Source organism: Eucalyptus grandis, chromosome 1 (assembly GCF_016545825.1).
Source record: "Eucalyptus grandis isolate ANBG69807.140 chromosome 1, ASM1654582v1, whole genome shotgun sequence".
In the NCBI taxonomy this organism is placed as follows: Eukaryota; Viridiplantae; Streptophyta; class Magnoliopsida; order Myrtales; family Myrtaceae; genus Eucalyptus; species Eucalyptus grandis.
The window spans coordinates 575376-636323 of record NC_052612.1 but is presented as its reverse complement, the minus strand read 5'-3'; the positions used below and the strand labels follow the sequence as shown (position 1 = coordinate 636323).

Below are 60948 nucleotides of genomic sequence, written 5' to 3'. Positions count from 1 at the left end.
TTGTTGAACAGATATCAGAAGTACCCTCCATGACAACGAGCAGTCCCCTGGCGCCACCACAATCTCCAAGGAGAAGCTCGACATCGCCCGCTAGCTCGCCAAGCTCGGCATTGACATCATCGAGGCCAGGTTCCCCACCGCCTCCTAGGACCACTTTGACGCCATCGAGGCCATTGCCCTTGAGGTTGGTAACGCCGTCAACCCCCACGATTACGTCCCCGTCTTCTGTGGCCTCTCCCAGTGCAACGAGAAGGACATTCAGGCTGCCTGGGATGCCGTCCGGTTCGCCAAGGGCCCCAGGATCCACACGTTCATCACCACAAGCGGGATCCACATGGAGTATAAGCTGAAGAAGCGCAAGCAGGAGGTGATCGACATTGCGAGGAGGATGGTGGCCTTTGCCCAAGGCTTGGGCTGTGACGATGTCAAGTTCAGCCCCGAGGATGCTAGCAGGTTTTTTACGAAGCTCCTGTCTTTGCACGGTCTGTATGATCTGATTTGGTTCCTGGTGGCAGTCGAGTCTGTAAATCATCTGATTTGTCCCAGTCTAGTTGGTAGTTCGCGATCAATTTGTAGGCCACGGGCAGTGGCGTTGTTGGGGCAGGTAATTTCCTTCTTCTAGGTGTTATGTATGGTTTCTCGCATTCGTAAATGGGTATAGTTGACTTTTGTACTCCAGCTAGAACACAATGGCATGCTTTTGTTCTTTCCATTTTCGTCTCCTCCGCCTCCGCCGGCGGAGGAGACGAAAATGGAGAGTGAGACTTGGGGGTCAGTGAGTGAAGGGGAGAAAGGGTTTTAGTTTTACTGCGAGGGGGGGGGCGGGTCACCCGCCACCCCCTACCGTGCAAGGCCGACGTGGCCCTTCGTAAGTTTGACTTTTTGCTCATCATCATCAACAACCCTGCTCAAAACATCATATTTTAATTTCACACGGCTTTTCGAAGGAACATTTTCTCCCTCGTACTATGAGCGAGCATGATTACGAAATAGAATCTGCAATCTTAGAACTAAACATTCAACCAAAAAAAAAAAATATCTTAGAACTAAATCGATGGGAACTTATCAGCTTCCCGATTTCAACATATACAAGCTAAGATTCTATGTTCCGAAAATTGGAAAGCTTGTTTTAATGGTAGGTTTTACTCGAAACCTGTAATCTAGAATTTTGAATAAGTTTTTGTGTTTATCTTGATTTATATCTTTGCGCAATCTTGCAGTATTTCATAATATTGATGATGAGTGTATAATATGAAAGTTTCCATTTTATGACTAATACTTTTAATTATTAATGTTTCAAATTTTTCACGTGTTTAAATATAAATTATGGTAAGTGAATTGTAACAGCAAGTAGTGGTTATTAAAATTATAATTCATTATCATTGTATTAATAGCGGAACGTAAGTAGTGATATTGCTAGTATGAGTACCTGCTTCGGCTCGATCTAATGGAGTAAATGCAGACGATGGTAGATCAGCATAATCTCGCAGGTTTGGCGATGAAACTTCATGACCTTCCTCTGGAAATTGAGATGCATAAACATCCTCTGGGTCTGCAGGTGAGCGACTGACTCCTTCACTTGCATCAGGATATGAAGACTTCACTCCTTTCTCCTGATCTCCCCCTGTTTCCATGCCTACAGGTGGAGAAGAGTGTTCCTCAGGTTCTCCTTCTTCTCTTCTTTCTTCTTCAGGTCTTTCCTCCTTTGCTTCTTTTTCAGCTTCTCTTTCTTCTTCTTCCTTCTCCTCTGCTTCTTTTGTCATTTGTTCCGATTCTTTTGGTGGAACAGGATAACTTAAATTCTTCAAAGCCAATGCAGAGATGGTGATGTCTTCCTCATCATCTTCATCCTCAACGAGGAGAGCTCTTCTTCTCTTGGATGGAGCAACCATGGGCTCCCTCCCTTTTCTTTTAGCTGCAGAAGAGATTTGATGAGATTTGGCAGGAGTCTTCTCCTTGAATTTCTCCAACTCCTTACTCAGTTCCTTTAGACGCATTTTGGTCACCATTTTCAATCCTACCACCATATGATCGCATGGTCAAATACAAAAGATTTGCGGAGGCTGAATATTCAGATGTCTGAATAACTTTATAACAAGGCTTGGATAAGGGAGTTGACCTCTGTCCTTCATCATTGCTCTATACATGTGAAACATGACAGTGTGAGGGAGAGAAAACCTTTTTCCAAAGAGAATGGCATACATCGGCTTGGCCTCGAACTTGAAACATCGAGTCTTGGAAGTTGATTTTGGTCGGAGGCAATTAATCACAATCTTGTGAAGCAAGATGTTGAATGCACCCATCCTTAAGTAGGTGATCTTTTCATCTGTTCTCCTGTCCTTCACCAGTTCAAGTGTGGCCCGAGCAATGGAAACTTTGATTGGTTGATATCTTTCTCTTTCAACTTCTAACACATCTGCCAGCATATTCATATCCACAACATAGTCTTGGTCTTTAACGCTGAAAGAGAATCTATTCGCATCCAAAAAGCTAAGATTTGAATAGAAATATGCAGTTAATTCAGCATAGGCTTCTGTAGTGTTAGAGCAGAACTTTTCAAGTTGAAGATAACTGAACTTTTCCCTCAAGTTCACGTTCACAGCATCCAGAAAGTCAAAATCCACACTCCTAAGGTTTATTACCCCACGCTTCAGCAATTTCGAGTACAGATCCTTTTGCTCCTTCGATCTGAACAAATCTCCCATTTTTCCTTGATTTTCAACCGCAACACCCATTTTCGGTTGAAATTGACTGTACAATTTGTCATCATTATTCCCATCTACGATTCGGCACCCATCACGAGGATCACTTGGGATATTTGCAAGGGTTTCCTCAGCCACCCCTTTACGAGCAATTCCCAAACTTTCCATTTTTCGCGAGAAAGATATATTCGTTCCCATGTCCTTTGTCTTTAAGAAAATCATCAATATAGTTCAAAGGAGTACGAATTCCTTTTAAAGCACGATATAGCTGGTAAATATAAGCGGGCTTTTGAACTCTTACAGGGTCTGCATCTTCAATGATTTCTTCCTGTTGTTGATGATCAACGCCTTGAGGACTAGACGGAGGAAAATGACGCTGCTGAGAATGTTGTGGGCTCGCTTGCTGTTCTGGAGTCACTTCTTCTTCAGTAAGATCGAAGTGCGTAGGCCCCTCACTCATTCGCCGTGGTCCCCTGCTTGCGATTCTCGAAGACTTTCTTGAAGATGACATCTTTCTTAGTTTTTGGAAGATTCCTTGTTTGACTTTCCCAAGAAAGATGACAACTTTTTGAAGATTAAACAAAGAAGACAAACGGGAATGGAGGATCGATGCTTTCTAGGGTTTTCGAGAGTAAAGTGAAGAGGAATCGACAGTGCATGATCGGTTAAAAAGAGGCATAAATGACCGTCACAAAGGAAATAAAAAAAAAAGCCTTTTCAAAATAACTGTCTTTTTCCGCAAAAATAGCCATTTAAAAAATAACTTCCTTTTTGAAAATGAAACGATGCAATATTTACGTCAATTAAATATAGCAACAATTTAAACACAGTCTGACGATCGTACCTTTTCAAGATGAGATTAAGGAGAGAAAGACTTACAGTCTGACGGTCATACCAAGACTATTTTTCAGATAAAGTCTTGTAAGTTTGAGTCTGAAAGTCTTTAGACTTTGATATCCTCATACCTCAAAATGTTGAGTCTGGAACGTATAGATTCAAATTGATTTTTCTCCAAAGGCTTTGTGAATATATCCGCCGATTGATTCTTTGAGTCAACAAATTGAATTGAAACATCTCCATTTTGAACATGGTCTCTAATAAAGTGATGTCGAATCTCTATATGCTTTGCTCTTGAATGGAGAATTGGATTTTTGGTGAGGTTGATAGCGCTGGTGTTGTCGCAATTAATCTCCGTGCATGAGTCTTCAATTTCAAAGTCTCTTAGTTGTTGTTTTATCCATAGAATTTGCGAACAGCAGCTTCCAAGGGCTACATACTCGCTTCATTGTTGAAAAACACGGTGCTTTGTTTCCTTGAAAACCAAGACACATCACCTGCTTCCAAGCAACGGCAAGTTCCCGAAGTGCTCTTTCTATCAACTCGCAACCGGCTAGATCTGCGTCTCGAATATCCCCGGAAGATTAAAGTCTCCCTTCTTAGGATACCAAAGACCGATGCTTGATGATGAAGCAACGTATTTAATGATGCGTTTCACAGACTGAGATGGGATTCTCTAGGATCGATTGAAACCTAGCACGAGATGCAAACACTCAACAAAATGTCGAGGTCTAGAAGCGGTAAGATAAAGAAGTGAACCAATGATGCTCTGTACAGCTTTTGATCAACTTTCTTCCCTTCTTCATCTTTGTCTATTTTCAAAGAACTTGACATTGGTATGTCGGTCTTTTTGCACTTTTCCAGTCAAACCTTTTGACAAGATCATTAACATATTTTTCTTGATAAATAAAAGTTCCTTCCTTCAATTGTTTTACTTGAAGACCAAGAAAGAATGTTAACTCTCCCATCATACTCATTTCAAACTCATCCTACATAGACTTAGAAAATTTCTTGCACAGATTTTCATTAGAGGATCCGAAAATAATGTCATCAACATATATTTGAACAAGTAAGAAACTTTTGTTTTCCTTTTTGATAAATAAAGTCGTATCTACTTTACCTTTGACAAAACTATTTTGTATTAAGAACTTACTTAATCTGTCGTACCAAGCTCGATGTGCTTGCTTTAAACCATACAAAGCCTTTTTCACGAAGACCGAGTCCGGCTTTTTGGGTCTTCAAACCCCGGTGGTTGTTCCACATAAACTTCCTCATGGATAAATCCATTTAGGAAGGCACTTTTGACGTCCATTTGGAATAACCTGAAATTCTTATAACAAGCAAACGCAAGTAATAGTCGAATAGCTTCTAACCTTGCTACTGGTGCGTAAGTCTCATCATAGTCTATTCCTTCTTCTTGCGTATATCCCTTGGCCACGAGTCTTGCTTTGTTTCGTACGACTTTTCCTTTCTCATTCATCTTGTTTCTGAACACCCATTTAGCTCCAATAACAGTTTTACCTTTTGGTTTGGATGTCAGTTCCCAAACATCATTAACGTTGAACTGTCTCAGCTCTTCTTGCATAGCTTCAATCCAGCTTTCATCAGATAAAGCTTCTTCTATGCTCTTTGGTTCAATTTCAGAAACGAGAGCTACAGCACTAGACTCTTCTCCCTTTTTTGATCTGGTGCGAATTCCTTCATTAATTTCGCCGATAATAAGATCTTTGGGATGACTGGACTTATGCTTCCAGTTACTTGTTGATTTGTCTGGTTGATGATCTCTCTCTTTGTTTGGATCTTCACGAACAACCTGATGCTGGTTTTCCGTAGTCGAGATGCTTCTTGAGTTGTAAGCTTTGGAAGGTCCGGAGCGGTTCGAGACTCTTCTTGATGAGTTTGACTTGATTCATCTTGCGTTGAGTCTTGAAATTTGACATTCATTGACTCCTCCACAGACTGGCTTTTCTTGTTATAGACTCTGAAGGCTTTGCTTGATGTAGAATATCCAAGGAAGATACCTTCATATGATCTTTCTTCAAACTTACTAACTCGATCTTTTGCATTTTTTAATATAAAACATTTGCAACCGAATACATGAAAGTATGAAACAATAGGCTTCTTATCTTTGAATAACTCATAAGGGGTTTTCTCTAGAATAGGTCTTAAGAAGACTCTATTGATGATATAGCAAGCTGTTGAAACAGCTTCAGCCCAAAATCGTGAAGAAATCTTACTTTCAATTAAAAGAGTTCTAGCCATTTCTTGAAGAGATCTGTTCTTTCTTTCCACAACTCCATTTTGCTGAGGAGTATATGGAGAGGAGAACACATGCTTAAAGCTAGATTCATCACAAAATTTTGTAAAATCTTGATTTTCAAATTCACCTCCATGATCTGTTCTTATACTAGAGATAACACATCCTTTTCCATTTTGAACCTTTTTAGCAAATTTTTCAAAATACGAGAAGGTTTCGAACTTACTTGCAAGGAAATATACCCAAGTAAAACGGGAGTAATCATCCACAATTACTAGGCAATATTTCTTACCTCCAATACTCGTGTTCTTTGGTCCGAAGAGATCCATATGCAGCAAACGTAGTACATGATTAGTAGAGACATGATTTATTGGCTTAAATGAATTTCTTACCTGCTTTCCCGAGAATACATGGAGTGCATGGATCAGTCTTTTGATAAGGTAATTTAGGTAGACCTCGAACAAGCTGCTTTGATGAGATTTTGGCTAATTGCTTCATGTTGACATGACCAAGCTTTTTGTGCCATAAGCTTGCTTCGTCTTGAATTGAGATAAAACATTGCGATTCATTTGGTTTCACATCCAGAAGATAGATGTTTCCATGTCTTCGACCCATGAAAGACGAGTAGAGTCTTTGCCGATTCCCGAACATATTCCTTTTTGAAAGAAGATCTTGAAACCAGTATCACACAATTGACTAATGCTGAGAAGATTGTAATTGAGTCATTCCACTAAGGAAACATTACTTATTGTGAGATTTCCAATTTTCACAGTTCCAAATCCCACAATACTTCCTTTGCTGTTTCCTCCAAATGAAAATTTTCCACCATTTACTTGAGCAAGCTTTATAAAACAATTTGAGTCTCTTGTCATGTGTCTTGAGCATCCGCTGTCAAGATACCACTTTACCTTTTTCTTGACGGTGACCTACATTCAAAATAAAGTCTCAAGCTTTCTTTGGTACCCAAACTTTCTTGGGTCCTTTGGTGTTAGTAACATAAGCGATTAGCCCATATTTTCTTAACGTTTCCAAACCTTAGGACACTCTTTTTCAAAGTGATCCGGACTGTTGCATTTTGAACATCTGAGAGCATTTCTACCTACAGATTTTACAAAAACTTTCTTGAAATGATTTTTGTAAGCCTCTCTTGAGAGTCTTTTCTTAATTCTTTCTTTTACTTTAGGAAAATCAATCAAGGGAATTGTTTCTACTGCCATACCTAGACCGGACTTATTGAAGTAAGGTCTTTGAGCTGAAAGAATTTTTTCAAGTTTTTCAGACCCTATTGAGAATTTCTTTGAAATATTTGATAAGTCAGTTTTTAAAAAAGCATTTTCTTTTAAAAGATTATCTTCATTTTCTTTAAGAGTGGAAACAATCAAGTCTTGACTTTTAACTCTTTCTACTAAAATATTTTCCTTTTGTTTTAGAGCTGAGTTTTCCTTTTTCAGTTCGGAAATTCTTTTGAGAGAAGTCTTAAGACTAAAACACAGTTCATCAATGTATTTAGAAACTTTGACAGGAATTTTAAAATTACTTGCCTCAAATTCACTGTCTGAGTCGATCCAGTCCGAGTCCGATTGTGCCATCGACATAGATTGGCATATTCATTGTCACTTTCTTCACATTCGTATCACTCTAGGTTTCGGCTTTGAGAGCTTTTCGAAATTTTTCAGCTTTTCCTTTCTTCTTCTTCAGAAGAGGACAGTTGGGTCTGATGTGTCCCTTTTTCTTACATTCAAAGCAGACTACATCTTTGTTTGGTTCCTCATCATCAACAAACTTGGTCTGCTGTCTTTGAAAGCTTTGTTTCTTTGAGTTGAACCTTCTTCCTTTTCTATTCAGTTTTCTGAATCTTCTTATCATGAGAGCAAGCTCCTCATCGTCCATATCATCTTCGAATCTGTATCATCGAATCATCATTTGATTTCAATGCAATGGATTTATTACCTTTTGGATCTTCATCTTCATTGATCCGTTCCACTTCATAAGATCAAGAGTTCTAATCAATTCGTCGACGATAGTGGCATAATTCTTTGCGTCTCTCTTATCGAAGTCTTTATGTGATTCCAATCCTTGGAGAGTCCACGCAAAGAGTAGCTTGTTTACCTTCATGGGATCAGAAATTGGTTGACCTTGATTTTCAAGACCATTCACAATATCTCGTAAACGACTAAACATGTCGGTTATAGATTCTCCTGGTTTCATTACAAGGCTTCGTATTGACCGAGAAGAATGTTGATTCTTGTTTCCTTCACTCGATCTGTTCCTTCATAGGTGATATGCAATATGTCCCAAACTTCTTTTGCTGTAACACAAGAAGATATTCTATTATATTCAGTTGGTGACAAAGCACAATATAAGGAGTAAATTGCTTTTGCATCGAGTGCTTGTCTCTTGATTATCTCTTCCTGAGTCATTCCGCTGGTCTCATCGGTTTCTTTCCCTCTTTCGAGACTCGATGCGGTGGTAGGAGTAATTCCTTTTCTACAACGTCCCATTCCGAGAGGATCCTTTGATCGTAGGAAAGCTTTCATCTTGTTCTTCCAGATGTTGTAATCCTTTCCATCAAAGTAGGGTGGTCTGGTATTGCTTTGCCCTTCCATCAGCCCTGGTGCTAGCATACTAGCCATGGATCTTTTATTACGAAGTAAAACACTTCAAATAAAGTAAGTACACAAGCTCTGATACCAATTGATATTGCTAGTATGAGTACCTAGAGGGGGGTGAATAGGTATATAAAAGATTTTTCTTCAACAATCGCACAATACTAGACAGTTGATGGATTTTAGACAAACGACAATCAAAGTAAGACGAGAGAAGAGAAAATTGAACACGCGGTTTATAGTGGTTCGGCTTATATCAAGCCTACGTCCACTCTTCTTCACTGACAGCCTATTGGCTGGATTCCACTATGAACAAAAGAGAAGTTACAGCACAGCTTTGCCTTGATTCCACAGTGTAGATGTTCTACCACACCTCCTCAAGATTTCTCACAAATATAGACTCTCTTTTGTATACAAGTATTCGCTCAAAGGAATTGTCTAAACAAAAGGAGCTTCGAGACTTTGGAATTCTTCTATCGCACACACCTTGAACAACTAAGACCGTCTTCCTTATATACTCCTTTATGCCATCATACCCGTTGGCACTTACCAAAAGAATTCCTCAAATCTACCCGTTGGACGGAATCAATTAGGAAGATTGTTCAAGCTATTAAAGGAACGTGTTGATAGCCCATCAATCATGTTCGCCCATACAATCAGGATCTCGGTTTCCATAAGTAGAACCTTCCAATAATATTTAGACAATCACCGGATCTTCAATTATCGAGTCAATCTTCGATCAATCAAAGGACTCCGTTATGTCTTTTCCAGCCACGAGATCTTCTCCAGTTGATAAGGTTAAATCCTTAACGAAACATCCAGGTTCGGATAACCTTTCTTCAACGGATTAGAGACTGTCAATGAGGATAGACTTTGAGTCTTGAGTCTGGCTGTCCGGAGGTCTTCAGACTTTAAACAGCAGAGTCTGCAAGTACTCAGACTGATAATGGAGCAGATTTTCACAGAATCATGGATATTCTCTTGGAGATGCGAGGTCAAATTTATGCCTTGGGATGCGAGGTTTAAAGCTTGAAGAATGAAGGTCAAGCTTCTTCCTGTTCATTGAATGATAAGATGCAAGCCCTCTCTGTTCAGAATCAGGCCAATGCCAAGAGTGAGGAGATTGCACAACTAAAGGAAGACTTTAAAAGGCTGGAAGGCATCGTTCAGTCTATGGAAGATTTCCAGCTTGTCCGCGTTCCCAAGCAATCTTGACTTCATCTCATCCTTTTTAATGATGACAAAAAGGGGGAGAGATGCAAGATTTGAACAAACTTTCAATCATTAAACTTTTAACTGTTTGTTGGATTGTTTTGTTGTTTGAACTCTGTTTGACTTTGTTTTGTGTCTGGATGAGAACTGAACTAGACTTGGACTTGACCGCTTCTATTAACTAATATTGATATCTTATGGATGGCTTTATCATATACTAGACTAACCTATTTTCTGTGGTTGCAGATTCTAGTGTTATTCCTTTAGCCATTTATCTCTATAAGATATGCATATGTGTTTGAGAAATGTTTTGTAGGTCAAAGTTATCCAAATCTGCAGGAAAGTTTTGTCACCATCAAAAAGGGGGAGATTGTTGGAGAAATCTTCTTGAAGTGTTTTGAAGTTGACAAAACGTTTCTATCGATCTAGTCGAAGGCTTGCGGACTCTGCCGCTTAAAGTCCGAAGACCTCCGGACAGCCAAACTCAAGACTCAAAGTCTATCCTCATTGACAGTCTCTAATCCGTTGAAGAAAGGTTATCCGTAAACTGGATGTTTCATTAAGGATTTAACCTTATCAACTGGAGAAGATCTCGTGGCTGGAAAAGACATAACGGAGTCCTTTGATTGATCGAAGATTGACTCAATAATTGAAGATCCGGTGATTGTCTAAATATTATTGGAAGGTTCTACTTATGGAAACCGAGATCCTGATTGTATGGGCGAACATGATTGATGGGCTATCAACACGTTCCTTTAATAGCTTGAACAATCTTCCTAATTGATTCCGTCCAACGGGTAGATTTGAGGAATTCCTTTGGTAAGTGCCAACGGGTATGATGGCATAAAGGAGTATATAAGGAAGACGGTCTTAGTTGTTCAAGGTGTGCGCGATAGAAGAATTCCAAAGTCTGAAGCTCCTTTTTGTTTAGACAATTCCTTTGAGCGAATATTTGTATACAAAAGAGAGTCTATATTTGTGAGAAATCTTGAGGAGGTGTGGTAGAACATCTACACTGTGGAATCAAGGCAAAGCTGTGCTGTAACTTCTCTTTTGTTCATAGTGGAATCCAGCCAATAGGCTGTCAATGAAGAAGAGTGGACGTAGGCTTGATATAAGCCGAACCACTATAAACCGCGTGTTCAATTTTCTCTTCTCTCGCCTTACTTTGATTATCGTTTGTCTAAAATCCATCAACTGTCTAGTATTGTGCGATTGTTGAAGAAAAATCTTTTATATACCTATTCACCCCCCTCTAGGTACTCATACTAGCAATATCAAGTAGATCTTGAAATCGACCATAAAACTTATGATATGATAGATTCGAGGTTATAGGATATGAATGTTAGGTTTCAAGTTCCGAAAAAAAGGAAACCTATTTCAATTGGTAGGTTCCAGATATTAGGTGAAGTCTATATGGAATTTGAAATCGTTCTTCCTTACCTCATATGTACAATTTCACTTGAAAAAAATCAAATTACCTTACCCGTTTCCGTTGCAAGAAAATTTTAGGAGACGAAAAAAGGGATGTTTTTGGTGAAGGAGGACAGAAGACTTTACGTGATGTGGAATGAACATTGGCAAATAACTAAAAGCAAAACATGCACGTGGCATTGACGTAAAAAAAACATGCACGTGGCACAAATATATCTGAGATAATCTCCCCTACTTACAGGCGCTCCAATTGGCCCCAACCAAACTGATATGAAAAATAGAAATGTACGGATATGAGCGCGTGCCAATAAATGAGGCTAAAAAGAGTTTAAAGGGCTGCGTTTGCTTTGATTTCTGATAGGAGTGACATGGAGTTTGGTGAAAAGGAGGGGCAGGTCTTAGGCTTTCGGCCTGCTTCCAAAGAGACATTTTCTTGCCCTCACCGACGTTTCCTTATTTCTATTCTATAAATTTAAACTGATACGAATTCCCATGTGGATTTGTCGTATCAATTGAGTTAACGCCATATATCATCTAACTTTAAAATTTAAGGTGGGTTAACAAAAGAAAAATAATCATAGGTATATCAAGGTTTTTTATGACTCGAAAATTAATTTGGGATAAATTTATTATTATTGTGACAATTTAGATTTTTTTTTTAGGTGATATTAACCATTGCAAATAAGGACTCTGATTGCTTGGTCACCTCCGGACACCTGTCGCTGCTCACCTGTCGACCCTCGGCAATGGTTGCCATTGTCGCTTCAGATTTGTTCATTACTAGGCTTTCCCAGTTCACGTGACCTTCGTGTGGTTGCGCCTGGGGTTTGGCGAACTTAGAGCCCTCTTCTAGGCTTGACGGCCAATTACCTTCTAGCATTCTAGACTAACTGGCCCCCAGGGGTTGTTGAGCCGTCATCGTGGACGAGGAGAACCAACCCCCCGAGTGGGCAATTCAAGGGGATGAGCATACCATAACAAGTAGAAATAGAGGAACAGAATTGGAACTCATTTCAGTTCGTGCTCTTTACGTTGCGGGGATTGCAAAAGATCCTATACAAATCACCAAGAAGAAGATTATTCAGAAGTCTAGCTCAAAAGCATATGTTACTAAGATTATTCAGAAAAAAGAAAGAAGAAAGAAAATCCCCTGAATTCATCGTAAATACGTCGAATGACAAATACAGGACGATGCGGACCATGTGGGAACCAACGCAAGAATAGAGAGAGACTCATGACTAAACCTCGGCAATGGGGTTCGCGTTAGCGTTCCATGGAAGAAGACACACACGATCAGACGTGACGCGACGGGATGTGGATTGATTGGAGAAGAGAAATGTAGACCTGTCAAATGGGTGGGTCGAGTCGGGTTTGAGTCGGGTCAAAAATGGGTCAACTTATATTTGACCCATTTAACTCGTTTTGACCCATATTTATGTAGTGTAAATTTAGTGATCTATACTTGACCCGACCCATATTAATAAAACCTATTAATATTATAGGAAAACCCACACCTACTATATGCTAATTGGATTAAAACTTCAAATTAAATTAAAAATAGTAAATAAAATAAAAAAAAGTTAAAAAAACCTATATATCGAAATATTTATAAAGAATTAGACCATGCACATTGAAGTGAACATACTATTGAGTAACAGAAAATTGTAATATAAAAAATCTTTAACTAAACTTAAGAAAGTTCATTTTTATGATCTTTTTTATAAAAAAAAAAAAAAAAAATATTGGTAAAACACCTTTATGCAATACAAATTTAATGGAAATTTTTTATAACTTTTAAAATATTTTTTAATCTAATTTTAATCATTTTTATTTTTTAAAAATATAATTTTTTATTATTTAAAATATAATTTATTATTATTATTTTCTTTTTTTCTTTTCTTTTTTCTTCTTCTTCGATTGGCTGCTGGCCATAACGACGATCGCCGATTGGCCACGGGTGAGCTTGAGCTCGAGGCTCGAGCCTTGCCTCGACGCTGGTGGGGCCTTGGCCTCGCCCGACACCGGCGTGCTCGAGTCTCGCTAGTGAGGCTCGATTTCACTAATTTGGCATGGCCGAGACGTCACCCGACATCGACGAGCTCGAGTCTCGCCAGATTCGGTGAGGCTTGAGGCTCACTTGGCCTGTCGTCGGCCGTTGCCGTGCTGGCCACCGGCTAAGGAATGAGGAAAAAGAAAGAAAAAATAAAATAAAATAAAATTGAAATATGAAAATAATTATAATTTCGATTTTTTTATAAAAAAAAAAAAAGGGTAAACAAGGAAAGATTGTGTGGGGCTTGGGTTAGAACTTTATTTTAGAAATTTAGAAATGAGTTCTAAAGTTCTAACCCACTTCATATTTTAAATCGGTTGAAAATGGATTACAAGTTCTGATCCATTTTCAACCCATTTAAATCAAACTCACTTTTTTGACCCATTTTTAGTTGGGTTTTTAAAAGCCTTTTACCCATATACGATCATGTAAATAAAATATGAGTTCAAAAATAGGTCAATGACCCATTTTGACACCTCTAGATAAATGGAAGGAGGGGTGGGGAAGAAAAAGAGATCGAAGAATGGGGTGGGAGGATGAGAACCGAATCGGGGGCAAAATGCATGCGAATCGGAGAGATTTCAAAAGTCGAAGAGAGAGAGTCTGCAATGAGAAAGTGACAGGTAAGGGAGGAGGAAGAAGAGGAGGAGGAAGACGAGATGAGCACTTATGCTTCTGCTTCTTATTCTCTCTATATATATAGCATGTTGGAAATTTCTAATTTTGGGCAAAAAACTATCTACAAAATATAAATTATGTATGGATATGTGCAGCAACTTACATTGGCCAATTTAGGATCGTTTATTGCAAGGAAACATTCAATTATTGTAAATCGCTACCTCAGTAATTAATGTGGCGAGTATTATTTACTCACATCCACTCATGATCGACGTGTGTTTGCTGATGCGATATTAAATAAAAATTTATTCTTCCCTTGCCATGCGCAAGCAAGACTTACGAGTGAGCCTCACTTGTCCACGGCTATCGTCAATATTGCTCGGCCAAATTTGGTTGGCCATTGAGCTCTTTATAAGCTTTAAGATCACCAGCCCTTCAACTTGGACAGCACCATCTCGTCGAACCACCTCCACACTTTCCATCATCGCTCCTGAGTTGCTCATCCAGATTGGTCCTCCAGATCTGTCCTCCCCCATGGCTGCAAGCCTTGCTCATCCATGGCTTTGAGCCAGCTCATCCATGGATCTAGCTGCCAACCCAACCAAGAACCTTGATGGCGAGCTCAAGATTACGACGATCATGGACTTCCAGTTCAAACTGCAAAAGAAAAAACAAAGAAAGAGGCCGAAAAACTACATCGGGGGCTTGAACATGGCCTGACCTAACCAACCGGCCAGTGACGCCAACCAGCCGATGCTGTCGTCTTGAACGAAATTTTTATTTTTCTTATTCTGCATCAACGCGTCAATCTGTAATTGTAAATGAGTACATATGCATTGATGGAGCGCTCTACAAGACTACAACCACCACTCTCGTCGCTCACGCATCTTCTCTTTTTCTATTGAGCTTTGACTTTAAAAGAGGAGAGGCAACCGATAACATCACCATGCTTTCAATTTCAAAAGGATGGTTAGGTTCAAAGTCGCAAAAGTCATTAAGGAACCGCAATGTCCAGGTTGAAAGCAACACCCAAAGGCTTCATCAACTCTGATCCCACTGAATATCATGACCATCAACATGTACTAATGTCCATGCCATTCATTACGGAGGCTTCTTTTCTTGCACGAAAGCATTATGAATCCGGTCCCAAACCACAACTTTTTTTATTATCAGTCAGAAATCAAAAGCCAAGAATTGCCACGGATTCAAGCCGGAGTCACTTGCATCTCAGTAAATTTTATGAAATCTAGACGCGAGGGGATGGGGTTAAGAAATCTCCACTAAAATTTTCATAAATATACAATGAAGAATTCATGAAATTTGTGCTCAACGGCACCCGCCATTGCCCATTAGTTCCATCTCCAGCTCCACTAGTCATAAAAAGCGGAGTATCTTCAAATATGTTTCTTAACAGCACACGTTACGAGAATCGTAATGCTGAAGAAATGATGGTAGAAATCATAGGCGAATACTTTATCTTCATGGCCAAAACTTAGCCAACCTGATCTGTGTCCCACCTCCTGCTATATGATGGTTGGACAAAGCTTTGGAGTTTCGAAATGGTGGAGGAGAAGGAAACGAAGCCGGCAGACCTTAGAGAGTAGCTTTAGAGTTGCGCATCTAATAATGATCAATAGGTTCTCTTATATGCAACAAATGCAACACTAATCGTCAAAAATTGCAACAAATTTAGGAGAGCTTCAAAAACAAGTTAAAAATCCAATCCTTCAGAGAAGGGAAACCAGGAAACTAAGATGTATTGGCACATCTAAACAGCTCACTAATTGGAGACACCATCTGTCTGGTCTATAATACACAACTAAGACACTCCTCAGACACAAGCTCAAGAATTTCAGGTTACCTCACCAATACCGGAATGATTCTTCTTCATTGCTTTTAGGGGGAGCGAAGTGGTTGAAAATGTTAATCCTTGATAAATAGATTTCTGAAGACATTTCCCCAGGAATGTGTGGAAAACACTCGAGGACTCTTCATGTTGTCATCACATTGAGGGAGTCAGCTCCATGAAACCAACATCTTGTTCAATGCTCCAATATAGGCCCTCACACTTGAAACTGCAATATCCATGCTCGACCCAGTACCACTGGCATTCAAACAATAAGTGCAATAACTCGAAGTTTACGTGAAGTAAAACAACATGGTTTGTAAACATATTAAACACTCCTGTACCTGAAGGTTTGGTGTATAGTCTCCCCAGTTAAAGCAAGTGTAGACATGTGATTGTTTTTGTCACGGATCAAAACTTGGGTTGTGGCTATTGCGTCAATGTCCTCTGTGAAAGCGGTCATGGAGTACTCGAGAAGCGTTGCAGGTACCTGTTCAGCATAATGCAGGAGCACATCTGTCAGTTCTGAAACTGAAAGTCAACCCTCAACAAAATTAATTCCAATACCGTCAACTTTATTTGGTACTTATAATCTTTTGCAATGTTAATTTGATAATAAACTAATGATTGTACTATACCCCAAATTTGAAAGTATCTAGATGAAAAATATCTTTTCAGTAGTTACCGGAAGCAGCTTTCCATACCTGGTTACGATGGCAAAATTCAAATGTGTTCTCCCTATTCATTCCTTATTAAATTAACACTACAAATATCCTACTTCTAAGACAATGATACTACAAAAGTAAAATAACATTCGGTAGAGGTATTCTTTAAACTGACTTCTTAATACAATATGAGTGTAATAGGACAAAATCGAAAATTCAAACCTTAACAATTAGGTCAACAGCCTTGTATGCTGAATCCACAGGTCCAGTACCAACAGCACAAGCAATAAGCTCTTTCCCATCAGCACTGATAAGTTTCACAGTTGCCGTCGACAGACCAAGAGTTCCACACGAAACCTGCATGGCATTTGCTATGATTTTCAAACCAGACGGATTGGCATCGGAATCACCACGGTATAAGCTGGAAAAACTAGGCAGATATACCTGTAAATCATGAAGCTTCCATACAACCGTTGGTTAGAAAACTTCATCAGATACGAGGGCTCTTATGTCAGCATTAGTAACTCTCTGGCACATAGCGTAACAAAGAAAGCAGTCACATAACACGCCTTCCTAAGAGCCAAAAGAAGCAAGCATACAATGCCACAACTCGCAAAGGGGATGAACTTATTATTGTCTTTCCATATGAAAACTTTGCATCACTTTTGCAGCTTACAAGTCTTACTACTCAACATATGTTCAGCCACAATTATAAAATGCTTGCAACTAGGTGTTAACTACTCAAATGGAATGCCAGATGAGCATTTGATTCTCTTGTTGATGTTGCCCGTTCAAGTCTAACTCTGTGCGCTAGTACTTTCTTGTCAATGTCCACTGTTCAATTGCTGCTTAAACGTCTCCACAGATTCAAGAGTTCTGCCATTTGTATAAGGTGGGGGATGGTCTCTAAGTTCATTTTGACTTGGTATTCATGCTACCAATGATGTGCGTATTATATCTATGCACATGTACCCACAAAATTACCCACACTTTACAAAGGAACTGACACAATCACCACAAGAAGACCTCACCTCAATTTTCCAAGGACAATACCTACTTCATTAGTTCGCTCATGTCCAATATCGTCAGGAGATATAATTTCATATGTACCTGTATGTTTCAGCATTCCGTCCTATAGAGAGAAAAAAAACTGTTGGACTTAATATCATAATTGTCATCAATTTTTTCTCAAATATATTCAGTTGTCAATTGGAATGAGAAATCAAAACACGAACTAAAATCCCAAGAAATTAATGGGATTACTTGAGATATTTAAGTTTTGTACTTATATTTTCAGCAGCGACCCAGAAATTGGACACATTTGGCAATTTTCCTTGCTTTAAAGCCTTCTGAAAGTTAAAAAGAGCGTTCTTCAAACTAGGAGACAAACAAAATGATATTCTCAATGTTTTCAAATAGGAATAGGAAGAAAACTGAAGACCTGTTTGGCTCTTGAAAGATCTAAAGAGGTTACAGTCTCTTAAGATTCTTACCATGGCTCAATTAATCTCTTAAAAAGTGGTGTTCATTATGCAAATATTTGGGTCAATCTACAAAACATCTAATTCTGATTGGACCATTTACAGCCTCATGGCCCTGGTATTCCTGTTCTATTCCTTCCAAGATTGACGAATCCTCCGCTATCTATTATATATGTTTAGATTGTGCGCTGCGCCTCCAAGCATATCCACCATTCACAATCACATCAACAACCACCAAACGTCAGTCTTAGATCCCCTAAAAATGTTACCAAAGCTTAAATCAGCTCCTTCAAGTTTAGCGGCTAAAGAAAACATCATCTGGAACAGAGAACAAAAGTCAAAAGAATAGTATCTACTACTTGTAGAATCAATGTCTTGAGGTAAAAATGTCATGGTTAAACTCCGCATCCAATGGTAAACTAGGCAATAGAATAAAAGAAAATTTGACTGGGCAACGTTAGAAGACCATAAGATATTAGTTTAGGCTCCATAGTTTCGGCAGGGACTGCAATTAAAATGATGGCAAAAGTTTTTGCACCATATAATAAGTAACCACTAAGGAGATTTATCCCACCACGAGCATTAATAGCCAGGCATCTAAAATGAATTGCTAGAGAAATTACTAAAGAAATTATTCAAGAAAAGTAAGCAAATAGGTGAAAAAGAAGCCACAAACTCAAAGTTCATAGCCACTGACCTGATGGATGCCACTTTCATGAGCAAAGGCATTAGCTCCAACAATAGCTTTATGAGGTTGTACATACAAGCCCGAGTACCCTTCTACCTATAAAATTGTTGAACAGATATCAGAAGTACAGTTGATTAAGGTAAGAAATGTATTAAGTCAAAATTATATACCATTTTGCTAGTCATGATAATATGACGAGTATTGATTCCAGTGTAAAGACCTCCCAAGATGCTCCCCCTTTGCATTTTAAGGCCATTACCACCTATAAGTTATTTATTTATTTATTATTATTATTATTATAAGAAAAGACAAAAGGTAAGGAAGATTAGCAAAACAAGAACAGAAAAGGACTCCAAACAATCTTCAACCAAACAGCAAAAGGAAACAAACAGGAAGACATTGACACTAAATAATCATAAGTACAAGCACCAATGACATGCATAGAACTTATTATGCTGGTTCTCTCTAGCTAGTGTAGGTCCTCACTATGATACAAATGCTCAAATCTTATCTTTACAGATCTAACCACGCCTTTGTAGGTTAAGGTCGTCCATATGGCTTACCCTAAATCCAATCATTGAGCTCAGTCTCTTGGTAGAGCTTCTGAACATTGCTTCTATGTGTCCAGATCACATCAAACAAGCTTTTCTTATCTTACAGTCTAAGAATTGATCATCATTTGCTGCGATGCAGCGGAATGAGTTAAAACTTTACATATTCCAGCATGATTCAGTTCCCATTCAATAGTGAAAGATGCATGCTAAGAGAAAAGTATAGTCGAAATGACATGAACCATTCAGAATCGCAAAAACTTAAGAAAGAGAAAGGAACAAGAAAGATAGAATTAACAGCACACAAGCTTGTACATCTTCCATTGTTTTCCCCTTTTGTTTTCTAGGTATCCTTGCCAGCATACTTCAAATGTACTGATACAATACCCAGCTCCTTTTCTCTATAAATATTGCTTATCAAAAAGCAGAACTTGTGATAATTTCATTGATGCTGAAAATTAAAAAGCGCCTGTTAGTTCTTCTATTAATGAAACATCATAAAATAACTGGAAACATTATTACAGTCCTCGTTTATAAACTGATTATATCAAATAATTTCGGGTTGATAACAAAAATAGATTCGTCGTTCATGGTGTCATTTCCATTAGAATCACCAATCCAAAGAAAATCCGCCTGATTACGACCATCCTACCTTCCTACAGATCCATTCACCTCATATACACAACTACTCACTGAAAATCAAATATCCATGCCTTATATACATGCCAGAGCGGACAGTCACCTCTTCCAAAGAAGCATTTCCAGCTCTTTCACCAATGCCATTAATTGTCACTTCCACTTGTCTTGCCCCAGCACATGCACCCTGAATTCAGAGGTCTTAATATATAAGTTAATGCTCACTAAAAATTTTTCATTAAACTAGGGAGGGAAAATTTCCACATACCGCTATGGTGTTGGCTGTCGAAAGACCAAGATCATTGTGGCAGTGTGTGGAAATGATAACATTTTCTATTTGTTGGGAATTACTGATCCCCGAAAACCGGATTCGACACCGAATCGAACCCCTAAATCAATGCGGAAGACGAAGCCCGGGAAAACGAACACGCATCACCGATCCTAAAGCACACCACGGATTCGAGCGTGCCTTTTAGCCACAGATTAAACACCGACGTTGATGGAGGAAGAGAAACTGAGCAATTCGATCCGATGAAGCCTTGAAGGGAGGAAGAACAAGCCGTATGCTTACTGTCTTTTCTTTTGTCTTTTGAGAGAGAATACGCGGGGAGAGAGACGACGTGAATTCTGATTTTCAACCAACGTCTTCTCTCTCTCTCTCTCCCCTTTTATACCCCCTTCTTTCCACGGGCCCTATTCCGTGGGCCGGGCTTTCTGGGCCCAACTTTGGCGGATGGGCCTTAAGCCCAAATCAAATAAAGCCTTCATCTCCCACTCGCACATGGTGGTCCAAAACCAACATGGGCGGACAGGCCCTACTCAGGCCCATCAGAGAATAATCCATCATAGACTCTCTCTTAACATGGTGGGCCAAACAGGATTCTCTTTACCTCTCTTCAACATTCATACTGGTGAATAATCCGTGCGACCAGCATACTTTGAGAGCTCGTTTACTATACATCTGTTAGGAATATATAGCAGCTCATAATGGGCGTCACACTCCGAGTAGATTTAGTATGCAGTACCCTAGATCGATCAATCACATTTATATCTCTCTTAATCTCTTTTAAACAATGATATATATTGTATTCACAATTATAATTATCACAAAGACAGTTATAATTGGTCGACCAAAGGTGAATACAAAACTATAATGTGATTCTCCAAAATCGATCTTCCTCTTTCCTTCAAACTCTCAATTTCAGTCCAGCTTGCTTTTCTAGAAATGCCCCATTAGATCGAATCAAACTCATGACCATTGGCAACATCCTAAGATAGCAAACACTAAATAGAAACCTTGAGAATAAGTAAGAGTCCTGAGGGGACCTAGAATTGAGGAACTCATTTCCTCAAGAGTCTCACACGTCATAAAAGTTGAGATCAAACTTTTTGCCACTCTTATTGGTCGTCTTATGCATACGTAGTATGAAATACGTATTACGGTATTAACTCCTTTCCCATGGAGCGTATGTCTATATTTTCAATACCGTACATATGATAGTTCAGACATACCCAATGTCTAACTCGAGTTCACGTATCTACTCATTCACAAAATTCATCAGAACTCACATCTGGCATCTTAGACAGATAAAGTAAAATATGTGGGGTATTTTACTTTTGGACATCACAAGTATTATGTCCTCATCTTAACACTTAGTTAAGGCGACATACGTATCTTAAGCTTGAGCTCTCGATTATCACCTAGATAATAAGCTTAAAATCAGTCTCATCTCTATTTTTCACATAGTAAACAGAGGCGATTACCCGTGTGAGTGGGCTAATCTTCTATCCGTCGACATACTTCTCAACTTAAAATAATGCACCGAGCATTAAGATGCATAAAGATCATACAAAGATTCATAGGCATTAATCAATGAAAAACAAAATTTCATAAATGTGAACAACTCAGGGAAATTACAATTCAGTACATCAGACTCTACGCAATCCTAGAGATTTTACATGACCACAAAACACATCTCTAGGTATTGGCTTTGTCATAGGATCTGCTACCATTCTATGCGTAGATATGTACTGTAAGTTCACATCCTTTCGCGCAACCATATCCCAGACTTGGTTTGATTTCATTGACTCCATTTCCTCTTCCATTGCATTGATCCATTTTTCCTTACTAGGGCAATTCAGAGCCTCATTAATATTTCTTGGCTCATCCTCATATTGTGGAGCAACCATAAAAATTTCCCCTTCAATGCCAAAACGTCGACGGGGAATACTTTGGCGACTTGTTCGCCTAATGGGAGATTGTACACTTTGCACATCATTTCCCATTATGCTCCCACTTGGATTGGGTAATGATGTCGTCTCATCAAGTGGTTGCAATTGAGAATGAGTTGAATTCAATTCATCACTTCTCATATTACTCCCACTTGGACGAAGTCCACTAAGGTCATTATCCTGATCCAAGGTTTCAAATAGGGAACAATCTTCCCCTATTTCGCCCTTCTTAGGAAATTCATCCTCTAAGAATGTGACATCTCGTGATTCAAACTCAGTTATACTTCCACTTTCTTGCTCACCTATGAACACATATCCTTTCGAGTGTTCAGAGTATCTTATGAAAATACTCTTCTTTCCTCTGGGACCCAATTTCCCAAATTTGTGAGAGGATTCATGTGTATAGGCGGCACAACCCCATGGCTTAAGAAAACTTAAGTCCGGTTTTCTACCTGTCCATAACTCATATGGAGTGGAAGTAACTGATTTGGAAGGCACTCGGTTAAGTATATAGGCAGCAGTTAACAACGCATCACTCCAAAAAGTGATAGGTAAGTTAGCATGCACCATCATAGACCTAACCATTTCCAGTAGGGTTCTGTTTCTTCTCTCTGCAACACCATTTTGTTGAGGAGTGTATGGAATAGATAATTGTCTTTCTATTCCTTTTTCATCACATAATTTTCTGAACTCATCAGATAAATATTCTCGACCTCGATCGGATCTCAATGCTTTTATTTTCCTGTCTAATTGATTTTCCACCAGGTTCATGAACCTTTTGAAACAACTTATCGCTTCAGATTTATGAGAAATCAAATAGACATATCCAAATCGAGTATAATCATCAATAAAGGTGATGAAATAAACAGCCCCGTGCCTTCCTCTCACATTCATTGGACCACAGATATCAGTATGGATTAAATGCAGAGGAAATTCAGCTCTTTTTCCCTTTCCAAATGGTTTCCTTGTCGTTTTCCCTTCTAGGCAATGCTTACATATGGGTAAATCGACTTTTTCAATGTTACCCAACAAGCCCTCTTTGGCTAGTCTATTCATACGTTGTTGGCCAATGTGACCAAGTCTAGCATGCCACACATTCACATCATTATCATAGGTATTAGAAGATGTGATAAGGGAATAACAAACATTAGCATTAACATAATCAATATCTAATACAATAAAACCATCCAGAAAATAGCCACAACCATAGTAATTTGTCTCCAAAAACAAATTCACACCTCTACTACAGAAGTTCATATTAAAACCTAATTTAACCAACATTAATACAGACACTAAATTCCGACGAATCTCCGAAGCATACAATACATCATGAAGAAACAAGGTGCGTCCACCACGCATATTCAGTTGGCATGTGCCAATTCCTTTCACTTCAGCTCGAGTTGTTTCCCACATAGATCCACTTAGTTCCGGTTGGTACTCGCCGGAATTCCACGAAGGATCCTCTATCCTTCGCTACATGGTCTGTCGCTCCTGAATCCACAGTCCACAAAGGATTAGACTCAGTTAGGAACACAGAACTCGACACATAAGTAAAGTTCTGAAAAGTACAAGGGGTGCATACCTTCTTTGGCTCACGACAGTCGCGAGCATAGTGACCCTTCTTGTCACAAGGTTGTAGCATTTCACCCTTGCAAGCTTTTTCATGCGGGGGCGCTTCCCTCTTTCATGTTGGTTAAACTTGGGTTTCTTCCCCGAAGGACCCGCTTCTTCCTTGCCTTTCCTTTTATCAAACCCGTTAGGGCGCTTGCGTTTGGAGCTCGAAGCTCCATTTGAGCTAGAACCAGCATAATAAAGTTCAGCATCCGGCTTAGCCGCCAACAAGCGGTCCTCTTCCAGCTCAAGATGACGCATTGCATCCTCAAGGGTTTTGATATTTTCATTATGAGTCAGGTGCACCTTCATATGCTCCCAACTCTGAGGCAAGGAACGAATCACTGCTTGCACTTGCTGCTCATCTCGTGAGGACATGGCCAGCATCTCTCGCTCGCTTATCATGTTTGACATCTTTCTAAGATGTTGCTTCATGGTCTGACCATGAGGCTTCTTATAAGAGTCAAACCCGATAGTAAGCCGCCTCAATCTAGTCACCGAAGTATGACCAAATCTAGCCGCAATGCTTCCCACATTTCCTTAGCATTGTCAAAACGCCGAAACTCTCGCATGACGTCATTTTCCATGCTGCTCAGCAACGTGATGCGAGCTAGAGAGTTCATTCTTTTCCATGCAGAAAAAGCTTCTTTGTTTCTTTTGTCTTTGTGCGGTAGTTCCCTCTTCGGGTTCTACCATGGTCATGACAAGAGCCTCAAGTGCTTCTTGCTCTTCCAAAGACATACTTTAGGATTTTCATTTGCCAAATTTCATAGTTGTCTCCATTGAGCTTTTCACCTTTGTTCAGCTCGGCAACTATGCTCTTTGTGGTGAAGCCATTGATCCGAACAAATCGCAGACAAATATGCACGAATTATTAATGCCTATCATTTATGCATCCCTATTTGCATAGACCCATCATATTAATAAATAATTTTAAGTAAGGCTTCAGAATCAAAAGGTCACTACGTTTCCAATCATCCTCCAAAATCCTAACTTAAAACTATCATCAATATAATTGTCTTATGCAAAATCAATTCTAAGAAGCTACACAAACTTCTAAAAAACTACCCACAACTACTTACCCACAAAGAACCAAATTTACGAAAGCAATAGATAATAGATATCAAATAACACAACAATGCTTTCATCTTATAATACAATCAATACATTGGTTGCTACATCAACAACTATCGGTAGTCAAACAGTACATAATATGTCCACAAACACATTTAACAAAAAACAAAACAAAAAACAAAAAAAAAGTAAATACAACTAACACCGAGTCAGCACACGAACTGGGAAAGATCCTCTTTTGTTTAATTTCTTGATCTTTTCCCTTGTCATAATACAATAATATTCATTTACAAAATCCATCACAATTTTCTTATAGGAAGCAGCTCCGTTGACATCCCATATGCGATTCAACACATCTTGCCATTCGGTGGAAGAGTGGTTATGAAAAATCGCACCATCTCTCGGGCCGAGACATAGGACGACCATTCCATATGACCTGTTGAATTTTCCTATTGACTTCAAGGACATGATCAATTAAGTCACCCCTCTCCCATCGATGATCGATCCGCTCGGCCTATCAACTTAGACAAACCTTTCCTTTTGTTCATCGGTCCACTGCGCGAATAGGTGTGCGCAACCTCGGGAGGCATTGTTCCTGCAACAAATGCAGAACAAATAAGGGATTACATATAATCCACATAGACTTAATTGAAAAAGAAACACATTCTTTTCCTCTCTCTCTTTTTTTTTTTTTTTTTTTTTTTTTTTTTCGGGTCAACGGTCAAAGTCAACGGTCAACGGTCGTCACCGGTCAACGCTCGTCGGTCGTCGGACCGGTCGGACCCGACGGACCGGTCGGACCGGACAGACGGGTCGGACCGCACGGGCGGACCGCTTCGCACGTGCCACGCGCGTGCGCTGATGACGCCACGCGACGTCGGGGCACGTGCCACGCGCGTGCCATCGCCCGGCTGGTCGGGTCGCCGCCCGGCCAACCGACGTCATCGCTGACGTCATCGATGACGTCACCCCGGCCGTTACCGACCGTTGGGTGACGTCATGATGACGCGCACGCGCGGCGTCCGCGGACCGGCGCGCCGGTTCGGTTCGCCGGCGGCGGCAGCACGCGCGAGCGCCGACCGGGCGTGTGCCGCACGCGCCCGCGATCGAGCGCTTCCGGCGCGTCGCTCCCACGCGCAGCGCCTTCCGGCCGCGCGTGTAGGCGCGTGCGGCGGCGCCCGGCGGCGGTCGACACATCGCCGGACTCGTCTCGGCGTCGCGCTTCTTCCTATGCAATCGAAAACAGTTTCGACATACGAAAACTCAAAAAAGGCCGAAGAACGCTCGGGTGTCGGGATTTTTGTCCCAATCCGTACGGCCGAGAGTTTCTTCGCGAAATTTCAAACAAAAACATCAAATTGATCGGGAAAAACGTGAACTAGGGCTCTGATACCAATGTTGGGAATTACTGATCCCCGAAAACCGGATTCGACACCGAATCGAACCCCTAAATCAATGCGGAAGACGAAGCCCGGGAAAACGAACACGCATCACCGATCCTAAAGCACACCACGGATTCGAGCGTGCCTTTTAGCCACGATTAAACACCGACGTTGATGGAGGAAGAGAAACTGAGCAATTCGATCCGATGAAGCCTTGAAGGGAGGAAGAACAAGCCGTATGCTTACTGTCTTTTCTTTTGTCTTTTGAGAGAGAATACGCGCGGGAGAGAGACGACGTGAATTCTGATTTTCAACCAACGTCTTCTCTCTCTCTCTCTCTCCCTTTTATACCCCCTTCTTTCCACGGGCCCTATTCCCGTGGGCCGGGCTTTCTGGGCCCAACTTTGGCGGATGGGCTTTAAGCCCAAATTAAATAAAGCCTTCACTATTCCAGGTGTATTCACTTTTATGTCTGCTATCAGTTTACCAAACTCTTCAGGCATAGTAATACCTACAGTGTCGGGTATGTTGAGAGTTGTGGCACCTGCCTTGATAACTTCACCCAGAATTTCATAGAGAAACTCTCTCTCCGATCTAGTTAGAAATCAGGGTTAAAAAAGTCAAAATCAAAGAACAAATAGGATTTGTAACATTCCGAAGCTTCATACGACCCATTAATCAATCATATTCATCTACCATAGGAGGCGCAAGCAGCAGTATTCCTGTCACTAAAAGCTAGCGATACCGACAATAGTAAATACTGAAATGCAGCTGCAAATATCCTCAGGGAAATGTACAAAACGAGCACAACAGGGAACAAAACCAACGATTCTTATAAGATCGGCGAAGGGCTCTGAACAATCAGTAATCTTTACTATAGTAGGTTACGATTGCACATTCACTGGATACTCACATTATCCGTGAGTACATGTAGCAGTACGCTACTCCCAAATGAAAAAAACCATGTCATTATGTTCTAGATGGAGTAGAAAAGTCACTTATCTATACCCCATTCACGAATGCAAGAATCCATACATAACACATAGAAGAAGGAAATAGCCTGCCCCAACTGCACCATTGCCTGTGGCCTTCAAATTGACTTGGAACTACTAAGGCATGTTTGGTAAAAGTTGTTTTTGTTCCTCGAAACAAAAATTTATGTTCTTTTGTTCTAGGGAACGGAAAAAGAATAGAAACTTGTTTATTAATACTTTTGTTCTCGGGAACAAAAAAATAGATTTTTTGTTCCGGGAATATATTTGGAACAGAAACAAAAATTAGAAAAAGTGACTTCTTATTTCCAGGAACAATTTTTTTTTCTCTTCTTTTTTTCTCCTCTTTTATTCTCTTTCTTCTTCTTCCTTTTGGTCGGTCGCCAGCCTTGGCCATGGTCGACGATCTCGCCAGAGCATTGCCTACCGGCGCAAGGCTCGGCCTTGCCAGGCCAAGGCGAGGCCAACCTCGCACTGCCTGGACGAGGTCGAGCCTCGCCGGTGGCTTGGCAAGGCTCTCCTGGCCACTGAGGCCATCGGCGAGGCTCGGCTTTGCCCAGATCTGGTGAGGCTGAGCCTTGCAGTGGCCTAGCGAGGCTCCAATGGGCTCGCTGGACCTCGCCCAGCCGGTCGCCAACCATCGTCGTGGCTGACGACTAGCCACAAAGGAGGAATAAGGAAAAAAAAAAAAGAAAAAAGAAAGAAGAAAAAAGGAAAAATATAATAAAAATATTAAAAAATTAAAAGAAACAACAAAATTATATAATTTTACTAAACACGTTTCTATCCCGAGAATAGAAATTTTTTGCAGTTACCAAACGTGTTCTTATACTCAGAAATTGTTCCCGGGAGCAGAAAAAAAAACTATTTTTGATAAAAAAAATTGTTCCTCGGAACATAATCGTTGCCAAATACGCCTTAACTAGAGAGCGACAAATTAGATGATTAACAAACTCGACTGCTACCAAGAAGCAAATCAGATCATAAAGGCCACGCAAAGACAGGAATTTTATAAACAACTTGCCAGCATCCTCGGGGCTGAACTCGACATCGTCGCAGCCCAAGCTCCAGGTGAAGGCCACCATCCTCCTAGCAATGTCGATCACCTCTTGCTTGCTTTTCTTCAGCTTGTACTGCATGTGGATCCCACTGGTGGCGATGAACGTGTGGATCTTGGGTCGCCTGGCGAAGCGGACGGCATCCCAAGCGGCTCGGATGTCCTTCTCGTTGCATCGGGAGAGGTCGCAGATGACGGGGACGTAGCCGTGGGGGTCAACGGCGTTGCCGACCTCAAGGGCGATGGCCTTGACAACAATGAAGTCGTCCGAGGAGGCGACAGGGAACCCGGCCGCGATGATGTCGACGCTGAGCTTGGTGAGCTGGCGGGCAATGTTGAGCTTATCCTTGGAGGTCATGGCGGCACCAGGGGATTGCTCACCATCGCGGAGGGTGGTGTCAAAGATGCGGATGTAGTTGGGGTCGGGGATGCGGTTGGGTATGTACTTAGGGTGGGGAGGAGGAGCAGTGGTGGGGCCCTCCAGTGGGGGAGGAGGAGGAGGAGGAGGAGGAGCAGCGGAGCATCTAATCATGGCGGAGGCCCATTGGGGGGGAGGACGTGAGGTGATGCAGGGGAAGAAGACGGTGGTGGGACACTTCGGGGTTTGACGAGAGGAGGAGGAGCTGGGGTGGAGCTTGGGAGCAGTGGCGGTGGCGGTAGCAATGGCGGAGGAGAAGGAAGAGGAGGAGGAGGAGGAGGAGGAGAAACTAGGGTTGATGAAAGGGGCAGCCATGGCCATGGGGAGGAGGAGGAGACGAAGAAGAAGAAGAAGAAGAAGAAGAAGAAGAAGAAGAAGAAGGAGAAAGGGTTTGGATGGAGTGAAGAAGAAGAAGAAGGAGAAGGAGAAGGAGAAGAAGAAGAAGAAGAAGAAGAAGAAGAAGAAGAAATGGTTTGGATGGAGTGAAGAAGGAGAAGAAGGAGAAGAAGGAGAAGAAGGAGAAGAAGAAGAAGAAGAAGAAGAAGAAGAAGAAGAAGAAGAAGAAGAAGAAGAAGAAGAAAGGGTTTCGATGCAATTGAGGAATCACCCGCCAGCCGCCACCCCCACTATGCAATAGCCAACGTGGCCATTCGTAATCAAGGAATCGAGGAATCGCCCGCCGGCCACTGTGCAAAAGCCGACATGGCCATTTGTAATCGAGGAATCAAGGAATCAAGGAAACTGATTTGGGAAGTGAGTGAAGAAGAAGAAGAAGAAAGGGTTTCGATGCAATCAAGGAATCGCCCACCGGCCACCACCCCCATTGTGTAGAAGCCAACGTGGCCATTTGTAATCCAAGTTTGAATTTTGTTCATCAATAATTAGCAAAACATCAATTATTTTTAGAGGATTAACATTGCGAAATCCCCAACCTAATATATTTATGATAAATTTATTTCAAATAAATTGATATACCTCTAATAAAATTATCCCAAACTGATACTTTTTTGACAAATTTACCATATATTAATTTCCATTAAATTTTACCATCACATTACTGAATTAGATGTCACGTAACAGTTAATCGATATACTTTTACCCCAAAAAAAAAAGTTAATCGGTATACCAAATTAGGATTTTACTCTCTATCTATCACAATTGTATAAGCTTTGTAGTTTTCTGTGGTATTAATCCAATATAGAGATGATATATTTGTCATAAATGTACTAGTTTAGACTTTTTGGTAATCACAAAAATTACTTTAAAATAAATTTTTATCACATATATATCAGTTTTGAGTTTTTTGTTATAAAAAAATCAGTTTGAGGTAAATTTGTTATAAATATATCAATTAATGTACTAGTTTAGAATTTTTCGTTAAATTAACGTTTCTTAATATTTGTATATATGTTTTTTTAAGATTTCACATGACTTTCAGAGAAAAATTTTCTCCCAAGAACGTACGAAATCGCTTGGAAAGAAAATTCAAATTATGTTACTCTTTATGTTGCTAGAAAATTTTAAAGGATGGAATCTCAAAAAGAAATGTGAACTTGACGTTTGCAAATAATATGAAAATTACAATGAAGATTCGAATGTAGAGATATGAGCACATACCAATTAAATAAGTCTAAAATAAGTGACATGATTTGCAAGGGAAAATAACAGTTACATAATGAATGAAATCACATACGAAAATTAATAAATTTCAGTATATCTAATTTAAGTTTTTTTTTTGGGGGTTTGGGAGAAGCTACTGTTGAATGGATTGTTATTAAATGGATGGTTAGTAAAATAGGCATAAGCGGCTGATTGGCGAAGCCCACATGACCAACACCTAATGAACCAAACACTTTAAAGTATGCATTGCACCAATTCAAAAGGGTCAATTTCAGAAATCTCGGAATTAAGTTGTAAGCAACTTAATTCTTTTGTAAGTACGTGATGTCCGGCTTCATTAAACTATACCCTACAAATATAATCATTCACGTTCTCTCAAAAGCTTAATAATGGACTTTTAAAACAGGGTGGGAACGGGTCTCTACAAGTAAATATAGAATGGGCCAAGGGCTTACAAAAACCAATAAGGCCAATCCCACAGTGCCGATTTTTGGGAACTGAAAAGGAATAATCAAAACTTTGTCTTCCTGTGTTAGAAACCGAATTAGAAATGTAAGTGCATGCCTATATGCCATGAGTAATTTCTCTAGGGTTTAGCTAGTAAACTTCATCATCTCATGATTTATAATTTTTTCTTTTTCACACGTCTTCCGAGAAAATCATGGAGAAAGAGCCTTTAAACTGAGGCGCATGTGTCACGGGCCTAAAGAGAGTCAACCCGAGAGGTATCAATCGGCCCGTGACACATGTATACTCGATAGGATTTCACTTTATGGCTTCAGGAAGATGAAAGGGTGCTGCCGAACCCAGGGTTGACTCAACTTAATCAACGAATGCATCATTGAGGCTGTGCAATAAACCCCTCCCAGTCAAAGACTAGTGATAGGTGATCCCGCGGATCTTTTGGAAAACGATAGCCTAGTGTGTAAGCACAGCAATCGTTCCTTTAGTTTAGAGCTTAAGCGTGTCAACTTGCCCTGTTTTATTTCTATCTAACGGGGCAAGTTTAGCGTGTTCTCTTTCTTTTTTGGGTCGGAATTGTCGGGTGTGCTTAATATATGTATAAGATGGCAAGGTTGTCACACCCCATGACGTATTAGTTGGAAAAATATTAGATAACATGAAAATAATAATTATTATTGGAAATGCATTGAAAAATTGTAGAAGATAAAAAATATATGAGGTGTGCAAGTATTGTCCTTAAAAATAATTTCTCCCATCGGAGTACGAAACTAGGTGCATAAAACTCTAGCGACTCTCCTCCCAAGATACAATAGATCTTTTTCTTTATAATAGGAAACATAAAAACTTTATGCGTATATTCAAACAAGGAAATGAAAAAAAAAAAACATAACACGATAGAAAAATAGAAATAGGGATATTCTGGTTTTTATATATTGGTATCACTTTTCAATTATGTATAAGTAACAGAAAGAGAGCCATTTGCAAACCATTATGAATCCGTCGATAATCAATACATGACCATTACAAATAATGGGGGTTTAAGAAGAAATAAATCAAATGTTATAAAGTCGTTATACGATTGTTACAAAACCTGTAGATTAATGATGGACAAAAATGATTACAAATTGATGATGGTATAAAACCGTTACGAGAATAATAGCTTTTGAAATTTTCCAAAACAATTGAAATATCCAACAATCCCTATATATTTCAAAAGGTTTTGAAAAGAAAATGAATGAATAATGTTGGGTTATTGGAGTTTAATGCATCGAAACCGGTGCTTGTTAGGTTATGAACCAATCTTAGAAATAATGAAGTATAATTCACAAAATCATTAGTGAAGTTTAAAACTTCTATAAACCAAAAGTTTTCTTTTTGTGAATTATGATTTTCACCAATTACATTGTACTCCCACAAACTTTGTTGTTCAATGCATTTTTGTGTTAACTGGTCATGCACATGCTTAGTTTATTCAAAAGTGCTCTAGAGATTATTGCCTATAATTCTCATAGGAGTGGCCCCACTCCACACTTATATAGGTGATTTGATCAAATGTATTCTCTAGCTTAATACACCACCACCAATAATGGCTATGAAATTCATTAAGAGCTTAGCTCAAACTCTTTTTCCTTTCAGTTTTGCACCATTTTCATGTTAGGAGGGACAACAATTTTTATAGTGTATCACTAGATAAACAAGTGACTTGTTATTACCTAAATGAACCTAATTCATGGGATCGCTAATCACATAGGTTGGGTTACCATCACCCTTGATTTTCTTCAATTGGCTTAAGTCTCATTCCCCTTTATGAATTCACTTCTGACTTTATGTAATCAGTGGACACAATTCCATTTTTAAGCAATTGATTTACTACGTCAGTCTCAATTAGATGTGTTAATTTTTAACACAAAAAGTGTCATTTATTCCCAAAGGAAAATCTCCTAAGAGTTTCTCAACTACTCAACTCCAATTTCATATGAGTTTAAGAAGGATTTTCCCTTTTTCTTAAGAACTTGAATAGTTCTCAATTTATCAAAAATAATAAATATTTTCTTTTCCTTCCCCTATTGGAGCTTAGGAGGATAAAACATTTTGTTTGCACATAACATGCTCGGTAGCACCTGAGTCTACCACCCAATTTTTCACATTGGCCATAATACTAGCATTGAAAATGACTACAATAATTTTGTCATCAGATCATTTTCTTCAACTAAGTGAAATTTTGGTTTAGCATGATTGTTATTTCCCCACAATTTTATTTGGTTGATTTCCAAACTACAATATCTCTACCAAAGGTGAGCACATAATTTATAACAGATTTTGTCTCATATGAATTCAAGATTCAGTTAACATCACCGTATCCTTTTAATACAATTGGAAATCCACTTTGTAAAATGCCATAGTTTTATTTCACAAGGCTATGGACTTGTTGAATGCATAAGTCATTAAGGCACTGCATGGGAACGTTTATGTTCCTTGATTTTTTTGTTCTTTTGTTTCCAGAAACAAAAAAAGAACAGAAAATCCGTTTGGTAACACTAAGGGCGCGTTTGTTTGCGTTTTGTTTAAAAATTGTTCCAGAAACAGAAATAGAAAAAAGTATTTCTGTTCCCGGGAACAATTTCTGAACAAAAAAAATGCGTTTGGTAACTGTATAAAATTTCTGTTTCGGAATAGAAAAAGAACAGAAACACGTTTGGTAACTGTAAAAATTCTGTTTCGGAATAGAAAAAGAACAGAAACACGTTTGGTTATGTACAAAATTTCTGTTCCAATTTTTTTCCAATTGTTTTTTTTTTAATAAAATGTGAACTTAGTATTGAATTATCATTCTCATGAAATGCTTATCAATTTAATTTTGTTCATATTAAGTGAAAACAAACATTCTAAACTTGATCATATTTGCTTTGAACGGAATAAATATTTTAAGTTCGTACCAAAATTTTCCAGTTTGTTTTTTTTTAAATAAAGTGTAAACTTGACTTTGAATTCTCATTATCATAAAATGTTCATCAATTTAATTTTGTTCATGGTGAGTAAAGTCAAACATTCTGAACATAGTTATAAGTGCATACTCAAGAATCTTGCGGTTCTTGCATTTCACGCCGTCTTCCAACTCGGGACATTCTTCAACATTTTCTCGAGACATAAAATGTATTTTCTTCATTGCAACACAATTATACAATACTACCGACTATAAACTGAAGAACGTTTTCTGCTCACGTTAAATACAGATCTTTTCATTCCATGAGATGCTTTTGACATTCAAAAATTCCTCATCAGTCCGCAAGATACCGGCACTTTGCACCCTTCATCCTTCTTCTTCCCCTTCAGCTAATGATCGGTTGGACGTTTGGTCTATACCGTCAGCCTTTGTCGAACCAAATATATCTTCGATGCCACTTCTTACCCTCTTTCTTCTCTCAAACGATCATGTCCGTGTATGCCTCGAAACAGGAAAAGCAAATCTTGCGGAACCAATCTATCCCCTTCCCTTAATGCAGGATGTGTGACAGGGCTATGGCCATACCTTAGGGTAAGAGTAAAGGAAGATGTACCACCATGAGCATATTAGCAAAGATATAATTGTCGTTACCAACATTGAATGCAAAATTAGCCAGCTACCGGTGATCGCTAACATTCCCCGTCAATGTTATTGTCCAAGGCTGACACCTGTCAATGCAACAATTGGATGCACAAACTTGATTAGAAAACTACTAATAAAAAGGAAGGATTCCTGTTTGAACTTTTGACAAAACAATCCTGGGAGCCAAAATGGAAAAAAATAAAATTACAAATACCCATTAAAGTTGAGCAAACCAATCTGGCCTGACTCAAGAGATATGAGCTATAATTATTACCAACATCCATCTCTTGCTGTAGTTCACTTTCCTTGATATGGGTGAGACCTTGTACACAAGTTATGTTATCATCAACAGGACACATGCCGATTTATGTATTATATAGCATGGGATCTCAATCATGGTATTGGAGTCCTCACAATATAAACATGGTCGATCACTCTCGGTCATCAACTTTATTAAACTCTTTGTGAAGAAGACTTATTGGAATTTCATGATGGAGGACGAAGTGTATATTTTCCATTAGTATCTTTGGAATGAAATCGATGCATGATGTGAGATCGTGTGCCTAAGCATCATGAAATAAGCCACATCATTTCCTATTTTAAGCAATCTATAAGCAGCCTAGCTATCCATATGGTAAAGGAGAATGCAATTTCTAAAATGTGAAGAACCAAAAGCCACATTTAATCCCTATATCCATATGTTAAGTTTACAAAAGAACCTCTAAGCTCCGATATCAAGATTTTAGACAACCCTAACATCTTAATGGCACTTTCTCTCCCAAATTTCAAGTTTATCGACAACATCCAGATGGTGTATATGAATATTAGCTGAACACATCTTACAAGGGAAGTTCACGGGTATCAAACGAGTTGCTCAAGGGAGAACGCATAGACGAAACATCTTCGAGAGTCTCGCAAAGCAGGTCTTTCAAAGGATTCTGAACAATAATAATATGAGTTAACAACTCGCCATCAACATTAGACAGAACTTGCATCTTCACGAGATATGACTGAAGTTGCACCGATCATACATCCGAATCAACTATCCATGGAGAATGTTTGTTAAAGGATTCCGTCGATGCAAGTAAACAAGAAACATGACAAAGTGTGTAGACCTACATGTAAAGTAATTCAGAGCTCCAGACAGCATCTAGAAAGCAAGTGCTTGAAGGCAGATGACGATAGCATAAAACAATGCAAGGATTAAACAAATAGGAAATAATTCAGAATGCCTAAAACTGAAAAACAAGTGTGCAAATTACTGATCAAAACCATAAATTATGTCGGTGCAGGTCGAATTGAATTGCTTGTCAAGATATCTATGGATTCCTTAGTCATCCCATTTTTTCCCCGAAGGCACTCGGGCCATCAACCATGACAATTTTCTAGACGCATCCACAAAGGTTCCACATCATTCAACATGGCATTACATAGAACTTTGTCCAATACTCATTCTCCTTCAAAGCCGGCTCGTTGTACCCAAGTTCAACAACTTGGACATGGAACCATATGCTATATCCCAAACATGACTGCAGAGTGTGTTCAATTGTCGCAAAATGACACTTCCAATTACTATCTTGACCTAAGAGAACCCCAAAGAAGTTCAACGGTTGGTCGTGCATGAATGGATCACCATGACGCCCGAGCAAAGCGCCGACGCTGCTGCTCGCTCGCTCGAGCCGAGCCCGAGCAGCGCGACGCTGCTCTGCTCGCTGAGCCGAGCCCGAGCAGCAGCGACGCTCGCCGCTCGCTCGCGCGAGCCGAGCCCGAGCAGCAGCGGCTCGCCGCTCGCTCGCTCGCCCGGATCTCGAGCGAGCGACGAGCCGCTGTCGCAGATCTGGGAGCAACGCTCGCCCCGGATCTGCGAGAGTCGCTCGAGCAAGCGGCTCGCAGATCTGGGCAAGCGCGCCTCGAGCGAGCCCTAACACTCGAGCTCTCGCCGAAGTGAAGACAATCGGTGAAGGAGGAGCAAGTGACGACGTTTACTGGTGAAGGAGCAGCGGCTGTCGAGACAGCGCCGGAGAAGACGATGGAATTCTCTCGCTCGCAGGAGGAGGCGCTCGTCGCAGAGGAGACGCTCGTCGCGGGAGAGACGCTCGTCGCAGTCGGAGGAGGAGAAGCTCGTCGCTCGTCGCAGTCGCCGGAGGAGAAGCTCTTCGCCCGTCGCTCGTCGCTTGTTGCAGGTCGCAGGAGGAAGCTCGTCGCGGGGGGGTGAGGAAGCCCTGTTCGAGCACGATCGAAGAAATAAAAAAGGAACACAATTTTGTTCCTTTTTTGTTTCTGATTTGTGTTTCAGAAACAAGAAACAAGTTTTTTTTGTTTCTTGTTTCTGTTTCTTTTGTGTTCCTGAACAAAAGAACAAAAAGGAACAAAACGCACACAAACGCGTTTGTTTCCTTTTTGTTCCAGAACAAAAGAACAGAAATTTCTGTTCCCGGGAACAAACAAATTGCAACCATGCAGGCCCTAACTTACTTTTCTATTCTCTGGAAATAGAAAAGTAGCTAGGAATAGATTTGGAACAGAAACAAAAAAGAAAAAAAAAAAAAAAAAGATGCCAATAGCCAAAGCATTTTGTTTTCTCTTACATTAGCTCTAATAGCTTTTGTACTTTTCCCATCATACAACTGCCGGCTTCATTTGAGTTGCACTGCAAATAGATCTCTCTAACATCAGTCCATACAAATGAATGAAGGTTGATTAGCATAACCCCGTTTCAACAATAGCCAAGTCATCAAACATATTGCAACAAACAAATATAAACTCAAACAAATAAACAAAATGGAAGGTAGCTAATTATACACTAGAAACCATACAACACACTGCAAAGCTCCCGTGCGACAATTTACATAAAAGCACATTTCACAGGTTATACATGCATATATGCATGTAACATCAATTGCACCATCATGCCAATATTTTCTCTTGTTTCACACTTTCAATCTACAGTTCGTTTACTTTTAACAGAATGAACATATACACAATAAATACTTTAAACGATATTCACGCAAAGTATGTACGGTTTCTCACTTTAATATGCGCCCTTAATTAACTTGTTCATTGCAATCACACAAAGTTGTTGCAAGGAACACGAAAAACACTAAGATGCAAATTATGTCGTAAACATGGCACAGAGTAATTAACTGAGAACAATCATTAAAAGAAATGGGAGAAAAGGCCATTCACATTTACATCATTAGAACTCCCGATGGCACGTTCATATGGTCAAAATGCTAGCTTAGGTGGGTCTGAATCAAACAACTAATACTTAAACATTGTATGTATGTATGTAGGAATGTATGTATATATAATATATTAAGTAGTACTGACACCGACACGCGACGCGACACGACACGCCGACATATCTTTCTTGGAAAACAAATAATTCGAATACGTTGTGACACGTTATATATTAAATATATAATAATTTATCATTTTTATGATTATTTCAATCAAATTAATTTGTTTTAATTTCACAAATAAATAAATAATAAAAGCCTAGAAAATTTACACTAAAAACATTAATCCATAATTCATAAATATCATTCATTATTTCAATTTGACAAATTCAACTCCATTCTAATAATTCATAAAGCTTGAAGGAAAAAAACAAACAATTCACATTCTGGACTCGTGTATAAAATATATCGGAAGAAAATGGAAAAAAAAAAAAGAACCTTGGGGATGAATTATGTATTACGGAAAGTGAGAGTCATAAGAGAAGAGAAGATTATGTTTTTTTTCTTTCCTCATTTATTATTTTTATTATTGTTTTGTTTTTCACAAATATACAATTTGACCCATCATTTATTGAAAATTTTTAAAACTGACCTTGTGTGTTGGAATTACGTGTTGGAAATTCACATGTCGGAATTTCAACTTGAGTGTTAGAGAGTGTCGAGAAAATTGATTAGGTGTCAAATTTTCTAAAATGTATTGACTAAGTGTCGAAGTGGACACGCGTCGAAGTGTCTGACATGACACGAAGGTTCCTGAAGAGTGTAGGTGCTTCATAATAATATAAATTTATGTATACCTTTCTTTAGATCTCAAGAACACTTATAGAGGAGTGAGTCTATAGGACATGACAAGCCCAAGTTGCCTAGGAACGTGCACTAAAAAAAATATAAAATCAGATGCTTGGTTAAGAGTATGTCAAGCTTGAACACTATAAACAACATCAACACGTCCATTCCATGTCTCAATTATTACTACCCATGGAAAGAATTGACTTCCTCAATGTGCTTTCCGGTAGGAGGACTGTGACATTCTAAATTTTTCAGTTATACTTTCAATTGAATTAATTGGGCCTTTCATCGACGCGCATATATTGTTATTCTCAGAGTTGATCACTCGTGAGATAATTAAATCATCTGGGGGAAGCCACTAAGGAATTTTAATGCACTGGACTTGAGAATTAACGGGGAATTGACTACTCGACCGTGCTCATCTGTAAAGATCATTTCGGCATAGTAAAGATTGATTAGAAATCGGATATAGGTCGGTTCGACTGAGATGTGTGGTTAAACATGGGTGATTCCACTAAATTGCAAAATTCTCGTCGATCGGCACTAGACTGATTTTTTTGTCGTTTTGGTACCTTGTGTCCGTAATTGAAACCTTGGGATTTTCACAACAACCGAAAGTGGTCAATGTGTCGAAGAGGTTCAGTGTAGCTTAAAGAAAATCGACTGCAGGTCATTTGCACTAAAAATTTCTGAAAGCTACCCAGTAGCCTAGGTTATGCTAAAATCACGTCAAATTGAAATTAACCGCGAATTTGAATCCAATTTCAGAAATTGAAAGTTCTGTCATGTCACAATTAAATTTTGGGACTTCATTTTCAGATAGTTCGAGATTTTTACGGAAAATCATTTCCGACGATACTGAAAAGAACGGAATTTTGGATTGGTCAAATTGAAGGGATTCTTGGCCTTTAAAGTGGACTAGTTGGTGAGATCAAGTGTAGAAAAGGGTGTGGTATTTTTCCTAAGCAAAATTGGACATCCAATTGGAGAAGATTGTGATGAAATCGAAGTCCAATTGAGGAATTCGTGGGCTGATACGAGAGCTGTAATATTTAGACATCAACTTGGTTATTTGTAGAAATTGATGTGCAATAATGAATAAAGTGACAAAAAGGAAATTTTGTGAGAACTTGTAGAACCAAGATTTGGGAGTATAAATTTTTTTTCTAAACTAATTTTTTTGTTTTTCCTTTTTTTCCTTCAGATTCTACCTCTTCGATCGTCCCTCTCCCTCTCTCATTACTTCGCCGACCTCACCCCCTAGCCGACAACCCCTCTGCCATTTTTCACTCTCTTTTCCCTCTTCTTTGACTTGTTTTTAGTCATCCTTATCTTCTCTCCACGTTGCCGACGCCACCCTCTCTCCTTTCCCTCTTTCTTTCTTTCCTTTTATCAATTCCTGCACGTTTATTCCCCTTTGGACGACACCCCATTCCCCTCAATCCCTCTCTTTTGGTCACTCTCTCTCTCTCTCTCTCTCTCTCTCTCTCTCTCTTCTCTCTCTGTTCTGCACATTGCCAGCTGCTCGATCTCATCTGCTTCTTCTTTGCCTGCGTTTTTCAATTTCTTCGAAGCCTCATCTCCCCCGAAGAAGCCTGAGCTCCTTGCTGTCTTTTTTTTTTTTTTCACCGAAGCAGCCCAATTCATCCGAAATCAACTTCAGCCGTGAATAGCCCCAACCCCAACCCGTTCGTCCATCGCTTCAAGCTGACTTTGCATCAGCCCATCATCTCACTGGAGCTCCCTGGCCGCGCCACAACGGCCCGACCAGTAAGTTCAATCGAGTAGTACCGAAACCAGCAGAGACCTTGAACCTTCGAGGCTTGCTTTAGACCGTTTCCGGACCCCGTTTGGCAAGCCCGCTTCAGAGTTTATCACTCACTACCGTGTCCTAGTCGATTTAATTCGAATGGATCTTTAAATAAGTGAGTTTAACTCACTAATCCTCGCTTAGTAGGTTAATTACGCTTAAGGGCTGATTTGTTTAGACTAAGCTTGGCTTAGTGGATAGTTAGAACGATTTAGTGAATTAGTTAATTATCAATGCATATTAGGTGGTTAGTTTAATGCAATTAGTGAGTAAATAGACTCTATTATTTATTTAACGAGTCTCGGAATTTTTCCATACCCGTTCCAGCATATAATTAGGCTTTACGGGCCTAAGTATGCATTTTCTTCATTTAATAATTAATTTATGTAATTAATTATTTATTTATTTATTTTCTAGAAATTAGATTGGGATGGTCGGTGACTAGAATTTTATACTGATTGCAATGATGTGATCTGTTCATTTAATTGAGTCCTAATTTGTGCTAATTGCGTATGAATTGTGATTTTGGGAAATTATTCCAAAAATAATTAATTTCAGTAATTAATTGGAAAATCACCGGACGTCTATTTACAACGCCAAAAATGAGTTTATGGATCGATGAAATTAGTGGGATTTTCAATGGTGAAAATATTCTAATTTGGTTAAGGCTGATCGTGTACCCACATAGGAGTATTTTTATTGGGTATGATAAAAATGGTAAAATGGTTAGATATCAGATCCGTTGATCTAGCAATTTTTGGTGAGTATAATAAATATATCAGATCCGTTGATTTGGCAGCTTCTAGTGAGCATAATGAATATATCAGATCAGTTGATTTGGCAGTTTCTGGTGAGCATATATAGTATAGTATAACGATATGTCTGGCAGCTTCTAGTGAGCATAATAGTATATTATATTAGTATATATGGCAGCTTCTGGTGAACTATACTATCTATTTTAAGCTTAGAGTGAGCTGTCCGCAAGGTGGTCGGACTTTATAGATAGTATTGATTGAGATGACTGGGAAATGGTTGTGATGATATGGAATCGACTGAGTCGATTGATTGATGATTCGATCTGTTTTGACGTGTTGAAATGATTGGGTGAAAATGTCAAATATTATTGACTTGTAGGAAAGAACAGAGGCAAAGGTAAGACCTCCGACTTGTGATTGTGCCTAAGCAACCCTTAGGGTGTATTTTCTTCCTGGTCATCTTAAGGAGTTGAACTTGCTGAGACATTATTTTACTGGTTATTGTATAACCATTTTCAGGTCATTAGATGAAGTTGGTGGACGACCAGAAATCCTGGAGTCTGAGAAGGTGGAGACTGAAGAATCGGCGAACATGTCTGACTAGAGTGTCATAGGACAATTCCCTTTTTGGTTAAGCCGATATTTTTGTAAACAGCCTGGCATTGTATATAAACCTTTTTTTATTTATTTATAAAAAGGTTTGTTTTGGTTTGAAAAATTGAGGCCCTACTTCCTTATCCCATATTGTTGTTGTCTGGGGATTACTTATCTGCTTCCGCATGTGCTTTAAAATGAATGGGTCGGTGACTCGTCCTGGGAAGTCACAAATATTTATCGACCAGTGAAGGATGGGTGTGCGCTCAGGGATTGGGGCGTGACAAGGACAATGTTAACATCGATTTTTAAACCAAAAAAAAAAAAAAAAACAAAGAGAGAGAGAGAGAGAGAGAGAGAGAGAGAGAGAGAGAGAGAGAGAGAGAGAGAGAAATGCTTAGGGGTTGGGTCGGGCCGAATCGGACCTTGGCCCAGCTTGCCTCTCTTCCCTTTTCCCCTGTGTTGGGCCCGGCCCATTTCCCCTTCAGCCTAGCGTGCCCCAGCCAATCTTCCTCCTCCTTCACGCGCAAACTTGCAGCAAAAAGAAAAAGCACATCAAAGAGCAAGGCAAGAGCAGGAGGCAAAAGAGAAAAGACAGGAGAAGATAGGAGCAGAGGGGGAGATCATGCGAGAGATCATGGCAGAGCAGTAGAGGAGGAAACAGAGGAGCAGAGGGCACTACGGCGATAGAGGTGGAGCCAGGGAGGAGAACCGAGAGAATAAAGGAGGGAACCAAAGCGGGGAGAGCAACAAAGAACAAGGACACAAAGGAGAACCGAGAGGGGAAGAAAGGAGAAGAGAAGAAGAGAGCAAAGGCTCGTGGAAGCCAGCCAAAAAGCCAAGAGCCCCTGGGACGCCTTGCCACTGCCGGAGAGCCACCCGTTCGTCGCCGACCGCTGCCGTCTCCTCAGAACCAGGTGGGCATTTTGCCAAACACTTGGCGTGCACGTGTGGCACCAAGCTAGCCGAAGCTCCCTCGACCGTTTCAGGTGAGCTCCGGCCCTCCTACTCATCCCCGTTGCACTTCCTGAGCTCTGGTAGGTCTCTTTAGTTCCTCAGGTTTGCGCTCAGGCCTTGGCTGAGCCCAAAGTTCTCAATCTCATTAGTGCATATCACCTGTTCGATGAAATGCTCAACCGCAGCCCACCCTTGGTTCATTGTTTAGAGCTTCCGCAACCTCTCTCTCTCTCTCTCTCTCTCTCTCTCTCTCTCTCTCTCCATCTTTCCCTCTCTCACTTCTAGACATCCATTAGATTGAGTTTCTAGGAGCTACATTACTGGAGTCGAGGGGAAAACGAAGTAATGGGACCTCGTACGCGATGTTGTCAAGGCTTGCCCGAAAGCCCTCCTGCCGCCGCCGCTAAAACTCTCGACCTCAGGGGGGTCAAGAGCCGCCCTCCCCTCACCCTGTCGAAGTAGAATCGCCGCATGCTAGCTAGAAAAGCACCTGAGCTACACGCCGGCGCGGCGCCCCCTAATTGCAACTGGGCAGTGGCGAACCAAAGGGCACTGGCTGAGTAGGGCCAGATCTGATTTGGCCCACTCGGCCACCCTCGTTCCGCAGCCTAATAGCCCAAAGTTAGTTTGGGTTGTGGGTGTGCGTGACCCATTTTTTACGAAAAGGGAATTGGGCCTACCGATTGGGCCCAATCCCCAAATCAGGCAAGGCCCGACACCTTTGGTGGGGCCTAGTTCCTTCGGGCGGGTTCGACCCGACCCGCCCCCAACCAAGCTGGACCCGGGCGAGTTTAACCAACTTGTCGACAACTTGGGTCGGGTTAGACTAGACTCGACCTAGTTCACCAAAATAAGATAACAAAATTAAAAAAAATTAAAAAAAAAATTAAAAATTTTCAAAAATCTAAAAATTGTAGGGTTTGGTTGGAAATTGTCATATCTTGCATTCTTAGTATAATTAAGCCCTTATTTTATTGCACATTGATTATGTCGCGGGTTTGATTTACATGTTTAATTATGTTTGCAATTATTTAGTTGCATGCGCTAATTTTGTTGCAATTAGGAGCTTGGTTGCTAATTGTCACTTTAATGATTGCGTACCCGCATGATCACCTCACACGTTAGTAGATATGTATAATATCAATCCAAACTGCCTAACAAAAATATTTTCTTTTAAAATGAACAAAATTAGGTATCGAAAGAGCACTAATTGGTCAATTAGTGTAATCAAGTCATCAACTCTAGATTCTTCGGTTGCGTAAGAAGCGAGGCATACTCCCATGCCCCGCTTGGTTTCTAGCCGACCTCAATAGGCTAGTGGTGACTCCTTATTGCAAAATTCTTAAAAATACCCCAATGTCACATGAGGTATGGGCTTGGGAGAGGCCATGTCTAATGATGGGCCTTAGATCCGTCCTTTAGGCAATATCCTTAAATGTGTTCCCTATCCCCTGAGGGGTAGGTTGCGACAGTTTGGCGACTCCGCTAAGAACTAGTTTTAGACTTTAAAGGACTTAGCTCTGAATTGATCTTGTTTAAGAAAAGAAAACATTTTTGTTTGGCAACAAGGATATTTGACGTGCCTAATACTTGTAGGAAACTGACTCCGTCCTCCCTAGTTCTAAGTCTAGATTCATTCATGGTATCAGAGCCATGGTTTCGTTTGTAATAATATCTGTTCCATGTGCTTAGTAGGTGAATTCAGTGCTGAGAAGAACTCTTTACATCATGACTAACCCAGAAATACTAGAAACATATGTTTCTCTTGCCTCATCTCCATCTTCTTCAACCCATTCAGACTTTCGTGTTTCCAATGCTTCAAAGATAGACTATCTTTATGAAGTCTCTCTTAGCGATGAAATTAAGATTTTTGAAACCCAACTTCCCCTTATGAACCCCTATTCCGCTTTTGCTAAAGCCACCTCATAATTTTCTCCAATCCGTTCCATTCGACAACTCATCCGCTAGACTCCAAAGGAAGTAAAGGAGTACGTATAGTCCTCCAAGTTCGATCAACATCCCAACCTGCCACTGAAAAGAAATACTTTGTTACCCTTCAAATTTCTCAAGAGTTTCCCAAGCAATGGACTCAACATAGATATTCTATGGAGCTGTTCGTCTTGCTATTACTTTTCCTGGTTGCAAGGGCTTGGCAGTCATGGCAAGAATAGCGTTATTGGATACTCGATTATTAGAATATCAACATGCTTGTATTGGTACTGTCCAAACCACTTTGAATGTTGGAACATTCTTTGTGACTTTATAACTTCAATATAGCTCTTTCGAACCTCCAGCTACTTTCCTTTTTGAAAGTCCAAGTCCATCTCACTGGAGCTCCCCAAACTGCTGATTCTATTACAACAACAGTGCATTACCAGATGGTTTATCGAGTGTAGAACCATGCTCTTGATCTAAATTTTCACAATGGAAATGAAGATGCTCTATTCATCTCTATGCAGAATGACCAAACATCCTGCATTCATGTTCCTAGGCAAATCCCGAAGGAGAAGCTGGTCAAACTCCTTCCGGAGACATGGATCACCAATTATGAAAAGCTACATTAGAATAACAAACCTTTCCAGTCTTCAGACTTCGAATTCATCAAAAAGAAAGATGACATTGTTTCCATCAAATTTGGTAAGAAAAAGGAAGAAAGTCCTTATATCTTCTAGACCCTCTTTATAATTGAACCATGTGTACCTAAGTCAATTTCCGAGCCAGATCCCAAAAAGCTTGTTCAATACTCCCAAAGTAATTTTTACCAAAAATAAAAATAAAAAATACTCCAAGAGTAATGGAAATCCTATCCATTACTACAAGGACCAGTATGGTCATTGCTTTTGGGACCCCTTTTGTTAATGCTCTTATTGTACAAATTATCCTGACGAGGTAGACTCAAATGCAAGACCCCGACGGAAGCACAATAAGTCAAAAGATGATATGTACCAAAGGTACTTGAACTGAGACTCCTTCGTTGATACTCTTGATGGGTGTGATAAATTCTAATTTATAGTTTCTTATGCTCCAACTCCACCACTAGAGTTCACTACTCCACCCTCTATTTCACCAACTCCACCCCCACCTCCTCCTCATAAAAAAACCAACTCTTTCCTCGTTTTATAAGCCAATACTAAAGTGGACAAAAAAACATTCATACCCACTTGAGACTCCAAAAGAAACACCATCTAGTTCTTCCATCGCTATGTTCCAAGAGGCAAATTTTCCTCCTCTTATACGAGAAAGTTTGAAACTTTCGTTCCCCACTCCAGAAGAATTTATCGATTCACAAGGCAGATATCAACATGCTCCTAAGATACCTGCTCCCACCGATGTGGACGAACATGGAAGACAGAAAAGGACTCTTGTTACTGAAGCCGTCCTAAATTGACACTCGGAGACTCTTTTAGCACACAACAATGCGTTCAAAGCAATTGATTCCAAAATTTTGAATGTGCAACAAGATCTTCGAAGATATGATGAAACCACCAAGAAGATGCCTTCAGATTTCTAGAAAAGGCGTCATGCCTTGGAATCTAGACAACACTTGGGGAATCACCATCTCGAAAGTCCCAAGGGGGAGATTGAAAAGCTCAAAAGGCAAATCTAACTCCTTGAAGAATGAAGGTTTAATCCTTTCAACCCATTTCCGACTACATTATGGACAGAGCATTTGCCTTCTCCACCAGTTTAGAATACATCTACCTTTGCTACTATCATAGAAGCCCTACCCAAAGATAAGATCGATGTGGTGGAAATGCGAAATCACCTCAAGGAATTGGACTGAATAAGGAAAGAAAAGGGAAAAGAGAAAATGCCTGAAGAATCCTTGCTTGTCATAAAGGAAAAGCCAAACCAAATGATGCTGTCGAATCTGTTAGAATCATTTTTTAGAGATCTGGGCAATTAGGAGGAACAGCCTGACCCTGCCATTGATCCTGTCATCCCGAAAGATCATACTCTATTTCCTTCAGAATTAGCTTTTCCATCATAACCAGTTTTTATGGATAACTTGGATATTGAGTTAGATTTGATATCCTTTTCATCATCTTCATCCTTCTCAATCCCTGCCATTAATTCCTTTCCTATTGCACCAATAACCTCATCAATATTCATGGCCAATCCCCCACTCCCGGATATGGAATCAAACCCTTATGAACCAGAAGTTGTTCGGCCAAGCAATCCTTCTTAAAATGTGTCTACTTCATCTTCTTTATTGTTGATGATATTCCCTATTCCAAATGGCCAGAAAGATTTGAGAAATTTTATACTTGGTTAAATGCCCAAGCCCTTACTAATCAGGATAAGTATGATATTCTTTTTGGTTTTGTCACAAGGTTTACAGGTAACCTCAAACATTGGTGGCAATCTGTGACCGAACAACACCAGGTTCAATTCCTACTTTCACCTGACTTTGGTCATGCCATTACCCTTCTATATCATTTCTTCATTCGAAAACCTTCTGACCTCATGAGCTCAAAATGAGAGATTTTTTCGAAAGAAAATGTTGCTCTCTCTAGAAAAGGCATCTTGATAAACATTATCGAGAAATGCTTAAACTCTTTTATGGTATTTAAGTTGATCCAGACCTGAAGCAAGTTTTCTTGACTTCCATCCCCAAAGAATTATCCCAACAAGTTGAGAGATCTTTTCTCAACAGTCAAAGGAGAATTGTGAATATTCCGATGGGAGAAATACAACAAGAAATTCATTTGTGTCTGGATGATTTATGTTTAAAGCGCCGAATGGTCCAAACTTATCTCACAGACAACAGAGAACTTGATGCAGCCTGTTCTCGCCAGAAGCTGAAGATCAAATGCTCTAAGCGAGACTGTGATGGTTCCTGTGGAAAATCTTCCAGGAAAAAGAAGCATTTCAAGAAGCTCTGGATAAAGAAATCCAAACATGGATCTAAGCACTTCCAAAGAAAGAAGAAATGACAATATTTACGCAAAAGAAATATCACTCGGGCCACAAGAAATCAACTCGATGTTTCATTTGCAATCAAAATGAGCATTTTGCCAAAAATTGTCCCAAAGCAAGAAAATGTCATAATCATTTGATACATCATATACATAATGAAACTGGATTTTCACTTGAAAATGATGATATCAAATCTTTATTCTCTGTGTAAGAAGAATTGTCTAAACAAACACTTTGTGTCATACCTTGTTACCAAACTCCCAGTGAGATTGATTCAGATTCGGATTCTAAAGATATTTTCCACATATCTCTCACTTCTTCGGAGCAAGATCCTGACATATTTTCAAGCTAAATTCATTGTCCCCATTTTCCTGTCAAATCTTCACTTCAAAATTTGCCAAACATATCAATGGCATTGCTCTCATAGACACTGGTGCAAGTTCTTCAATCTTAGACATTAAAGTTCTTCATGAAGAATATTGGACTCCCTGTGTTTGATATTTCAATTCTCTCTCAAGAGATACTTTTTTTACGAGTGTAAAGACCACCCCAGTAACTGTCTAGTATTTTCCCCAGTGTTCCATAACCACAAAAATCTTCGGATCCAGTCTTCCCAATAAAGATATGATCATTGGTTGGGATATCATGACTCAGATTTCTCAGCTTCGTATCATTCATGGAAAATGTCTTAAGTATAAAGATCAGTTCTCTGAATTTGTCAATATTCAAAGACTTTTTTCCATTCAAATGAATTTATTAGATCCGATCATGCAAAAGCTATCAGAATCCTATTCAGAATCCCATTCTGAATTCTCTCAGAAGTGTTCTCATCTTTTATGAAAAAATCCGGAATTCTTTGTTCGCCTTCCCTTAAAAAAAATGAAGACATCAATCCAACTAAGGCAAGTCATATGGGAATGAAACCAATGCTTGGAACTCTTGCAACAAGGTCTTATTGAAATTTCAAATTCTCAATGGACTTATGAAGCCTTTTATGTCAATAAACGTGTCGAGCAAAACAAAGGAAAGATGCGACTGGTAATCAATTATCAGCCTCCTAACATTTTCCTCCAAGATGACAAATTCCCTTTACATTCTAGGCATTCCCTCTTTACTGGATTATAAAAGCCCATATCTATTCCAAGTTTGATCTTAAAGTCGGATTTTGGAAATTGGGCATCCATCCTAAAGACAAACCAAAAACAAGGTTCTGTATCCCAAACCAACATTTCCAATGAAAAGTTATTCCTTTTGGTCTAAAGGTGGCACCATCCATTTTCCAGAAGGCTATGTGTCGGATTTTTCAACCAATATTGTCACGCCCCGAACCCCGAGCGCGCACACATCCCACAGCGGTCGATCAAATATGCGACATCCCAGGATACGCCGCCGACCCATTCATTTATTTACGCATGCGGAAGCGAAACGAATCCCCTGACAACTTTTAACTTGGGATAGAAAAGCAGGAAACAAAATCACAACATAACACTTTCGTAAATCAACGAAATTACAAACAGAGGTCTACGGCCAAAAGTCTACAAAAGACGGCTCTTAAAAAGAGGTTATCCTACGACCCACAAGACGTACACGATCTCCAATCCTTATGACTTCACTTCTCCAACTCTTCAAGGCCAACCAAAGCTATCTGCCGCTTCCCGTCCATCGTGATCCGAAATGGTTATTCAATAACCACCGAGACCACGTCTCAAAGCAAGTTCAACCCCTAAACCCCTATTAGAAAGAAAATACGCCCGGGTGGCCTAGCCACACAACATGTAGGACTTACCTCACCTCGGTTCTTTCCTCGCAGTTAGCACAATTCATATCATTCAATCATATGCGTAATAAGGACTTAAACAACCGGAACGCATTCACTTTCATATAACCAACAACCAAGGGATCCCGATTATAAGACTAAATCATTATGACACGTCCCATTCCATGCCACATAATTCCGTCCCATAATCCGACACATCAACAACACTCAACATGCATTCCAATTGATATTCACGCCACGCAAGGGCATAGCCTACTCAGCAGCGGCTATCTACGGCATATAGCCGCACGCCTCCCCCATGGAGCGCGGCTTCGTCGCACGTCGACGGCATTCCCGAAGGAGCATCGTCTCCCCTTGGAGCACGGCTTCGTCTCTACGTCGACGGCATTCCCGAAGGAGCATCGATCCAATGCCCGGCCTCTACCGCGATCGGCACCACGTCACTCTCCCCCGACGGCATTTCTATAAGAACAAAGGTCCAAATGGCCTAGCCACTACTGCGACCCGAGCCACGTCACTCTCTTGACGGCATTTCTAGAAGAACAAAGGTCCAAATCGGCCTAGCCACTACTGCGACCCGAGCCTTTCAACTAGCACACGGCAATTCGATACCAATCCTTTGATACTTTACATTTCACTCACATAATCCAATTACGATATTAACCATTAACAATCCCATTTCAATGCCGAACTCGACACTTGGGATTTTCTAAACAAAATCCACCCTTTTCACAATCAACAGTCAATTTGCATTATCAAATCATCAAATTCAAATTCTAAATGCACAAAGAATGATCAGACGAAATTCGAGAATTTAGAGTCCCAAATTAATTTTTCGGATTATTAAATAATTAAATTTATTCCGAAAATTAATTAAATAACAATATTCATATTTTTCACAATCCACATTCAATTTATAATATCCGACTATCAATTTCAAAATCCGAATACACAGCAGCGACCGGCACGAAATTCTGAGAATTTAGGGTCCCGACAAAATTTTCGGAATTTAATAAATAATTAAATTTATTCCGAAAATAATTAAATAATAATATTTTATTAATTTCGAATAAAATATATTATTAAATCATATAATAATTTCGAGACATTTAAATAAATCAAAAGTAAATTCATTTAAGTCAAATCAAGGCTTATTTTAAATAAACCTACTTACCCTTAATTAAGCACACTTTAAATTAAACCACAACCTTAACCAAATCCACTCTTAATTAACATAAACTAACAACCTAATAATACTTAACATACTAAACCTCCCTAAGCATAATTAACCCTCTAAGCGAGGTTTAGTGAGCTAAACTCACCGGATTAGCGAACCGAGCGGACCAAAACGACGGGGACGCCGAGGAGAACAACTTTCCTCAAAGCGGGCCGAGCATCCGAGCTCGGGAAGGCGGCCAAAACGGGCCAAACGTCCGCTGCATACCCATTTTTCTGGGTTGCTGTCCATGGCGGTTTGAGGCCGAGAATGGGCGGATCCGGCGCCGGCTGAGGCGGCCAAGGGCGGCGGAGGCAAGGCGAAGCTCCGGCGGGCTAAGGCGGAGGTCGACGGCGGCGGAGGGAGCTCCGCGAAGGCCCGAGCTGCTGGAATGCGGGCTGGTGCGGACGAGGGCGACGGCGAACGAGGGAAGAGCAGCGGCGTGCGCGGGCGGCGCGGGGACGGACGCACGGCGGCGGCGGCGACGACGGCGTGCGAGCGGGTGGCCGGCCATGGCTGCTCCTTCTTCTTCTTCTCTCGCAGATTTTTCTGGTCCTTCGCACCAAGAGAAAATGGAGGAGAAAGGCAACGGGAGAGAGAGGAAGAAGAGAGGGAGGAGAGAGAAGATGGGGGCTTTTTCTTTTCTTTTTCCCTTTCTTTAATCCACAAAAATGGCCCACCACCATGACATCATCCATGATGTCATACTCCACTCACTCAAAACTCCCACAACATTATTCCAATGGGTTCACTTCCATTTTCCGCCGGGGTCCAATTTTTGTGCAACAATTTCTTCAATTCCACTTGATTCTCTTCCAATTGAATCAAATTGGAGTCCATAAAATTAATCCAATGTCACCACACTTCAATTCACATCTTCACTTGTCCATAGAACCAACTTAAGTCCCAAAAATATGACCAAAAGCGGGCTTACTAATTTCTCAAGCCAAATTAGCCATTTTCTGATTTAATTGCCGAAAAACTCTGATTGCAAGAAAAATCTTCCGAAGATGATTCAATGATCCCGAAATGATTTGTGACACACCCAGACTTCCAATTTCTGAATTCGATCTCAATTTCGCGGTTAATTTCACTTTGGCACGATACTAGCGCGGCCCAACCTACCGGGTAGCCTTTAGAAACTTTCATGCATTTGACCTGTGGTTGATCATCTCAAGCCACAATGTACATCTTTGAAACATTGGCGACTTTCGGTTGTCGAGGTAATCTCAAGGTTTCAAATACGAACACAGGGTACCCAATCGATAGAAAAGTCGGTCCAAAGGCCAATCGACAAGAATTGTGCGATCCGGTGGAATCACCCACACTTGATCACATGCCTCTGTCGAGTCGACCTATCTCCGGTCTCTAATCGATTTTTATTTGTGCCGTAATGACCCTTGCAGATTAGCTCGGTCGAAAGGTCGTTTCCTGGTCAAATTCTCGAGTCTGATGCATTAAAAACTCTTAACAGCTTTACCCGATAGACTAGCTTTCACATGAGTGGCCGACTCAAGGAAAAGAACTATATGCGTGCCAACGAAATGCCCGTCTCAAATTATTGAAAATAGAATTGAAAAATCGGGATGTCACAACTCTTCCCCTCTTATAAAAATTTCGTCCTCGAAATTTAAACCTTTACCAATTCTCAGACAAAAAGGTGGGGGTACAATTGTCTCATCGATTCTCGCTCCTTCATTCGCTTCGCATCGCTATCCAAGATCCTCGGTGCCGACGAAACATTTCCATTGGCCAAACCAATTCTTGATTCCCACAAAGGCATAGCACTTGACCAAATTTACAAAAATGAAAGCCGTAAAACTTTTGGTTCTTTTTTTTTTTTTTTTCTTTTTCTTTTTATTTTTCCACAAAGCGGCTAACTGCCGCGTCGGGGATTCGAACTCCCGACTTCGGACCACTGCTTCACACCCGGATACCAACTCGGCTAGAGGCGCCGATGGTGTCCCAAACCGCTTTCTTTTTCCATTTAAAGCCAAAATTCTCCTTTGATCTCAAACTCGAACTATTCCGCCGATTAAACAGTTCCAGCTCTCCTTTCTTAACAATTCGAGATGTCCCTATTCTAGGCAACATCCAAGGATGAACAGGATTCTCAACTTGAAAATTCAAAGATCTTCGACACTTCACCGCGTAAATTTTCCTGGCGGCTCTAAGCGGTCCTTAATCACACGAGAACCAGAATCGAATCACCGATTTCGAACCAACTCGACTTGCGATTTTATGATCTCTGACCTCAACTCAACCAACTGAAGTTCTGAACCCTCTGCTCTACACTGACTAAAAGGAAACTATTTGACTGATCTGCTGAAACTGGGGACCTCTGGTCAAGATCTGATAAAACTCTGACACTGATCTCGGCAATTGCAATCACCGACCACCGTACGACCCCGACCCGATCTTTCTCTCCCGACTTCATCTCGAATCGAAATTCGCACTCTCTCGCTATGCACCGCTAAGAAAGAACCATCTCGAAAGCTCGCCAACTTGGAACATCTCGATCTAGATTTGAAATACAATTCATCCTCGGCACTCCATGCAGATGATTTATATGATATACACACACTTCGGTGTACCCACTTTGTGACAAGACAAAATCTCCAATTTCTGAAATCGAACTTAGATTGGCGGTTAATTTCACTCCGACATGCTTTTAGTGTAACCTAGGCTACTGGGTAGTTTTCAGAGCTTTTTAGGACAAATGACCCATGGTCGATTTTCTTCGAGCCACGATGAACCCACTTGACACATTGGCGACTCTCGAGGGTCGTGAGAATCTCGATGATTCAAATACGGACACAGGGTACCAAAATGATAGTAAAATCAAATTAGTATCATTCGACGAGAGTTTTCCAATTTAGTGGAGTCACCCACGATCGGTCATTCATCTCAGTCGAACTGACCTATCTCTGATCTTAATTCGATTTTTAACTGTGCCGTAATGATCTCTAAAGATGAGCACGGTCAAGAAGTCGATTCCTGGTCGGATTCTCAAGTCTATTTGCCTTAAAGTCCTTAATGACTCACCCAACTAGTCTAGTTATCTCGTAAGTGGCCAACTCAGAGAAAAACACTGTAATCGCGTTGATGAAATGCCCAATTTAACCAATCAAAATCAGAGTTTGAAAATTAGAATGTCACACACTCAAAACAAAGATCTATTCGTACTATCTGGACAACGCTGAAGTTGATATGATGAGCTTCCCATAAGATCTATTCTTTAATCTTAGAATTCTCAATTACATACAATCGTCCTCGGAACCTTAGCGTTCGTCATCGTAAATCAAAATCAACCTCTCTCAATTGCATTCTCTTATAGAATCTTCCCGAATTTCGAATCAGTCCCACCGAAGCGATTTGGTTATGATCTATACTCTCCACTCAATTCCCGAGGGTGGTCATAAGATTCCAAAAGGTGGCCTACCTTAGATTCGAAAATTGAATTTCGAACTTTCTCAAATAATATCTAAATCCTTGAGTACCGATCGTGCAACTAAGGACTCTCGATTCAAGACGTCCGTAACTTTGCTCACATTTCCAGAGTGATACGAAATACCATAATCGAAATCCTTAATGAGTTCCATCCAAATGATCTTTGTCTCATATACAACTCCCTTTTTGAGAATACATACTTAAGACTTTGATAGTCATTGACGATATGAAATATTCCTCTGTACCGATAGTGCCTCTAAAATTCCAAACGAACATAACTACTGCAAGTTCTACGATGCGCGTCGAATGATTTAACTCACAAGATCTCAACTGACGAGACGCGTATGCAATAACTCTATCATGCTGCATCAACAAGCAACCAAATCCTTTAAACGACACATCATTGCACCTCATAACTTTCGGACCGCATGGAATGGTCAACGACAAAGTGCGGTAGTTAGCCTCTTCTTAGGCTCTTGAAAACTACGCTCACACTTATCTGTCCACATGAACTTTTCTTACTTCTTTAGAAGTCTTGTCAACGGCGATACTAACATTGAAAAACTTTCTACAACCCATAAACCCAGAAACTTCTGATCTCTATCACTGAAGTCAATCTCGGCTAACTGATCATTGCTTCAATCTTGGCGGGGTCCACGAAGATTTCTTCGCCTGAAATCACGTAACCAAGAGCGCAACACGAGTCATCCAAAACTCACACTAGCTTATTGCAAAATCTAAAATTCTCAAGGTCTAAAGTACCATCCTCAAACGTCTCTTGTGCCCCTCGGCACGCTTCGAACACACCAGGATAACTTCAATGGACACGATCACAACTGATTCAAGTGTCCTTAAACATTCTGCTCAACAGACCCAAATAAACCGCTGGGGTGCCCATTAAACCACACAGAATTACAATGAACTCATAACTACTGTATCGAGTGCGAGGTCTTAACTTCGGTGTGTCTTTCTTCCTGATCCTCAACTGATGATACCTTAACCTCAAGTCGATCTTGAAGAATATCAACGTACAAACACAATGAATCAACTTTATCCTTCACGAATACAACTAGTGCTCCCTAAGGTTATGCATTGAAAAGTATGAATTCCCTATTCAACACTTCCTGCATCTGCACCTTCAGTTCTTTTAACTCAGGTACCACCATCCGGTAAAGAGCCTTAGGGACTGGCTCTGTTCCGGTTGCTGATTCAATCACGAATTCTATTTCTCTTTCTAATTGCAAACCTGACAATTCTCTAGAAAATAACTTAGAAAACTCCTGTACCACGATTATGATCTCCATATTCGGCCCCTCAACTGACGCATATATTACAGCTGCCATGCAGATTCGATAACCAACAACCAGAACTGGGTCATCTTCAGTGACAAATAACAAGGATCGAAGTTCCTCTTCGACTTTCAATGATTCGAAACTTTCGCACGTTATCTGAACAAACTGAATTATATCACTAACTTGATTCAAAACAACATAAAGCTCATTGAGCCAAACCTTTTCATAAATGACTTCCAAGTCATATATAAGCAAACCCATCAGATACAACTATAGTCAAAGATCCATCTTTCTATCACTTTATTACCACAACAAAGATCCTACAACTTTCATCGAAAATTCTGCTGCACCACTATGATAAAATCCCCTCAAGAACATTTTTCCCTTTGACTAATGCATAGTCAATCCATTATTATTCTTTTCGCCATCCTAGTGGCGTTCTATCTGCAGTAGCAGTGCTTACACTCTCCTGAACTTACACGGATAGTTCCTAACTCGATGGCCGTGCTGGCCACATTCAAAGCGCGCTCCCCTTTTTACTCTAACACTGGGCTGATTCAAGCCTCTTTTCCACAAACTCAGCACACCATCGGTGAGTCATCTACTTCCCATCAAGGAACATCATGCACCCTTCCTTACACTGGGGTTTGTTCCAAGTACCCCATTAAATGTCCCGAAGCATGTTTCCTCTGTTCTGTCTCATCAATGGCGGTGCAGAAACAACTATGGTTCCATCCATCTATACGAGCCATCTATGATCAAATGGCTTTACTGGCGACACCTGTAACAAGTCCTTTCCCTCTTACAGCACGGAACAGATCCATGTCTTTTCTTACAGACACGACACGCATCGATCGAGATGAGCATTGACTTTCCAACTCTACTCTTCCGATTGGGTGAGACAGGGCATCTTTCTTTTGGCATCGGCCTTTCTCCCCAATCGATTTCTATCTCTGTCTAAACTGAACCTTGACTCAGATACGAAGACTTGATCCTCGATTACAACTCCAAATTAGGCCTCAACAGGCACAACAACAACAGCGGTCAAAACACTGGCAGCAGAAGAAACAACGACAACAGCGGCAGCTCGATCCTGAGCTTACTGACCCAACGAGCTTCCAAGGAACACTAGCGCCTTAACAATCCCGACAAACCTAGGATCATTCGGTGCTATAACACTCTCAAGACCGACTTGCGGCGGTGCTCTCACACTCGCGCCGGTCTAAGCTCGCGCTCTACCTCGTACCGACTCTTGTCGGCATCCTACCCCGAGGTATAGGTCCTACGAACCTTCACCAAGGAGTCCTCCACTCCTGATCACTCATCTTACAGGCTCTTTATAGACACCTGCTTTTCGATTCCAACATCATGTTAGAATTTGAGTGACCCCACAAACAAGCTACCAATCAGCTATCAACGACATGCATCAGCATATTAAAAGCCTTTCCTACTAACTATCCCAAGACTCATCGCACCTTATCACTCCATATACAGACCATGCTCTGATACCACTTAAACGGGGATGTCACGCCCCGAACCCCGAGCGCGCACACATCCCACAGCGGTCGATCAAATATGCGACATCCCAGGATACGCCGCCGACCCATTCATTTATTTACGCATGCGGAAGCGAAACGAATCCCCTGACAACTTTTAACTTGGGATAGAAAAGCAGGAAACAAAATCACAACATAACACTTTCGTAAATCAACGAAATTACAAACAGAGGTCTACGGCCAAAAGTCTACAAAAGACTGGCTCTTAAAAAGAGGTTATCCTACGACCCACAAGACGTACACGATCTCCAATCCTTATGACTTCACTTCTCCAACTCTTCAAGGCCAACCAAAGCTATCTCGGCCGCTCCGTCCATCGTGGACCCGAAATGGTTATTCAATAACCACCGAGACCACGTCTCAAAGTTCAACCCCTAAACCCCTATTAGAAAGAAAATACGCCCGGGTGGCCTAGCCACACAACATGAGGACTTACCTCACCTCGGTTCTTTCCCGCAGTTAGCACAATTCATATCATTCAATCATATGCGGTAATAAGGACTTAAACAACCGAACGCATTCACTTTCATATAACCAACAACCGCGGGGTCCCGATTATAAGACTAAATCATTATGACACGTCCCATTCCATGCCACATAATTCCGTCCCATAATCCGACACATCAACAACACTCAACATGCATTCCAATTGATATTCACGCCACGCAAGGGCATAGCCTACTCGCAGTTCGGCTATCTACGGCATATAGCCGCATCGCCTCCCCCCATGGAGCGCGGCTTCGTCGCACGTCGACGGCATTCCCGAAGGAGCATCGTCTCCCCCTTGGAGCACGGCTTCGTCTCTACGTCGACGGCATTCCCGAAGGAGCATCGATCCAGTCGGCCCAGCCTCTACTGCGATCGGCACCACGTCACTCTCCTGACGGCATTTCTATAAGAACAAAGGTCCAGTCGGCCTAGCCACTACTGCGACCCGAGCCACGTCACTCTCTTGACGGCATTTCTAGAAGAACAAAGGTCCAGTCGGCCTAGCCACTACTGCGACCCGAGCCTTTCAACTAGCACACGGCAATTCGATACCAATCCTTTGATACTTTACATTTCACTCACATAATCCAATTACGATATTAACCATTAACAATCCCATTTCAATGCCGAACTTCGACACTTGGGATTTTCTAAACAAAATCCACCCTTTTCACAATCAACAATTTTGCATTATCAAATCATCAAATTCAAATTCTAAATGCACAAGAAATGATCAAAGACGAAATTCGAGAATTTAGAGTCCCAAATTAATTTTTCGGATTATTAAATAATTAAATTTATTCCGAAAATTAATTAAATAACAATATTCATATTTTTCACAATCCACATTCAATTTATAATATCCGACTATCAATTTCAAAATCCGAATACACAAAGAAATGACCTAAGACGAAATTCGAGAATTTAGGGTCTCGACAAAATTTTCGGAATTTAATAAATAATTAAATTTATTCCGAAAATTAATTAAATAATAATATTTTATTAATTTCGAATAAAATATATTATTAAATCATATAATAATTTCGAGACATTTAAATAAATCAAAAGTAAATTCATTTAAGTCAAATCAAGGCTTATTTTAAATAAACCTACTTACCCTTAATTAAGCACACTTTAAATTAAACCACAACCTTAACCAAATCCACTCTTAATTAACATAAACTAACAACCTAATAATACTTAACATACTAAACCTCCCTAAGCATAATTAACCCTCTAAGCGAGGTTTAGTGAGCTAAACTCACCGGATTAGCGAACCGAGCGGACCAAAACGACGGGGACGCCGAGGAGAACAACTTTCCTCAAAGCGGGCCGAGCATCCGAGCTCGGGAAGGCGGCCAAAACGGGCCAAACGTCCGCTGCATACCCATTTTTCTGGGTTGCTGTCCATGGCGGTTTGAGGCCGAGAATGGGCGGATCCGGCGCCGGTTGAGGCGGCCAAGGGCGGCGGAGGCAAGGCGAAGCTCCGGCGGGCTAAGGCGGAGGTCGACGGCGGCGGAGGGAGCTCCGGCGAAGGCCCGAGCTGCTGGAATGCGGGCTGGTGCGGACGAGGGCGACGGCGAACGAGGGAAGAGCAGCGGCGTGCGCGGGCGGCGCGGGACGGACGCACGGCGGCGGCGGCGACGACGGCGTGCGAGCGGGTGGCCGGCCATGGCTGCTCCTTCTTCTTCTCTGCAGATTTTTCTGGTCCTTCGCACCAAGAGAAAATGGAGGAGAGAGGCAACGGAAGAGAGGAAGAAGAGAGGGAGGAGAGAGAAGATGGGGGCTTTTTCTTTTCTTTTTCCCTTTCTTTAATCCACAAAAATGGCCACCACCACCATGACATCATCCATGATGTCATACTCCACTCACTCAAAACTCCCACAACATTATTCCAATGGGTTCACTTCCATTTTCCGCCGGGGTCCAATTTTTGTACAACCAATTCTCCAATTTCACTTGATTCTCTTCCAATTGAATCAAATTGAAGTCCATAAAATTAATTCAATGTTACCACACTTTAATTCACATCTCCACTTGTCCATGAACCAACTTAAGTCCCAAAAATATGACCAAAAGCGGGCTTACTAATTTCTCAAGCCAAATTAGCCATTTTCGATTTAATTGCCGAAAACTCGATTGCAAGAAAAATCTTCCGAAGATGATTCAATGATCCCGAAATGATTTGTGACACACCTGCACTTCCACTTTCGAATTCGATCTCAATTTCGCGGTTAATTTCACTTTGGCACGATACTAGCGCGCCCAACCTACCGGGTAGCCTTTAGAAACTTTCATGCATTTGACCCGTGGTTGATCATCTCAAGCCACAATGTACATCTTTGAAACATTGGCGACTTTCGGTTGTCGAGGTAATCTCAAGGTTTCAAATACGAACACAGGTACCCAATCGATAGAAAAGTCGGTCCAAAGCCAATCGACAAGAATTGTGCGATCCGGTGGAATCACCCACACTTGATCACATGCTCTGTCGAGTCGACCTATCTCCGGTCTCTAATCGATTTTTATTTGTGCCGTAATGACCCTTGCAGATTAGCTCGGTCGAAAGGTCGTTTCCTGGTCAAATTCTCGAGTCTGATGCATTAGAAACTCTTAACAGCTTTACCCGATAAACTAGCTTTCACATGAGTGGCCGACTCAAGGAAAAGAACTATATGCGTGCCAACGAAATGCCCGTCTCAAATTATTGAAAATAGAATTGAAAAATCGGGATGTCACAAATATTGTCAAGTGCAGCGATATAAATTGAAGACATTCTGCTTTACAGCCCTGATGAGACATCCCATTGCCAACTCCTTGGGCAATTTGCAGATATTGTAAAGCAGCATAGGATTATGCTTTCTCAAAGAAAGATGAATATCACCTAGACGGAAATTGAATTTCTTGGTATGCACCTTCACAAAGGTACATACTATTCATGGCAACATATTGCTCAGGAATTGTTAAAATTTCCTCAAGAAAAATTTACAGCAAAGCAAGTTCAGCAATTTATTAGGATAATTAATTATCTCAAAGACTTGGTTCCAAACATTGCCAAACTGTTGATTCCATTGCAATCGATGCTAAAGAAAAATCCCCCACCTTGGAGAAAATCTCAAACTAAAGCAGTTCCTGAACTTAAGGAGATCATGTAGACTCTTCCTCCATTACAAATCCCATCAACAGAGAAGAGAATCCTCCAGACTTATGCTAATGATGAATACCGGGTGGCCATCTTGTTTGAAGAAATTAATGGTAAGAGACACATGTGTGCCTATAAGAGTGAAAAGTTTTTCCAAGCTGAAATGCATTATCATTTCACTTTCAAAGAAATTTTGACGGTGAAAAATGTGATAAAAAAATTTGAATTCCATCTTATTGGCCATCACTTCCTGGTAGAATTAGACATGGCATCCTTTCCACAGATGACCAAGTTCAAATAGAAGCAAGTTCCAAATTCTCAATTGCTTCGATGGGCTGAATGGTTTTTTTAAATATTCTTTTGAAACCAAACACATTGCTGGGAAAAAGAATATGCTTGCTAATTTCTTGTCAGGGCCAAAGGCACCAGTAGAAATCAACATGTACATCATAAAACATGCTTTGCATACTCTTCATCACAATGAAAAATATAAGATCAAAAGAATATGAGATTGGCCAAGTTGGCAATACCCTCAGGAGATTGTCGAACAAATCCAGAATTACAACCTCACTGAAAACCTGGAAAACCTCATGTGGCAATGCCACACAGATTTATTCAAACTCAATGGAGGTTCAATTCTTTATCCTTTTGGATTAAATTTGGATTATCCGTTCATACATCCTTTAATTTGGAAGGAAGAAGACTTCCCTAATCAGTTGCGATGGTTATTATGGTACTTAATCAATAATTACTTAAGAGTTATTAAAATTCCAATCAAAAGATTCATTGTCAATCTCACTAGGATATTCGAACTCGGTCGAAATATTGAAAAGGAAAGTGATAGAAATCTGTTAGCCTTCCTCGACTGGTTTTATCCTCCTATTCACTAGAGGCAGCTTTTACAGCAAGAATTGAGAGCCAGTCAACCAAACCCTGAAG

The 60948-nt window shown here is 40.4% G+C and overlaps 1 protein-coding gene across 1 annotated transcript; it reads right to left on the bottom strand.

The window, feature by feature from the left end:
* Positions 1-14270: 14270 nt before the first annotated feature.
* LOC104451524 (2-isopropylmalate synthase B-like) lies at positions 14271-28667 on the bottom strand. The gene is made up of 8 exons (XM_039310891.1): positions 27902-28667; positions 19855-19868; positions 19693-19773; positions 18409-18495; positions 16453-16674; positions 15910-16055; positions 15755-15823; positions 14271-14376 (listed from the first exon to the last, which is right to left on the bottom strand). The coding sequence occupies exons 1-8, from the start codon at positions 28665-28667 to the stop codon at positions 14271-14273; spliced, it is 1491 nt and encodes a 496-aa protein (XP_039166825.1).
* Between the last annotated feature and the right edge of the window lie 32281 nt (positions 28668-60948).

Excerpts from the sequence above, each read along its gene's own strand:
- LOC104451524 (XM_039310891.1), bottom strand. The coding sequence starts at position 28,667 with ATGGCTGCCCCTTTCATCAACCCTAGTTTCTCCTCCTCCTCCTCCTCC. Across the intron at positions 18,496-19,692 it reads GAAATGCTTCTTTGGAAGAG|GTAGAAGGGTACTCGGGCTT; the intron begins GTGACTGTCCGC and ends ACAATTTTATAG. Across the intron at positions 15,824-15,909 it reads ACTATACACCAAACCTTCAG|TGGTACTGGGTCGAGCATGG; the intron begins GTACAGGAGTGT and ends TTTGAATGCCAG.